The following is a 72,089-nucleotide window of genomic DNA, read 5'->3' on the forward strand; positions in this document are numbered from 1 at the left end:
CTTGGGGTGGCATGATGCAGTTTGTGTTTGGTTGCCTTGTATATTGTCTCTTCCTATATCATCTTATCATCTTCTACTATCTACTGTATTTCCCTTCCTTTTAAGTCTCCATTCCATTCATAGACTGTTTTTGCACATACAGTTCCCATGACCACTGGAAAATTACTTATCAGTGATTTTGCCAACTTCCTCTGCCTGTGCTACCTTCTCCAGTCCCCCTCTGGGATAACATCTACCTCCTCAACACATTTCACTTTAACATCATCTCCTCCATTAACATACTGACTTCTATTGTCTCCGTCAAGTAAGATTTGACTTCTCTTCCATTTTTTTTCATTATTTTCTTCTTTATGGTTGTTGTGCTGGGATACACTGTAATATTTATAAAAGCTCTTATAATGTATCATAGTTGAATTCACCCATCTCCATCATTCTCCTTTATCCCCCTCTCCTCATTCTTGGAATAGTTTCAACAGGTATAATTTTTCCATTTACATACATGTGTACACAGTATTTGTGTTATATTCACTCACCTATATCCTCTCCCCAGAACCTCCCCCCTCTACTACTACCAACCTCCAGAAAGGACATGTTCTACCTTCCTGTTCTTTGATTTTGTAAAAAATAAAAGAAGATGCTTTTGTTTGTTTAAGATAGCTATACATTGGTTTCCTTGCGACATTTCCATGTGTATATGTATTATAACCTGAATTGTTTGATCTCCTCTATTTTTCTCCCCTCTACCCAAGTCCCCTTCTTATGGTATTTCAACAGGTTTAAAAATTCTATATTCATTCTTGTATAGTAAATAGATAAACTATATTCACCTTCTTAGCCTCCTTCTTTTACCCTCCCTCTCTTCAGTTCCATCCATTTACCTGCAAATGACAAAAAAGTCATTTTCTTTATGGGTGAATAAAATTCTTTTGTATATAAATATCAAATTATTTTCTTAATCCATTCATCAGCAGTGGGGAATCTTGCCTGTTTCCATAGCTCAGTTATTATGAATAATGCTTCAATAAACATGGGTGTGCATGTGCCTTTATTGTAATCTGAGTTACATTCCTTTGGGTATATCCTGAGGAGTGGTATTGCTGGATCATATGGAAGTTCTATTTTTAGTTTTCTGCAGAGCCTCCATACTGTTTTCCGTAGTGGTTGTACTGGCTTACACTCCCATCAACAGTCATGAGGGATCCTTTTCCTCCCACATCCTCACTAACATTTGTTGTTGTTTGTGTTCTTGATGATAGCCATTCTAACAGGAGTAAGATGAACTCTTAAAGTGGTTATGATTTGAGACTCCTTTATGACCAGGGATGTTGAGCATTCTTCATGTGTTTTTTGGTCATTTGGACTTCTTCATTTGCCCATTTTTCCTTGAGTCTTAAAAGTCCTCCATAAAATATTGACAAACAATTCAGCAACATTTCAAAAAGATCATACACCATGATCAAGTTGATTTCATCCCAGGGATGGTTCAACATACACAAATCATTAACTGTAATATAGAGTATTAACAGAACCAAAGACAAAAACCATATGATCATCTCAACAGATGCAGAAAAAACTTTTGACAAAATTCAACATCCTTTCATGATAAAACATCTGATGAAACTAGGAATAGATGGAAAGTACTTCAACATAATAAAGACTATCTATTACAAGCCTATAGACACATCATACCAAATGGGGAAAATCTGAAACTACTTCCTCTAAAGTCAGGAATGAGACAAGGGTGTCCACCCTCCCCACTCTTATTCAACACAGTCTTGGAATTACTAGCCAGAGCACTAAGATAGGAAAAAGAAATAAAAGAAATGCAAATTGGAAAGGAACTATCCCTATTTGCAGATGACATGATCTTGTGCCTAAAAGACCCGAAAAACTTCACCAAAAAGGTCTCAGACATCATAAACAGTTTCAGCAAAGAAGAAGGATACAAAATCATTTTACAAAAATCAGTTGCCTGTTTATATACCAACATGGAACAGATTGATAAAGAATATAGGAAAATAATTCCATTTCCAATAGCCTCAAAAAAAGTGAAATACCTAAATAAACTTAACAAAGGATGTAAAGACCTCTACAAGGAAAATGATAAACCATTGAAGAAAGAAATCGAAGAAGACAACATAAGATGGAAAGATCTTCCATAGTCAGGGATTGCCAGAATAAAAATTGTAAAAATGGCTATATTAACAAAAGCAATCTACATGTTCAATGCAATGCCCATCAAAATTTTCTCATTCTTTATGATAAAATTATACCTCACATAAACTACTGTCAAAGCAGATTCTTTATTTGAATTTTCCCCATAGTTTTATGCAAACTTGAAGCTCCTTGATGAATAGGAAAAATCATATCTTAACACAATCTGTGTATAAGTTAAGGAATTTATACTCTTCATTGCCAAATCAGGATCTGTGAAAGAGGTGGTTCCTGGCTATGGTTCTAAATTTCAGAATTTCTAGTAAGACTTTTTAAGGATTGTTTATAATTAATGCATTAGGTATTTAACTATAAGTTGCTATAAAGATGTATTAATTGTTAATATTATTTAGAACATTAATTTTCTTATTAAAATTTGTTACCTTTTATATAATAAGTCATTTTTCTTGAGCTGAAATTTTACAACTTACAAAAAGAACATTGTTATCTTTGGCAAGCTTTTATTTAATTCTCATTTGATTATCTGAATATTCAAACACAGATTTTATTACATTATTTAGTATATATTAAATATATATGTGACAGAAATTAATTAGCATTATCAATTTCTTAATCTGGATACAAGTCCTGACTTTCAGAACACTAGATTAAGTCCTTCTCTTTTATCTTCCCAGTATATTGCTTTATTAAATGAAATGTCTTGGCTATGCCCCAATGAAACACTTGTCCCCTGCAGATATGGCCATGAAATGAGATCATATTAAGCTTTCATTGTTCTAAGTATTATGGTGGGATATAAAATGTCTTCTTTTTCCATAAGGGTACTGAGTTTTCTCAGTGATTTTTTTTTTAATTTAACAAGTAATACAATTTTCTTTATAGAGTTTTTTTCTGATCAGGACTCTTAAGAGAGTTTTTGCTCCCAAAGCCACTAACTCTTACATCATACAATATAAATTACCAATAATTCATCACATATTTAATGACAACACTATTTTCATCTTGTGTGCTTTGAAGAAGACATTTTCTTTAATCAGTAATGGTAAAGTACCTTTGTGAGGAGAAGTATTTTCAGTTTACTATATCTATCCAAGAAAAGGAGGGTTCTGGATGGGAATTTCACTGAAGGTCTTCAAAGTCATTGGAATACAAAGCAGGGAATTCTCAAAATGAGAGCTTCAAGAATCTTACTCCAAACTTTTTATTACATGGCCCATATTACATATATTTAATGGGGGAAAAAGATGTGGGAGAACACAGCATTTTTCCTATCAGAGAATTGTTTTATCTTGAAATCTAAACCTTATTACAACACCTTCATGGCTATTAGGAAGAGGGAAGAGGTATTTGACTAGCATTCTATGTGCTGGCCATTGTATTTTAGGTGTTTCACTATAATATCTTATTTAATCTAACCAAAGATCTGTATTTTACAAAAAGGCATAAATCATTCACTATAGGTCACACTGATATTAAATATCACAATTGATACTAAAACAGTCAGAGTTCTGAAGCCCATGCTTTGTCTAACTGAAAATACTTCCTTCTGCATATTTCTATATATAACAAGTATGCTGGGTGCTGGTGGCTCACACATGTAATCCTAACTACGGGAGAAAGAGATCGGGAGGATCGTGCTTCAAAGCCAACCCAGGCAAGTAGTTCATGAGACTCTAACTTGAAAAATCCCGTCAAAAAGCTGGTGGAGTAGCTTAAGGTATATGTCATGAGTTCAAATCCGAGTACCACAAAAAAAATAATAATAACACGCATTTAGAATTACTTGATATACCAGTTTTAAGAAATGATACCAAAATATAAAACAACATTTTTAAAATAACAAGCTTAACTAAACTACTTAATGTGGTCCACCCTGTTTGATCTTCTTTTCTTCTTGCTATGGTGGTCATCCATCCCAGTGTCCAGGGCCTTGAATAACTTAGCTACAACTCCAGAGCTCCCCAAATAGCCTCAGTGTTTCCAAGAGTTTGACCAAACTTTGGACAGGTTCTTTTTTGTTTTGTTTTACTGATTATAGGCCCCTAACTATTTTTTAGAGGATTTTCTTTATAAAACTTGTAACAGCAATTTTTTTCTTCCCTTTGAAATGTATGCTACATTTACAACCTAAACCTAAGATAGACTCTTTACGCTTGTTTCAAAATTATTTTATTAGCATATTATTAATTGCACAATGTGAGCAGTATCATTGTGATAGTTCTATATATGCATATAATTTAGTTTGATCATATTCACCTCCATTAGTCTTTCTTATCTTCCTTCCCTCAACCCCTCTTTGTAAAAACTTTCTTGCAAATTTTATTTTTAAAAACATATTTATTAGCATTTTATTGTTATACAGGTATTTTGTTATGGCATTACTATATATATATATGTGGAATATATATTATGTATTATGTATATACACATATAATATATATACATATACACATATACATATATACATGTATATAAAAATATATATGCATATATATTGTACCAAAGTTTGGTTATTCTCCCTCTTTACCTACTGACAACCTTAAGATGACTTCAACAGGCTTCAGTGTTTTCTATTTATACATGTATAGAATGAATCTCAACAATATTCACCCACCTTTACCTTCTTCATTTATCCTCCTCTTCCCACTATTACCCTTCTCTCAACATGTCCTGTTTTATATTCTTGTCCTTCATTATTTGTCTGTTCATTGTTCAGTGGGGTTTTGTGATGTATTTTACCTCCAAATATGTTGTGCTTAAATCAGTCTAACCCCCTTTATTACTCTACCTTACCCTTTCTCCCCTACCCCATATTGTTCAACTGTTTTCAGTGTATTTTGTTGTGGCTTGTTCCTACACAGATGTAATGTATTCCAATATTATTCACTCTCTATTATTCTTTTCTTCCTCCCTTAGTCTCCTTTAATCATACCATATATACATATATATGTATATATGGATGGTAATGCTTTTATTTGTATCTACCTTCTGCACATAAGAGAACACATGCAACATTTGTCTTTCTGAACCTTGCTTTCTTCACTTAACATGACTTCTTGAGGGCCCGGGAGTCATTTTAATACCTCTGAACTTTGCTTCACTGTAGCACTTTCCTTTTGGGTGTTTCTGTTGCCAAATTAAATTGATTAATAGCAAATTGAAATCCATATGTAAATCCATATGTGGCTATGACATAATTTTACATTGACAAAATCACTTAAATGTTATTTAAATCTTAATGGCTAAAAATTAAAAATTCTCACACAAACCAAAGATTTTTATCTTAGTGAAGAGATGTTTTAGGTCCAAATAGAAATAAAATGAAGAAAAGGAAAAGTTGGGAAGATTTATTTTCTCACATTGACAAATATTTGAGAGGTTGTACATGGATATAGTCAATACTAAATTTTATCAAAGATGAAGATACAGTTATAACATTTTAATAATGAAATTAATTTCCTACATTAACAAATATAAATTCTGACTAAGCACTTTCCTTAATATATTTTAACATCAATATTATTAAATTGCTCTTTTTAAGAAACTACTCAGACCTATTAGTCATCCTAAAGTTCCAGTTTGGTTATAATATAAAAATGTAGATTCTTTTAAAAAATTTATTTCCTTCCAGAGATAAAAATACTTTCCCTTTTTCTTTTCTTCATTTCTTTTCTCAGCCATTCTCAAAGTTGTTTCTGTTTTTTATTCTACTAAATTTCTTGTCAAAGTGGAATTCAGAATACCCTCTCTCCATCCTACTCAATTTCCTCCTTAAATGTTGGGATATATTCAAAAAGCAATCCAATTATTTTATTTCTTCTGAATTACTTTCCAAGGTTTTCCCTTCTATCCCAAAATAAAAGCCAAACTTGCAATGCCTGATAGGATGCAATTTCTGCTTATTTGTCCCATTTTGTTTTTATTTGCTAGGATGGTCAGAAGAAAGTACCACAGACAGGGTTGCCTAAACACCAGGTATTTTCACAGTTCTGGAGGCTATAAGGATAAGCTCACAGTGTCAGCAGGATTGGTTTCTTTCAGAGCTCTTCCTTGATTAGTGGGTGGCCACCCTCTCTCTGTGACTTCACATGGTCTACACCTATCTGCACCCAAGTTTCATTTTTCTAATAAGAAAGCCAGTCATATTGGATTAAGGCCCACTCTAGTAACCTCATTTCAATTACCTTTTAGAAACTCTTTTGCCTGCAAATGACATTAATTTCATTCTTCTTTATGATCAAATAATATTCAATTGTATGTGAATGTGTGTGTGTGTGTGTGTATCACATTTACTTTACCCATGAGCTGATGGGCATCTAGACTGATTTCGTAGCACAGCTATTTTTAATAGTGCTGCTATAAACATATATACACAGTTATCTCTATTGCATACTGACTTATATTCTTTTGGATATATGACCAGGAATACCGTAGCAGGAACATATGATTATTCTGTTATTAGTTGTTGAGGAACCTGCACAGTAGTTGCACTAATTTACATTCCCACCAGCAGCGCATAAGACTTTCTTGTCCCTGCATTTTCGCCATCATTTGTTGCTTGTTTTCTTGATGACAGCCATTCTGATTGGGGTGACATATCCTTTGCAGGAAAGTAGATAGGACTGGGGATAATTGTGTTAATGGAAATAAGTTGGACTCAGAAAGAAAAATAGGCCAGATTTTCTCTCATTTTTGGAATCTAGACTTAAAAAGGAATGACTTGTAGGTCAAAGGGGAACTATTTGGGGATGGGACCAACAAGAGAGGGAAGGATGAATGAAAGTGTGATGGGGTGAACATGATCAAATGATTTTGTATACATGTATGAAAGCAGAATACTGAAAGCCATTAATAAAACAGGAGTAAGAAAGTGACAGTAAGTGAATTTGATCAAATTACATTGTATGTGTGTATGAAAATGTCACAATGAAACCCCTTTGTACAATTAGTATATGCTAATAAAAATTGCTGAATAAACTGGCTTAATGAAAAAAAACAACCCTCACATTTGAAGGTACTGAGGTCAGGATTTTAACATGAATTGAGGGGCACAATGCATCACATGACACATGTTATTCTCTAAACTCTCTCTGTTCTGTCACTATTCCCCTGCTAGACTGCAGATTTCCTTGTTAACACCCCCCATAGCCTTTGCCCTTTCTCATGTTGCCTGATTCCCCTATTATTTAAGAACTTACACTTTCCCTTAATTCTGAGATGCCTGCCTGCATATCCCAGAGTTTGTTGTATAAAAATTATCTTGTTACCTTTATTTCCTTATGTTTTCTTTATAATTCTCAGAACTCCCCAACAAACTGTTGTGTATGTATTAGTGTGTTAGTTCTTTGTCATCCTGCGCTTTCATCTTAGAAGTGGAGTCTGTTTTACACAGTCATGCTTCCTGCTAGTGTGCTTTGTATTTACTAGATGTTTAATACGTATGTGTTGAAAGAATGGACTTCTTTGGGTGTGAATGAAACTCTGGGTAGGACTGGAGGCTACTTAAGAATGCAAACATGGATGAAAAGGTGAGTTGTGAATGGATCTAGAATATGTGGATCAAGTCTTTGTGGTGGCCAACATTAAATTTTACAAATATGGAATAGAAACCCACAAAATAGACCTATTTTGACTCCTTCTGGCTAGAGAGCCCCGAGGTTTCTTTAGTGAGAACCTCCATGACAGCTGGGCATACTTCTGACTGCAAACTGATTTTTCTATGGGAAAAAGAGAAACAAAACACGTTTGCAATTTTTAAGCTCTAAGTCAGACAATAGATTACAATTTTTTTTAATTTTAAAAAAGATTCAGAAAACATCTCTTTAACAGAATTGGCTCAAAAAACTTTTGAAAATGTATACTCATACACTGTTTTTTCCCTTTGATTGATTTGATGTCCAAAAATTCCAAATTATAGTTAAATTTGGGAGCCAAGTTATTAATAATTAAAGACTGATTTATTTTTGACAAAGGTTGATTGATTCCATTATTATGAAATACAGGATTTTATGTAGTTAGGATAGGGAATGGCACATTTAAAGGAGTGAAATCATCACCTCGCCAAAATACTTATCTTAGTTGAACCTATTTCTGCTGGCTCTTTCTATTAAGTGGATTCAAAAATTCAGAGTCTCAAAATACTATGAACTATAATTCATATTTTTAAATCAGGAAATGTATTTTCTTCATTTGAAATGCCATTTTCTACAGATAATGCGACTGATAAGATTTTTAAGGCATAGGTTAAAAATCTAAGATATGTCCTGTAAAACAGAGCAGTAATATATTAGGAAGCCTTCTTGGAGTGGTAATTTTCAAGCATGTTGTGGCTTTGTTAGGATGAATGTACATGAAATGAAGCATCTCACAACATGAATCAGTTTAGAGCATTTCAAATAAATTATACAAGAGAAAAATTATTTGAGAACAATGGCAGGAATAGACCAATTATAACACTACAAGTGCTTCCATTAAGAGACATTTTTAAAGTGCATCATATCATATTTTTAAGCGCATACTAAAGTTACTTTAGTATGATGGAAGACAAAAGAGCTTTATGTAAATATGGCCCACATTTAACTATTCTTGGGTTTCAAATAAGAGAGCAAAATACTCAGGGAGAAAAAAAATTTTGATCTTGAACATATTTCTTCTTAGTGGTTTGAGTTAGCTTCTCAGTACATGAGCTAGTGAAGAAAATGAGCACATTTAATGTGGCAGTGATTTTCTTTCTTTTGGCCAAAGTTGAGATTTTTTAGTTTATAAAACTCTGAGACTGACTCTCAAGGGTCAGTCCTCTTATTGTGGTGTTCAAAAAAAGAAACAGCTGAGATAAGATAAAATTTGCATATTATGAGAATGAAAGTATATGATTCAATGATTTCAGTACATTCACAGATATATGCAATTCTCAACACAGTCAATTTTAGAACATTTTCATTACCTCAGAAAGAAGCTTCTTTGATTGCGTTTCAATGGTACCGCAGGATTCTCCTGAAATTGTCCTAAATGGCTGATGCAGGAGAAATCTTTTTAGTTTGGTATGTCGTCTCCTCCAGTCACCTCTTTTTCAATCTGAGAAAATTAGGTTTATAATTAAAACAAAAAGAAAATTTGAAGTTAACTCTGAGTCAAGACTGCAATATTAAAATGTGACTGCCAATGAGCCTGGGTGTAAGAGCAATTTGAGAATCAATCCACTGACGTACACTTTCAAAACACATGGTTTTGTGTATCTATATAAATGCAAAATGTCTGTGATTTCCAGTGGAGGGGACTGAATTTTGTTGAATTTTACACTATTTGATGCTAAAGAAATGTCAAGTTCTTTTCACTTAAAATTTTTGAATTCCTTAGTGAAATTTAAATATATTGTACCTCAGAGAAGGAATCAAAATAGTTGTTATATTGGGATCAGGAAAAGAAGTCTCCTTGGGTACTGGGGGGTGAAAGGCACCAAAGTGTATTACATACATATGTATGGAAATAGCATAATAAGACTCACCAAATAAAGGAACGGAGTACTATTTCTTTCTACTACTAATGAATCTTAAGTAATAAAAAGCCTCCCCTCCCCTCTCTCATAGACACACAGAGAGAGAGAGAGAGAGAGAGAGAGAGAGAGAGACAGAGAGAGACAGAGAGAGAGAGAAAGAGAGAGAGAGAGGGAGAGGAGAGAGAGAGAAAAAAACAAATACTGCAGATAAACAATGCTTCCATTTGTATTTCTCTCACCTATTTCTAGAAATAAAGTCTAATTAAAGAATTGTATTAGCTCGATGTCCAGCTTTTTAAGTAGCCTCCAAATTTTTTTCCAGAGTGGTTGTACTAGTCTACATTCCCACCAACAGTGTAAGAGGGTTCCTTTTTCCCCGCATCCTCGCCAACACCTGTTGGTGGTGGTGTTGCTGATGATGGCTATTCTAACAGGGGTGAGGTGGAATCTTAGTGTGGTTTTAATTTGCATTTCCTTTATTGCTAGAGATGGTGAGCATTTTTTCATGTGTTTTCTGGCCATTTGAATTTCTTCTTTTGAGAAAGTTCTGTTTAGTTCACTTGCCCATTTCTTTATTGGTTCAATACCACTCTTGGGGATATACCCAAAAGACTGTTACTCCAGAGGCACCTGCACATCCATGTTTATTGCGGCACTATTCACAATAGCCAAGTTATGGAAACAGCCAAGATGCCCCAGCACTGACGAATGGATTAAGAAAATGTGTTATCTATACCCAATGGAATTTTATGCAGCCATGAAGAAGAACGAAATTTTACCATTCGCTGGTAACTGGATGGAATTGGAGAACATCATTCTGAGTGAGGTTAGCCTGGCCCAAAAGACCAAAAATCGTATGTTCTCCCTCATATGTGGACATTAGATCAAGGGCAAACACAACAAGGGGATTGGACTATGAGCACATGACAAAAGTGAGAGCACACAAGGGAGGGGTGAGGATAGGTAAGACACCTAAAAAACTAGCTAGCATTTGTTGCCCTTAACGCAGAGAAACTAAAGCAGATACCTTAAAGCAACTGAGGCCAATAGGAAAAGGGGAACAGGAACTAGAGAAAAGGTTAGATCAAAAAGAATTAACCTAGAAGGTAACACCCACGCACAGGAAATCAATGTGAGTCAATGCCCTGTATAGCTATCTTTATCTCAACCAGCAAAACCCCTTGTTCCTTCCTATTATTGCTTATACTCTCTCTACAACAAAATTAGAGATAAGGGCAAAATAGTTTCTGCTGGGTATTGAGGGGGAGGAGCAGGAGGGGGTGGAGTGGGTGGTAAGGGAGGGGGTGGGGGCAGGGGGGAGAAATGACCCAAGCCTTGTATGCACATATGAATAATAAAAGAAAAATGAAAAAAAAAAGAATTGTATTAGCTTAATGATCCTGCTTTCATATTAAAAGTATGTTATAAAGGCTCATTTCTATTTACAGTTTTCTTTCAGATAAAATTTTGTAAACACACTACAGAAAATTTAAAAGCAGAAAACATTACTATACCATCAAAATAACATTTCTGCTCTACCTGCAGCATAGGTATTATTTTCCAACTTTGTTATTATTCCTTTTTTCCAATTTAAGATGAATTAAAATGAACTTCCACATACTTAAGTGGAATAAGCAAATCATCTTTATAATGCTGCAAGAGTAAAATTTTTGAGTAAGTGTCCCAATTGGGATCTTATAAAACAAATGAGAATATCCTATCTTTTTTTTTCTTTTATTCATATGTGTATACAATGTTTGCGTCATTTCTTCCCCCTTTCCCCCTCTCCTCCCTTATCTAGCCCTCTCCCCCTCTATCCCCTTGCTACCAGGCAGAAACTATTTTGCCCTTATGTCTAATTTTGTTGGAGAGAGAGTATAAGCAATAATAGGAAGGAACAAGGGTTTTTGCTAGTTGAGATAAGGATAACTATACAGGGAGTTGACATGCATTGATTTCCTGTACATGTGTGTTACCTTCTAAATTAATTCTTCTCAAACTAACCTTGATAAAGTTTGGTGTAATGCTTTTTATTTAAGAGAATCTCCTATATAGTCTTGTTCATAAAACTTTTTATCCCATACAAATTTTTGAATTGATTTTTCTATTTTTTTGTGAAAAATGACATAGGAATTTTGATGGGGAGTGCATTGAATCTGTAGCTTGCTTTCAGAAGTATAGCCATTTTCACAATCTTAACTGTGCCAATCCATGAACATGGGAGGTCCTTCCATGTTCTACTGTCTTCTTAAATTTCTTTCTTCAAAGCTTTATAGTTTTCATTGTAGTTAGTAACAATATAAATGCATGCAACCACCTCAGAAATCAGTATGGAGGTTTTTCAATAAACTAAAAATAAACTCATCTGCTCTTGCTATACCACTCTGGGGAATATAGTGGTATGTAATAAAGATATCTGTACACCCATGTGGCAGTACTAGTCACGATAGCAAATCTACAGAATCAACCATAGGTGCCTATCAATCTATGAATGCATAAGGAAAATGTGGTATATACACACAGTGGAATATTATTCAACTAAAATGATCAATGAAATTATGTCATTTGCAGGAAAATGGGTTGAACTGGAAATCATCATGTTAAGTGAAGAAGTCAAGACTGACAATGACAAATATTGCATGTTCACTCTCTTATGCAGAATCTATCCCTAAAATGAAAGGAATGATATGAGTGAAAAATGAAGATTTTTTTGGAGGGGGAAGATGGAGGGAAAAAGGTGAAAGGACTGGGTGGTCAGTGAATATGATCAAGGTACTTCATATCCATGTATGTAACCCATTAAAACTGCTTAAAATGGGGTGGAAGGGAGATAATAATGAGTAACAAAGGAAGTGAATTTGATCCAAGTATATGACATGCATGTACAGAAACATCACAATAAAAATCCTTTATGCAATTAATATGTACTAATAAGAATCCCCTTTAGTAAAGCCTCATCTATTAGCATAACATGGACATATATAAATATGCAAATAAATTTCTAATTATTCTCCTATTGCATTATGTCTACATAGTTTAAAGGGGTTAATATTTCTCTGTACAAAATTTGCCATATTTTAAATTATATTCCTAAAATAGCTTTCTTAAAATTGAAATAATGGGTCAAAATTAAAGATATTTTTAGCTATTCTGTGTGGGAGTCACTCAATAGCTTCAAAAATGTTCTACTAGTTACTAAGTAGCTGAATGTATTTCTTTCCTTGCATATGTTCCTGTGTTTATATCACCATATTTTAAATTTTGTTAACATGATAGGAGAAAAGAAGTACTTTATTTCATTTGGATTTATTTTCTAACTGTCTGAAGAAACTGTATAAGTCATATTTTCACACTTGTATTCCCATTTATTTTTATCTAGCTTGAAAACTATTATAGAGTCTGTTTAAACTTTAATTCCTGTGGCTCAGTAAATGCTAATTTTTAGTCATTGTATGTTAAAGAAACAAATGCTATTCTACTTCTCTTTTATGCTTACATTTTAAAGTCATTTTTCAATGTCCAAAATGATTCAAATGAAAAATCTGTTTGAACTTGGTATTATTAATAGCTTTTCTTTAGTTTCAAAGAGAAAAATTTGATGTGAACTATTTTAAGGAAAATACAAAGTTTCATTGGAAAAACAAGATATTTATAATTAGATGGTTTGATAGAGTATTATGCAGAATTCAAGGTTTTTGAACTCTTAGGCTACAGGAAGGTTGTTGACAAATCAACTTCACAATATTCAGGCTTTCCATTCTGAATGTAACTTTGAGCCTTAATGTGACTTTGGTTCAGGTACTCTGTGCTTGTAACTAATTCTAAACTTCACTTCCAGAAAAGAAATTCTGATTAACTCATATCTAGAAAGATGTAGCAGACAAATGCAAGAAATCTGGTATTTCATCATTCCTCATGAAAATTCTTGGCCCTCCCAAAGTCAAAGGTCTCAGGTTATCAGAAAAAGGAGAAGGGAGTGATATGCCAGCTCCTGTAGCTCTCCTTATGGATAGCAAGTCCTCTTATTGTTTCTTTTCCACTTCTGCAACTCTGAGCTATCATCAGAAGCTGGAGCTTGCTCCTCCATTGTCCATCTCTAAATGGCAAATATACATACACACACATTCAATGTGGTTATATCAGAATTAGTTAGTGACTGATACTAAGCTACTTCAACTATTTCATTAGAGATTTGATAATATTAGGGGCTCAATTTTTTTAGTGTTTATCAAATATCTTAAAAAGAAACAACTTTCTTACAGGGTTAACACTCCCTATATCCAGTTTATGACAATTTGGTCCTTTATCCCCTCATTCACTCGTCACTGTCACTGCTTAGTCTTTTCCAGACAATTAACTATTTTAAATCTCACACTGTAGTTTTGTTTCTAAAAACATGTTTTGCTTTAAATCAGATGGTATTCCTTTGTTTTTAAATGTATTTCTATACAATTTAAAACAATGATTTACTACGAGTAGGTGTTTACTGTTAATTTTAATTTCAAAAATGTTATCCTTTTTGTGCTTTTGTCTTAGGTTCTGCTTATAATGATGTTATTATTTCTATACCTGCTCTTTTCAGTCATTAACCAGCTTTTGTGTAGTTTTTATTTTTTAATTTTTAGTTATATGTTTTTAAAAACAAAATCACCATATTCCCTTCTTCTTATATCCAGAGCTATGTTACTTATTTTTGAATACAGACACTTAAGAACATTTACATTCACTTTTGTAATTTTATCTCGGCTTAGTTTCTGTCTCTAAATTATTATATCTTCTCTAGTTGATGTTGACTTATTGTTTTTTATTTCTGTTTCTTGCTGATGGTATAGAATTTGTCTGCCACTGTCTATTTAATTGATTTGTTAGTTTGAAATATTGAGTTGTTTATTGTCACTTTTTTTCCCTGAAACATCCCGTGTGTGTTATGATTTGAATAGGTTGTGCTAAAGGCTTGGTTGCCAACCGATGCGGTTTTGAGAGGTGATTGGATCATGAGAGCTCTAACCTAATTAATGGACAAATATCTTGAGGAGTTTATAGCTGAATGGATGATCGAGAGGTGTAGACATTAGAAGTAGGTCACTGGTGATGTGCTTTTAAAGGGTATGTTTTGTCCCTGGACCTTCCCTTTGGACCTTCCTCTCCTCTCTACCTCTTGTTCTCCTTGACGTGAGCCACTTGCCTTCACCACACATTCCTCTCAGATGTTCAACCTCACCACACAGAGGCCCCAGAACAGTGGAGTCAACTGACCATACAGTGAAACATCTGAAACTGTGAGCCAAATAAATACTTTCTCTGTTAGAGTGACAGAATTGACTAACACAGTATGTTCACCTAATTATTAAAGTCTGTGCAATAATTTTAACTGCATTTTAATGTTTTTTTAAAAAACATTAATTGATTGTCATTAACTTAATAGGTGTTCCACACCACCTTTTAAACGAAACTTCTTTCTTTTTGTCATATTACTGTTAACAGTTTTTTTATATATACATAAATATTTAAAAATAACGTTTATTAATCAGGGTAGTTTAAATGATCCTTGAAAGTATTTAGCCTAGGAACATGATTACTTCACACATCATTCATGTTTGTTGAGGTTTTTCTAATTAGAATCTGTAGGCTATGTTTTCTCTTTGATGTGAAAGCCACTCTGATATGATGCAGAAGCTGTACAATAGCAACTTCGATCTACTTCAGAAGTCACAGATGCACAAAAACTGTTTTTCCTTTTTCTAAATGTGAGATACCACTCAGATCTTCTCATGGCTATACGAAGAGATCTTTTCTGGACACTGCAGTGACAGAGGATTTCTTTTTCCAGGTAGTCTTAATTTGGAAAATGACAAGAGAAAATTGTTCATGGTTTCTTTGCTACCTTGATAATTCTAAGATGAAGAGTCAAAATAGAAGATTAAAAATTTAACATTTCCCTAGACAACACATTTTCGGCTACCAACAGATATGTTCATTTAAGTCAGTTTTTCTCTCTATCCTTAAGCTGGAGGGTTTTGCCAAACAAGTAGGATTCTTTATGATCATGTCCATTCTTGTGGTGTGAGTCAAGGATAAGGGTTCCAGCTATGGCAAATATTATCATTGCCTAATAAACCTTTCCTAATGCTTAGGATTTAGGGAAGAAGCCTTCCCAAATTCTGTAAAAATGCTTTATTGCAGGCTTGAGGACTTTTATTGTTGTTGTTGCTGCTGCTATTTTATTGTTTTGTTTTCAGTATTTGGATATTCTTAGGGAAAATTACAAAAGCATTAGGAGACTGAAATTTCCAGTAACTTTACTTCTTTTTTTTTTTTTCATTTTTCTTTTATTATTCATATGTGCATACAAGGCTTGGTTCATTTCTCCCCCCTGCCCCCACCCCCTCCCTTACCACCCACTCCACCCCCTCCCGCTCCCCCCCCCAATACCCAGCAGAAACTATTTTGCCCTTATCTCTAATTTTGTTGTAGAGAGAGTATAAGCAATAATAGGAAGGAACAAGGGGTTTTGCTGGTTGAGATAAGGATAGCTATACAGAGCATTGACTCACATTGATTTCCTGTGCATGGGTGTTACCTTCTAGGTTAATTCTTTTTGATCTAACCTTTTCTCTAGTACCTGTTCCCCTTTTCCTATTGGCCTCAGTTGCTTTAAGGTATCTGCTTTAGTTTCTCTGCGTTAAGGGCAACAAATGCTAGCTAGTTTTTTAGGTGTCTTACCTATCCTCACCCCTCCCTTGTGTGCTCTCGCTTTTATCATGTGCTCATAGTCCAATCCCCTTGTTGTGTTTGCCCTTGATCTAATGTCCACATATGAGGGAGAACATACGATTTTTGGTCTTTTGAGCCAGGCTAACCTCACTCAGAATGATGTTCTCCAATTCCATCCAGTTACCAGCGAATGGTAACATTTCGTTCTTCTTCATGGCTGCATAAAATTCCATTGGGTATAGATAACACATTTTCTTAATCCATTCGTCAGTGCTGGGGCATCTTGGCTGTTTCCATAACTTGGCTATTGTGAATAGTGCCGCAATAAACATGGATGTGCAGGTGCCTCTGGAGTAACAGTCTTTTGGGTATATCCCCAAGAGTGGTATTGCTGGATCAAATGGTAGATCGATGTCCAGCTTTTTAAGTAGCCTCCAAATTTTTTTCCAGAGTGGTTGTACTAGTCTACATTCCCACCAACAGTGTAAGAGGGTTCCTTTTTCCCCGCATCCTCGCCAACACCTGTTGTTGGTGGTGTTGCTGATGATGGCTATTCTAACAGGGGTGAGGTGGAACTTTACTTCTTTATCGTGCTGGAAGTCAGCGTTTCATTGCTTGGAAGACTTTGGTGATTTTGAAGCCTAAGTGATTTTCTTAGATAGCAATGGTTAAAGCAGACTTCATAACATAAGAACAACATCCAACTTTCAGATGTGTCATCATAGTTACACAAAGATTTTAAAAAAATAGTAAAATAGACATTACAACATTAATTTTTGATAGTCTTGACTGCATTATAATTCTATTATGTATTAAGTATATTCACATTGTTGTACAATTACTACTATCCATCTCCACAAATATTTGTCCCAAACTGAAACTCTCTACCCATTTAACAATATTCTTCATTCCTCCCTCCCAACAAGCTCTGGAGAATATGTCTCTGTGAATTTTATGACTTTAGGAATCCTGAATAAATGGAATTATGTAGCTTTTGTTCTTTTGTGTCTGTTTTTGTTCATTAGTACAATGTTTTTGAGGTTGTAGCATATGTCAAAACTTTCTTTTGAGAACTGAATAATATTTCATTGCATGTATGTACCACATTTTGCTCATCCATTCATATGTCCATGGATATTTGGTTTGTTGGCACTTTTGGTTATTGTGAATAATTCCATTATGAACATTGGTGTATAGATATTTGTTTTATTTCAGTTCTTTCAAGTATATGCTTAGAAGCAATTATTCAATAGTTATTCTTTTTTTTAAATTAATTTTTTTTGTTGTACATTTATTCACATGTGCATACATTGTTTGGGTCATTTCTCCCCCCTCCCCTCCCTCCTTCAGCAATAGTTATTCTTTGCTTACATTTGGGAGGAAAACCCAAACCATTTCCCACAGTGTCTGCATAATTTTATACTTTACACGGCAATGCACAAGTGTTCCAATTTGTAACCATTTTACCCAATACATGTTATTTTCTGTTTTGTTTTGATAATAATCATCCTAATGGCTATAAAGTGATATCTCACTATAGTTGAAATTTGCTTGCATTTCCCTGTAGTCTTTTGAAATAGTAGACAATATTGGAAAATCTGAAGTTTTTATTTACAAACCTGAAATTTCAGCTTCTTTTGAAAAGATGGGTTTGATAATAAATAGTTGTACCTTTCAGCCTTGAATCGGAGCTGATGAGTGGTGGGCCTCTTTAGATACAATACACAGTCTTCCAGACCAAGTATATGCTTTCTACTTTGATTGAGGTTGCCCTACAGGATTCATTCATTTATTATTTGCATATACCATATAAATAGTGCTGTAATATGAATGTAGTTCACAAATATTATGATGTTCAGTTGCATGTGATGACAATGACAATAATTGACTTAGAATATAATGATGGATTTAGCAGCCTGAGTGAAATGATAATATTTCAGTTGTTAAGCACATTTTAGATTTATAAACATGGAGTTGGTAGGCAAAATTTATTTCAAAATGTGTCCCAAATTCAAATGATCTCCCAGAACATTGCTATTTTGAGTGTTTTTAAAATCTAATTAAATTAAAGGAACATTTGGAAATTGCCTAAAGTACTTGCACAGACAGTTTTTATAAAAACAAGAGAAAGTAAATAGCTATTTTAATAGGAAAAACACCCAACCATGAAGTGGATTTTTCTTATTTTTGACTGTAACAAGGCAATTTGGCTGGAGTATATTCACAGCTACAACAGCGAACACCTCCACAATGTCTGCTAGAACTCATTGAAACTTTTCCATTTTAATAGCAAAAGGAGAAAGGTGAGATAATAATAGTTGTGGTATGATACATTCTGTTTCCCTAGATGGTCTGCTGTGAAGGCTTAATTGAGAAGAGAGTTAAAGGCAGAAATTGCAGAGCAATTTTGGGCAAAATCAGAACTGCTTTAGGAACAAGGAAAACAAGAATGGTACAGAATTGTACAGGACCTGTTTTTACATTCCTGTCCTTCATTTTCTAAAGTGTATATTGATTGTTCAAGGGTGGTTTGCCTTGGTATTTCAGATATGTTATACATCATGCTTTAATTACATGTGTATAATTCAATGTGTAGTTTATATAGATTTAATTTAATCTATAACTTTCTCTTTCTCTTAGTGAGTATCATCAGTGTTGAGGCTTCTCTGAACAGCAAAAGAACAAAAACAGAGCAGAGACTAGGTAGTGACGGTCATTCAAAGAATGATATGTGGTATGAAAAAGGTAGGTGGGTACTGACAGGAAAAAAAGTTTTTTGTTGTTTTTCAAGAACAGGTTCCCATGGACTCTTGCCATCATGATTTTAAAAGACAAAACTCCACAAATTTATCTGTAATTATTGAGTTATTCATTTGTATGAGTTAAAATGCCTTTTATTTCTTTACAGAAAAAAATCACTAATTCAAAGTGATTTAAAAAGTAAGACATACATCATTATTGTGAGTATAGCAATAATACAAAGGAAACAGAGTGTTTATTCATTCTGGTTACACATCTGATGTACTCTTTCTTGGTTCTGCCCTTTTCCTAGGGATGACTATGCTATGGCTTGTAGGAAGAAATTTTCATCCACTATAGCTGCTGTATTCAGGTATTTGTCCAGACCAAAAAATATTTCTTAGAGGCCCTCATAGATTTTCCTTTGCATAGCATTGGCCAGAAAATGCTCAACCAGGAAAACACAATGGTTTATCAGAACGTCTTTCTGAGTTTCAAAACAGAGGCAACATGAATATGGATTGAACAGGAAAAGAAATTTATATTTAGAAGAAGGATGAACTAGAAGTTAGGTAGATAATCACTAGTGTTTATCTTTGAAACAATGTTTTTTTTCTTTGTATGTTTTCTATTATACCTTTATCATTACTTCTATGTTTTATTATTTGGGAGAATATAGTAATATCTGTGAAATTCATTTATTGCTATTTATTATTTAAATTATGGTGAGAATATAGATGACAAAGTAAATAAAAGGGAAAGACTAAAAAGGGGAGAGTTTTTTAAAAATTTTTTTATTATTCATATGTGCATACAAGGCTTGGGTCATTTCTCCCCCCTGCCCCCACCCCTTCCCTTACCACCCACTCTGCCCCCTCCCTCTCCCCCCACCCCCTCAATACCCAGCAGATACTATTTTGCCCTTATTTTTAATTTTGTTGTAGAGAGAGTATAAGCCATAATAGGAAGGAACAATGGTTTTTGCTGGTTGAGATAAGGATAGCTATACAGGGAGTTAACTCACATAAATTTCCTGTGCGTGTGTGTTACCTTCTAGTTTAATTCTTTTTGATCTCACCTTTTCTCTAGTTCCTGGTCAAAAATATCCTTAGCTTTTTTTTTTTTCTTTTCCCTCTTTGGTTGTACTGGGGTTTGAACTCTGGGCCTCATGTGAGGCTTGCTAAGCAGGCATTCTATCACTTGTGCCACTCCACCAACCTAAGGGGAGAGTTTTTAATGGTGAAAAAGAGTTATATAATGTTGCAGGAATGGAATGAAATTCATACTCTTTTGCTGGAGAATATCACTGTAGATATTGGATTGGATAAATATGAAAATTACATAATTATCACTATATTAGTTTCTTAAAATTCCAATCACTAGTAATACTTGAAAACAGATTATATATCAACTATTATTCCTTTGTATAACTTCTAACATGTTAAATTCAATATCAATTCATATTAATTAATGGTTTGCATTATTTATTTATTACTGTATCATTGTTTTTCTGAAATTTACCTTAAACATATCAACACATGCACTGTATACTTAAATTAATTTTATGTGTTTAATGATTCAGAGAATAAGTCTAAATTCTTTACAAAGTTTACAAAAAAATTACAAAAGATCTCAGTATTCTAGTCTGAAATAATTTTCTTTACATTTGTGCAAATAGAGTTGAGACTACATGTTTTTTTGCATTGTACCACATCTCATTCTAACAATTAATTGGGATATACACAAAATAATTCAATTTGAATAGTAAGTGTTTCCAGAGGAAATAGATTTTGAGATCAGTGTTGAGGGAATATGTGTCAGGCTAGGACTTACGTTAAAAGAAAGATGAAAAGAAGGCCTATAAAGGTAGAAAATGCAGATAAATATCAAAGCAAGGAAAATTGATTTTACCCTTAGGAAGAATGCAAGAAAACATATCAGCTGCATCATAGGTATTGTGGTTCTTGAGAAAATAAGGCAGAACTTCAAGGAAACATCAAGTTAAAAGCTTTAGAAACTTAGGGATGGATGTGACCACATACCACATTTATTTTGTAACAGTAGTTATTTGGGGGAAATGTACAATATGATGTTTTTTCCTTCCAACACTAATCAGCTATAGAACATGTTCAGAAAGTAACAAGTGTCTGTTAGCTGGTAATGTCTGAGTAAGAGCAGAGACATGAATTTTATAGATAATTCATGTTGTAGCGATATTTTAATCTCAAGGATGTTTGATTATTATGTTGCTCTAGCTAAAAAAGTTTTCTGCAATTTATTCAAATAATATAATTTAGCATTTCAATTAACTATGCTTTATTTATTTGTATGTTTCTTTAAATCACAGTTTCATATCATTTCACCGTTATTATTATTTTTTTGCAGTACTAAAAGTCAAAGGCAGAACCATGCACATGTTAGGTAAGTACTGTACCACGTGAGGCATGACCCCCATTCTTTTGTTGTTATTTTGTTTTTTTGAGACAGTCTCACTAACTTTGCATGGGCTGGCCTCCTACTCTTAATCCGTCTGCTCCCAAGTAGTTGGAGTTACAGACCTGCACCACCATGTCCAATGTCATAACTTCATTTTTTATATTAATCATATTTCTAATTACCTTATAAGTCCATATACTTTTTATATAATCACCCTGACAGACCTTTAAAATCTTGAAGGCACATTCAAGTAAGTCTTATTCATGACTGAAAAAAAAAGCTGCAATCTTTTCATACATCTCTATTGCCTCTACAAGTGAAGATTTGTTCAGATTTCTGCTCCAGATATAAAATGGCCATTAATTAGTGTGTTATCCTTTATTATTCTCGTAAGGGGGTAAATACACAGCTACTTATTATATTTATTATAATGAACCACTAATTTTCCAATACTTGAATTTGAAATTTGATTTTCAAGTGGCAAAACTCTCATTGGAAATATTTGTAAAATTTGTATCTCATTTAAACGTTGTACAGATTTAATATGTGCTTAGCCAGTGTGAACATTGTAAGAAGTTTTACATTGAAACAGAAGTAGCCTATAAATGGCTTCACATTTTCAATGCTAATGTGGGTATTGCTCTAAAATTGGAAAATATACAACAATTTTTTATCCAATTTGCAAGTTCTTTCTTTAACATTGGTAACACATTGAAATACATAAGGCTTCCTTGTCCATTTGATTAAAACATCCCTGTATGTAGTTTCCAGACTGCTCAATTCAAATGTACTATATATCCTATCATTTACAGTAAAATTGCTTCTTATACCCAGAAATATAGAAAACGTTAGAAAACTTCTTTGTTTTTCCTTCATAACCAACTGTATACATTTTTAATTTATTTATTATTAATAAAACAAAGCTTTATATCTAACTAGATGACATGTACTCTTTCTTCTATGTAAGTGAAAAGATTATTAAGACATGAATTCTGTGATTAAATTTGTGAATAGATGAAAGAAATGTTCTCCTGTTACTTTTCTTAATATTCTTAATACTTGGAATAATGATATTTCTCTCTAGTCTCATGAAAATTGTTTGCAGAAACTATTCTTGTGTTTTCATGTTGCCAGCACTACACAGTCCCCGTGTAGATTGCAATGGTCACAATATTTTGTACCTCATCTCATTAAATAGTGGAATGTGTTCCCCCCATTGAATCTTCATTGGCTTGGGAAACTTGACTTAATCAAAGAGTATGGTAAAAGCAGTAGTTGTGTGAGCTCTGGAGCTCAGACTTAAGAGGACTTGCTGTTTCTGTGTTTGTTGTTTTTGAATATTCTCCTTAGAAGCCCATGTGAGAAAGCTAGTTTGACTTATTAGAGGATAAGGGAACATGGAGAGAAACAAGCCAACAGGCAACACACCCTGCCAGACATGTGAGGCTGGCCATCTAGCTCCATTCAGTCCAAAGTGGTGCCATCAAATGACTAGTTACATAAATGATCCTGCTAGAAGTGAACACAACAGCTAACTGTGAGTCCAGATCAAGTTGTTATTTTTTTGAGCATCTAGCAAATAAATGGTTGTTCAGATGCATAATGTTCTGAGGTGGCTGATTCTTTAGCAATAGATGACTGAAATGGACTCTCTCTCTCTCTCTTACACACACAGACTTGCACATACACACACCCACACACTTGCTTTCATGTGAATTCATCTATTTCTATTGCCTCTACAAATGAGGATTTGTTCAGATTCCCTCTGCTCTAGTCCAGTCATCCATGCCTTTAAAAATCTTCTATGGCTCCTTTTCTCCTGCATGAAAAACTGTTTCTACTCCCATGTGTAGATATTGATGTATTTGTCCAGCGTTTCTTAAGAAGAAAGTCCCTAACCTTAAGTATTTTCTATCAAATCGAATGAAGAAAGGTGTTGGGATCTTTATAATTTAGGGATGAGAAAACAGGAGTAAATACATAGTGTTTGTGCCACAAATTCTTCTCTCGCACTTAGAGCTGAAATCACCAATTTTTCCAGGTGATATTTTCTGTGAAACCATGATTGAACTTAAGATTCTTTAGGTATACAGCTTCTTGAGCAAATGTTACAAATTGATCCGTGCTGGCACATGCAATACTAGCTTTTCCTTATATCTAGCCATTTCTCTTAGTATAGTCTGTACCATAACGGGAATATTCTAAATCCTTAAGTGAATGCTCCACTCTTGTAGTGTTGGCAGGGCTGTAACATGGGAATGGCAAAAGAAACATGTAGCTATTTTTACGCAAAAAACAACTACAGTGTTGACCTCCTGTTTTTTGACAGAATTATATTTAATGCACATTTGCCATTCTGTCATGTTTATACATTTAACTTTCCTTTCAAAGTGTTTCAGGAAAATTTTTCTCTCACTTGTTAAATCCTTGACTTTATTTATTTATTTTTTGGTTTATTTATTCATATATGCATATATTGTTTGTGCCGTCTCACCCCCACCCCACCCTCTCCCTTGACTTTAGTAGGCAAAGATTAAGCCAAGATTTCTAGAGAAAAGTGGTAAAGGAAGTGGTAAAAAAAAAAAAAAGTGGTAAAGGAAGTTTTGGAGAAAAATGAGGAAGAGTATAGAACATGGAATTATGTGGACATTTAAGTAGCAAAAATGACTGAAAATAGTAACAGGGAAGAAGAGAGCTTCTCCTGCTGAGAAACACTTATTTGAGAAGAAACAGTTTTATTCCATTTATGTTTCTGCAATATTTACTTTCAAAATTTAATTTAAAAATCAATGAATAGTTCTTTAGGATTTAGGGACTCTGTAAATGTGGAGATTACTTTAGAATAATTAGCAACATAGATTGCTGTGGATGTAATTTTGGTAGCAATAAAAAGAACTCAGATATTGAATTCACATTAATGTTAACCATATTGGAGAAATAGTGCATTATGATAACATATTTCCAACTCTCTGACTTTAACCCTTTTGAATAGTAAGAATAAGTGCATAAAAGAAAATTAAAAAGATAACAAAAATGAAAAGAAATTTAAAATGCAAATGGTAGAAATTAGAAAGGTGACCACAGGGGCAAAGCAGATTGAAAAAAATGAATGAAAGCTTATCTTAGTGCTTGCTAGTACCCTATAAATGTCCTGTCTATAAATCATTTTGGAAAGATTTTTGTCTAGCACATATTTAAGGAGAAAACATAGATGCTAATATAAATTTTAAAGCAAAGAAATCAAGAGAAATACATGCAATAAGTCAGGTAACTGAAAGAAGAGACTTGATATGAGAAATTGTATTTATGTTGGAAATGTTTATATAGTGAAAGACGAACAGTAGCACTGGGAAAATTGAATGGCATTGTTACTGAGCAGGAAAAGACTCAAGAGCTAATTCTTTTATTTTGTTACATATAAAACGTTGCATAGAAGAGATATTTTAACAGTGATTGTAATACTTTTCCAATTCTAGAAAAAGTAGCATTTCAGTTTTTTAATACTCAAAGAAGCATGAAATGAGATTGTGATAAGGAAAAGTTGAATTTATGACCTATCTTATCTTAACACAATGTGTAATAGGAAAAGTGCCTTAAATATGAGAAAATAATACAGTAATACCTTCTGTGAAAATAAGATCTTCTGTATCACAGTAAGGAAAAATATGTTTCCAGCCAAGTGCATGTTGTAAGGAATATAATTTTACTGGATATGGTTTCTAGCATAGCAAACAGACAAAAAAAAAGGAATAACAATTTAGTTGGTTAAGTGTAAATTTTTCATGAAAGCTACTTCTCACCATTCTACCAGGAAAAGCTAATGTGTGTTTGTAACTCTTTACTTGCTGGCTTTGTAGTGGGGAGTGTGTGGAATATTCTTTGGTCTTTGTCAAATCTCACTCTTCAGTAGGCACCTCATTACTCTGTCTTGATGGTGGGCTTTTCCTATGGCCACTTCCCTCCCGAGTGGTAAGAAATAGCTAATAATATGGTATGGGACTGTTTTCTGTACCCTCTTCTAGAGTTTTATTTTTGTTGTTGTTGTTTATTTATTTATTTTCTGTTCCCTTACTCCAAGCACAATGGCTCTTCACTTGTACCATGGGAATGTTAGGACTGGCTGCCTTTTCTCCAGAGCACTAATTCTTGTTCCTTATGAAAGAAGCGTACAGTCAAAGGGTCTCATATTTTCTGCAGTGTAAAGAGAGGCTTTCTCTGAATGGTCCCTATTTAGAGACATTATGTGTGTCTCTGAATTTTGTGTGTCTCCATTATGTGATTCATGGAGTAGAAAATGCAAGTAGGTACAAACTTCCTCATACCTGAAGTTTTCTGGTGCTGGTGGAGTGGTATAGCGTCTGCCTAGCAAGCATGAGACCTTGAGTTCCAGTCCCATTGCCACCAAAAAAAAAAAACAAGGTGATGCTTTCTAGACTTCTATATTCTAATGTTAGTCACATTTGACTAAACAGATTAGGTTGGCAGCTATTCCTCCTCTTGTTTTATGGCCAAGATAAGCTAGTGTCTAATGCTGATAAAAATAGGTGTTTTTTCTTAGATTTTAGGCTAGTTGATTGTCTTTTGACTCAGCTATCTTATAGATAGTAACAAAACTTATATTTTTAAATGATTTTTTTATCTTATGGTGAGAGCAACACTCTTCAACATTGTACATCTTAAACAGAAGCTACAGTCTGACACTGGGTATAACTTAAAATTTTAGCTAAAAGAATTTGTTGACAGATGAAATTTAGGAGATAAAGATGACTCAATGATGTTTAAATATTTCCTAATTTTAAATATATTCTAATGTCAAGAAGATTAATGTAAGATGAGATGTATTTGCTGTTTTGAAGTACAGAATGAATTGACAAACTGGTTATAGAAGTGAAAAATAATTTTACAATGAGGATAATGATGAGGGTGAGTGAAAAACAGAATACCCTGAACGCTCCAAAATTGAACTCTTCATGTGATAGTACATTTGCAAAATGGATATCATCCTATCCATTTAGAAAGACTTTATAATAGCCAAGATTAAGCAAGTATTTTGTCAAATGTGAAAGCAAGACAAAAATCACAATTCCAAAAAATATATTTAGCAAATGACTCAAAGAAAAATGACAAAATAGTGACAGTGGTTATGTATGAGTGATCTGTTTTCCTCTTTCTATTCTTGTGTTGTTTTGACACATTGCAGGATGAAAATATTGCTTCTATAATAGCTAAATAGAATTTTAACAAAGTACTTTGTATTTAATGAAACTATAGCTGATAAATTTCCTATATAAACATTTCAGGAGAAAGAAAATGAATTAGAAATAATTCAGATATACTGTTCTACTACAGTATAATTAATAATAGAAAAAAACATAAAGGCAAATATCTCAAATCAATAAATAAGGCAATATAAAAAAGAGTGCTATTTTGACCATTAAACATTCTTCTTGCTTCTCCTCTTAACCATATTGTATCTAGTTTTGTTCTTTAACTAATCATATACATTTCTTACACAGTACTAAGTCCTTAAATGCAAGTTTTTACATAAAATTAATATACTTGGTAGCTGGATGCAGCCTTCTGTACTAGTTATCCTTACAAATCCATGACTCCTCGAGATACAGAACTAGATTAATTACTTACTTGTGGAGGTTCAAAGAAGATTGTTAACATATATCACCTGGAAGGTCAAAATGAGGGAATATGTACTTAATCATTCTTGGAACATAAGGGATCTGTATTTGTTTCTCAGCAGATATATTTGAGTATTCTAAACTGGCAGCAAATTAAAACAAGGATGTGGTAGAGAGAAAGGAAAATCAAAATCTTAAAACATGTTTTTGAACAAGCTGTTCGTGTGTATTCTCTTTGCTAATTCCTTTCTATCTCTTTGCTAAATATAAAGATTGTTTGCATTTCTTGAATCAGCATTTAAAGTTCATACCTTTCATTCAGATTTGCAAAATTTTCATCAGTAGTAGCCCTGAGAAAGTAAAATCTAGTGATTTTACCTCATTATGAAGAAAAGAAGTGACCTGCAGACATTCCCCATTCTAAAGGACTGCTAAAATATATTAGAAAATAGAGGAACTATTGAAAGTAGAGATTTTTTCACATTACACATTTCTTAGACATGGAAAAATACAAAAATATAATTTCTACCTACACATTTACAACATAAGGATATGTAGACAACTACAGTCATTTTATGATTGCAATAACAAATGTCATTATAAACTTTTTTTTGGCCATACTGGGGTTTGAACTCAGGGCCTCATGCTTACTAGGCAAGTACTCTATGACCTGAACCACTCTGCCAGCCTTCACAAATTTTGAAAAATCCTACAATTATGTAATTTAATTAATCCATCTTCAATTTTTCTTGAATGAAAAAAAAATTGGGAGACTAATCTTAAAACAAATCTTGGACAAGAAACCCAACTAAAAGTAGTTACACTGCTGAACACAGTGCAGCAAGCTATTGCCATAAACATTTTTGGGAAGAGCAAAACTAAAAATTATGGGGGGTGGTGCACAATGTGGTAACATTTACTGACTTTAAATTCTCTAGGTAATTTAGATAGAGGCAGACAATTTTTAGCCAATTTTCAAACAAAATGAGACTTTAGTAGAGCTTTTTATCAAACTTACAATTTCATGTTAAACTTCAGAGATAAAAGAAAACGTTAGATGAGTTCAAACCACAGGATTTTAGAGCACAGGGTAAATAAATAAACTTACGGGTGAGAAAATAAAAACACAGACCCAATCTCTCAGTCTATTTATTCATTAATTTCATTCTCTAATAACTTTGATTGATACCATCAGAGACATAAAACATTTATATCAGAGCGCTTTCCTTTTAGCCACTTGAAACGTATTTATGAACATAAGAAATGATATTTATTTTCAAAATATGCATTAAGTAGGAACACCACACGACCATGTATGCTATGATGCGATCATTAATTTGACAACATTTATTTTCTTAGGCCCAATGTGGCAAGGCACTAAGTCATGGAGTAGAAATGAGGCAATATTTTTGAAGAAAAAATGATCAGTTAACACTAGAATAATAGGGTAGGCATGTTAGTTGTGATGGTTGGACTATTTTAAAATGTGAGTAAATTTGGATACTTGCAGAAGAAAATATTCCTTTACAAATAATCATGAACTTTGGAAGGCAGAAGATATCACAGAAGGCCAGAATAGACATTGGACCTTTAGAAAACTCCAAATAAATCAGTGTCACACTAGCTAGAGCAATGGAACTTTTTTTAGAAACTGTCAGAGATGAGACTAAAGAAATAAAATGGGAAGAAATGCAGAGGACACCAAAAGCTGTGATATACATATAGTAGACCTTTTACTAAAGGTGATGTGATTTAAAGCTGGTGCTCAGAGTGGTGTTTAATGTATGATGACTGAAGTGAAACGATCAGTTAAGTGGCAAACAGAAGTAGAACATTTCCATCTGTCTATCTATCTGTCTATCTATCTATCATCTATCTAGCTATCTATTGACAGTAGTGGGATTTGAACTCAGGGATTAGAGTTTGCTAGGCAGGAGCTAGATACCACTTGAGCCACAACCTCAGCAAGATAATACTTCCTTTTTAAAAAATAGCATGTTCAATGGATGTTTTATCTGAGAAGTACCACAAAGTAGGGGGATAATCCATTTGAACAAGGATTTAAATTAAGGTGCCAAAAAGGAGATAGAAGGAGCTTTCATCTTTTTAAGGGCTACATAAAAGTCCTTTATAGTCAAACACTTTTCACATTTTAAAATGTAAAATGCCTACTTTATTCTAATTATACAATATACAGATTGTATTATGGAGCATAGAAAATTACGATCTTGTCCCTCCATGTCTTGTTTCCCAAGTTACATTGAAAACCTCTGAGTTCAGGGACACTGTAAGGAAGTCTTGCATCCGAAATAGCTACTAAAATGTTTCCAGGAAACAGAAAATAAAAATATTACCTTCTTAGTACTCATTTTTTGTGTTGTTCTTTTATTGAATGGTAGAATTAAGATTTAACAATAACTAATAAAAGCATTATCACAATTAAGGACTGAGATCCATGAAAGTTTTCATTTTTGGGCAAAATACATTTTGCATATAACTGATACATAGTGTCTGAGAAGAGCAAGAAAAGTTTTAAGCCCAGTCATCTCTTGTAGATTTGAAAAATGAGTGCCAAACACCTGCACAAAAAGTGTAAAATTCAGTCTCTCTTGCAAGCAATTCTGTATATTTTATTAGGGTGCAGACATATCTATAAGTATGACAACCATTTAGCTTCAAAAAGCTTGTTTATATTTTTTCAGAACCCTAGCCTCTTTCAGTGTGTCTCACAGTAAGAGTAAGAAAAATGCAAGTGAAAGTCTTCCTGAGTAGGAAATAATGTGGGGAATGTAAAAGCATATGGAGTAGAAATGTGATGTCAAAGATTATGGAAACATTTTTCTTCGTTTCATTTCTTTAATATTGCATCCCCATCCTGACAGGTAACTTCAGAGTGTAATTTTTATTCTGTTTTAAAGATAAAAATTCTATCAAGTAAAACAAGTCTATACTTTTCTGGGTGTTACTTTTTACTTCATTCCATTTATGAATTTGTATTTGCCTCTTAAAGAATTTTAACGTTTTTACACAGTGCCCTTTGTCATGTTCCTTTTGGAACTATTAAACAAAACACTTTTTCCCTTTTTCTCTCTTTGGTTACTTTTCTCTCTTATTCTGAGTTATATACTTGATCTTCTCCTGCCTGGGACTTTCAAGTGCTTTAATGATGTTCAATCAAAGGATAGTAGACTTTTCAGGAACAAAATGTTAAAAGAGCTTTGAGTCTTAAAGGAATTATGATTTTTTTCTCTTTTACTAACAGAAGAAGTAAATTCTTTTCCAATTTCATGCTTTGAAATTTATCTAATTGAAATACTAAAATATGTATCATGAATGGGAAAATTCTTTAACCATATTGCTTGTGTGAGGTTTAGGCTATATTTCTTAACCTTGAAAACTTGTTAAAAATATTCTAGAACCAATGTTTTTTCTTAAACAACTTAGGAAGTTTGTACTTTTATGGGGTCTTTTATGCTGAATAAATATCAATGTAAATTATAATATATTAATTTTAATATACTTGAATAAACTGGAAACCATTGATTAGAATTATACTTGAGATACACCAGAAGTCTTAAAAACCTTTTATTATGTGATCCAAAAATGTTTGCATCTGTGATAATTGTGTAATTCAATGCAGTTCATAATAATTTTTGTTAGACGGAATTTCATGATTGTGAATTAGGTATCAGTGAAAAGCCAAATGATTCTTATTCAAGCACTAAGTCTTTAGAAATAATGCTAATTTACCATAATACTCATTAGGAAAACTTCAGTTGTAAGTATTTGAAAAACTTAATGCAAACTGGATTAAACAGTGTTTTTCTGATAAAGTATAAATCCAAGATAAATTCCAAGGGCAAGATAAGTGTACCTTGAAACAACCTTGAAGAATTTAGGCTCTTCTGTGTTTATTCGTTCAACATTCATTTCACAGCTTTCCAGTGGTTGCAAGAGATGTTTCTTCACATTTACCATGAAGAAGATGGAGAACAGGGTTGGGGATTTATGTAGCATAGTGGTAGAGCTTTTGCTCAGCAAGAAAGGCCCTGCAACACAAAAGAACAAAGTTTAATCACAGCAACACAAAAGAAGGAAGAAAAAAAAAGGAGGAGGAGGAGGAGGAGGAGGAGGAGGAGGAGGAGGAGGAGGAGGAGGAGGAGGAGGAGGAGGAGGAGGAGGAGGAGAAGGAGGAGGAGAAGGAGGAGGAGGAGAAGGAGGAGGAAGAGAAGGAGGAGGAGGAGGAAGAGGAGGAGAAGGAGGAGGAAGAGGAGGAGGAAGAACTCTTTCATACCATCTTTTTAATGATCTTAATGGATTTTGTTATTTTGTTTTCATGAATGCATACAAAGTATTTTGATCATACTCAAGGGAATTTGAGTTGTTTTGGATAAATGGAGTCCTCCTCAAACATTAGTTGATCCTTCTGATCTCTGCTTCCTGAGTAGCTAGGGTTACAGATGTGAGGCTCCAGTGCCTGGCTATTATTAGCTTTTTGCTACTCTTCTGGCCTGCTGTCTACTTTACTTAGGTTGAATTGTGATATGAACATATCTTATAATTTCTATCAGTGGAAAGATGTAGATAGTGCTGTAAAAAGATTTGAAGTGTGAAAAATAAAAAAACTAGTACATGGAATATTCTAATATAATTACCAATTTACTGAGAGGTTTTTTTTGCTCTATTCTAATGGAAAGCTTGAGAGGCAGAATACAACTCCCTTGGTCTCAACACCTGTGAGCTTAGGTTGCTGGGGCACTCAGTCTTAGTGTTACTGCTCTGAGCTGAGGGTGCTGGTATCCTTAGTTCTTAGGCACTCTGGGTTGCTACTCCCTAACTAGATCTAGTTCTTTGACATTCAGGGGCCCTCGTAACTATTCCAGCAGCTGGGACATTAGCTCTTCTGCAGTTTCTGCTCTTTGCAGCTCATCATTTTTTTCTGTCTTAGCACTTTGCAGCCCTTTGCCTTTGCATCCAACATCTCTTTTCTTCTCAGTCCTTCCACAGTTCTTCAAACTCTCAGCTGTCTGTACTCTCTGCTCCTGGCTGCTCTCTAATTTCTTACAACTGCTGCTGCTGCTGGGTGTTCCTAGGGATGACAGCCCAGGAGTTGTCAGCTCTTTGCCAGCTTATCCCACTGTACCCATGATCGAGACCACAGACAGACAATAAAACATTTCCATGAGGCTTTATTAAGGCTTAGGCTGCAGCACTTGGGTGAGGTGGGACAATGCATAGGCTTCTCTGAGAAGTTTCCCAAGTGCTCTGCATAGTGTAAAAGGGAGGGTGTTCATACAACCACCCATACATGTGCACAGTCTCCTGGCTGCTAGTCAAAAGTCTTTTGCTTAGTCACCTGACATTTACAGTACACTAGGCCTACAGGACCCAGCTTTTCTGGGAAAGGGAGAACTGCTCCCTAACCAGTTTGAGGACAGTTGCAAGAATCTGTGAAGTAGCTGTGGTAGAATTATCTGGATCTGCTGTAGGCAGGGTCATCTAAGATTCATCTAAAGCTGTCATGGCTGAATCACAGTCTCCAACAGCTGTTGCAAGTTGTCTGGAGTTGCCTCAACTGAAGCAACCTTTTCTGAACCAGAAGCCATGGTGTTAGTAGCAACCAAGGTAGTTATGATGGTTACCATGACTGGAACTAGTATTATTTCAGATGTCTGAGGCTGATTTGAAGGCACTGGTGGATGGCAAAGAGTCTTTCTGAGAAGACATGAGATGTTTAAAACAGCCATAGCTGTTATGATGACGGGTCAAGGAACTGCCTAACAAGCAGATAGTTGGCTGAGAGGTCCCCTGGTTTTTGTAAAAAAAAGGTATGCTAAAATTAAAGTAGCTGCCACCCCCATGGATCTTCAGGAGTGGAAGCACTCTTTCCCAGCCCTGCCAGCTTTGGGAACAATAACAACAGTTCCCTGTCTGGCCTCCTTCCTTGCCTGACCTAGAGTACTCACCATTTCTGCTCCTGGGTAGTTGCTGCTGCAGCTGGGCACGGAGAACTATCTGACAGTAGTCAATGAAGCAGCCAAACTGCTCCATCTAACAGTTTCAGTTATGAAAAAAAACAAAAACAAAACCAAACTATAAACAACATCAACAACAAAAACACTTCATCAATTGCCACTGGCTTGAGCTTATAATAATAGCTACTTAGGAGCATTATGGTTCAGGTTCAGCCTGAGCAAAAAGTTCATGAGACTCCATCTCAACCAGTAACTTGGTATGGCTGGCCAGGCCAAAAAGCAAGACCCTGTCTCAAAAATAACCAGAGCAAAAAGGGCTAGGGGCTTGTGTGAAGATTAAATTGCTAACTGAGGATTTAGTGATCATCTATAACTTTCTAAAATGGAAGGTTTTTCTTATCCAGGGCACAGTCCATAAGTATTTTTGACTCACACATTTTTTTTCTCTTACAATGAGAATTACATAATACAGAATTTATCAGAATATCTCTATTTGTAGAAAACAGGACTGTGACAGAAATAAAACCAGCAAGTGATTATCAATAATAAAAAACAAAATTTGATTTCAACTTTGCTGCATGAAAAATTGAAGCATCTTTCTATTCTCTCTATAACAAACAACCCTGTTAAATTATAAGAAGTGATGTTCAAAGAATATGTATTTTGAAAAAGAAAGAAAATTTACTATAGAGATGAAGGGTTTGCATTCACTAAAATTATATTATTTTCTGGATTTTGATGCATTTATGGTAACTTTAGTCAGCTTTAAACTTTTAATCTATAATTAATTTTATCATTTAAAGTAGATAATCATCTGTATACTAATAACTTACATTAATCTTCTTAATGATAGCTCCCACATTTTGTAGCCTTCTTAGCCCCAAAATCTTTGATCTACCTTACTAAGGAAATGTCATGCATGGCTTCACTACATAGATCAATCAATATTCCATTTTGGAGTGAAAACTAAGGTAGATTATTGGACATGATTTGAGCTTTTCTACCTCAGAAAAAAATAGAGCATTTGTGGGCTACAAGAAGTTTCAAATCAACAGCAATAGAATAACATAGATTAAAATAATAGTTAATTTAATATTTAAAAAATTATTAGAGCAAAAGAGAAGAATCATCTGTGCTTATCACAACAGACCAAACCTATGTAATTTCTGGTTAAATTTTAGTTCATTTTTTTCCTCCAGATAAAAATATTGTCAATAAGGAATATGTAAATTATAAGTCTGGATTTATAAAATAATTAAATGGGGCAATTAAAGAAATGATCTAAATAGTTTGCTTTTAAAAGGATGTTTATTAAGATAGTAGAAAGAGATATGTTTTCTGTATCAATTTTGTCATGATAGAAAACATGGAATATTGAATGTGGAATAATTTTTGGTGTGTTTGTTAATGTAGCAAAAACATGGGAGTTGGGAGATGAGGGGGGTGCCACAATTATCTTGGGTCAGTGGTAGCTGAGCTGGTACCACATTTAGACCTAAAGTGACCAGAAGAAGACACAGTTATTGGGACCCAGAGAAGGACAGTCAGGTGTCATATGCTATCTGGGTGATTTTTGTTTCAAATATTGGCTAGCCTGGGGTCACTTTGAAAAGAGAAGGGGAAACCAAGAAATATTTTGTCATTACCCCTCCTCATTTTCTCCAAATTTCTGCTGGATTTCTCTATTGGTTAAAATCAACAAGAAACCAGATGAATGAAAAAGCATGTATGTGATTCATATAGGCCATCTTCCTGGAGTGGAGAGCAAAACAGGACAGAGAAGATATATGGAGGAGCAAATCACATGGATACTAATGAATAAATGATGACCAAAATGTGGATTTGACTGTGTGAGTGAAGAAATCATAGAATTTGAGGTGGAGAAAAATAAATTTGTTGTGTCCTTGAATTGATTGGTTACTTGGTAGCATAAGTATTAGTCATGTATATTACGTATTAGTAGTTAAGTATTAGTCATGTATGTTAGTCATGTATATTCATGTATACATAAGATAGTTATTTTTCTGAGGTACACTATCTGTTCTTAAGAAATATCTATCATTATTGAGATTTGTCTCATATTGTTTCTGATGTAATGTTTTTCCATTGACACTTAAGATCTTATTAGTAATTATGTCTGAAGAGCCTACATAATTCATTTTACAATTGCACCAATAAGAAAATAGAGCTAAGTGTAGCAACTCACATCTGTAACCCCAGATACTCAGGAGACAGAGATTGAGAGGATCACAGTTTGAGGCCAGCCCAGCCCCACCAAAGAAAGCTAACAATATCCCCATCTAGACCAAAAAGATGGGCACGGTGGTGAGTGCTTGTCATCCTAGATACATAGGTCCAGGCAAAAGCATGAAGCACTCATTGAAGAATAATTAAAACAAAAAGGACCGGGGGGGGGGCATGTCTTATGTATGGATCACCTATTTAGCAAGTGAAAAGCCCAGGACCAACAAAAATAAAAAGAGAAGAAAATATAACTTCAAGAGAAACATAAAGCAGTTACTTCTTATAACTTTGATGAGTTTCTTGAAGAAATCATAAAAGAACTAATTGTAATTTAAATTTATAGAATTACAAAAGCATAAAAAATTTATGTTATTCACTAATGTTATAAAATGTAAATTTTTGAGACATTTATAAATCATTTATTTGATTCTTCCCAAATGAAAACTCAATCTAGATCCTAAGGTGAGATTCCATAGTCTTCATGATAAGAGAAATTCCCATTGGGTTTCAACTCATAGTATCCAAGTTATTAGTGAGTTGTTGATTATAAGATAAATGAGATTCAGTCTTAACCTCAGTGTGTAATATATATATTTAATCAAAAATCTTTATAGAATATGATGGACCTTTTTTCTTGTTCCTTTATGAGTATTCACTATAAGGAAGTCTTTGCAAATGATACAAAATGGTATTGCCATTTTATTTACTAATTATTACGGAATTGCTTTTCCATATAGCTAGATTTAATTATTTGTGGGTATTTTAATCTTTAATCTTAGAAAAACTAAAACCAACAAGGATAGCCAGTATGAGAAATTCTTTTTCCTGGATTTGTTATGAAAATAGTATGTAAAACTACACTTTAGGTTGATGCAAGTAAAAACCTGGACTTCCCTCAGGGACCTACATAAATAAGTTCCCTTGACTTTGTGCCACTGCTGAATCTGGGTCATATGTCACCTTGCTTTTGAAATTTCTGGTAGGCTGGCCATTATTGAAGGGACAAGGTGCTAGTTGTTCACCTTTCTTTTCCCTATTTTCTCCCTTTCACCTTCCTTCTCTACTTTGATTTAACAGACGCATAGTGAGAAACCATCCAGATGTGGCTCTTGTGATATGATGTTGATAAGCTATGATCTTTGACTTCAAAGCATTTCTATGTGGTGAAATTTGAATAGGCAGAAGCAGTAGAATAAAATATAGTATAGGAAATTCAGGGTGCCAGGGACACAGGTAGATATGGCTTGCTAGAAGAAGTGATATTCAAGTTAAGGCTTGAGTCATCAGCTACACAAGTAAGTATCATTCAGAAAAAGTCTAGGAGATCCGGGAGGATGCCAGTCAGGGCTCATCTGGCTCAAGGGCAGAGGAATAGGCATGGAGAGAGAAAACCGACTAGTTGAATTGGTGTCTTCAGTTGTCTCATTTCATTTTATGGTGTGAAATAAAGTTTATTTGATGGGTGTGTTACCTAAAGATAACTTGTGCTGCATCTCTTGAAATCCCTGTCAACATCCTTTTTTCTTTCTTGATGGTACTGAGTTTTGAATTCAGGGCTTTGCCCTTGCTAGGCAGTCATTCCACCACTTCTGTTATGCCCCTACAGCTTTTTGATTCAGTTATTTTTCTGATAGGGCTTCAGGTTTTGTCCAGGCAAAGCTGGACTGTGATTCTCTTACCTATGCCTTCCAGGTAGCTAAGATGATAGGTGCTGGCCATCACAACCAATTTGACATGAAAGTCTCACTAACCCATTGTCCTGGCTCACCTCAAACCAGAATCCTATTTAGGAGTTCTGTCTCCCAAGTACCTGACATGACAGGTACGAGCTAGTGCCCCAGTTTCTCTGTTAACATTTTTAAAGCATATTTTTCAGTCTAATTTATGAGCATTTACAAACATTCAATCCAAAATAAACAAGTTCTATACTTTGGCATGGCTGATCATGGCTTGCCATTATAATGTTTAATGTGTTTTAAAAGCCAGAGTAAAACATGTATTCTTCAGTTCTCATCTGAATGTTGTTCCCACCATCACTCTATGTCTTATCTTTCAGCAGAGACCAGATGATATAGTTTTGCTGCTTCTAACATGTGGTTTTCCTCCTAAGTGGAGACAATATGAAGCCTAATCCACATGGACTAACATAATGCTACTGGATTGAAGAGAAAACTCTTTCCCAAAGAAAAGACATGTTCAAATGCCCCATGGTAGTCTCTAGCTATGGAGTTATGTAGACACTTTGGAGCGTAGATAGGAGAGAATGTGTATGCATACACAGAGACATATTTTTTCCAGTGACAGCTATAAAAAAATCTGTGAATTACACTAACAATATCTTAAAAATGTGAATTAGCCAACTTGATTAAGTGTTTTTACAATTCTTTAAAACTATAATACCAACAACTAACAATGATTTAGCATTTTCTGTGTTAGACATTGCAGCATCTTTTTTAATATTTGAAAATCCATAAAATGATTGTAATTGTCATTTTTCTATAAGAAAAATGGTAAAGTATGCTGACTAAAATCTAAGCTATAAACACAAGCATTCTTACTCCAGGATCTGTACTTTAAATACTTTTGATTTATCATACATTAATAATATGAGACAATTTCATTGTGATAATTTAATACATGCCTTCAGTGTACCTTGAACAGGTTCACTCCCTCCATTGTATTCCCATCCTCTCTCTCTCTTCCTCCATTATTCAAACAGTGTTTGGTGGATTTCACTATGCTGTGTTCATATATACATATGCAGCATACTTTCATTCCATTCCCTTCATCCCTCATTATACTTTCCTTTTTCCCTCTGGCAGATGCCTTCCTCCAGTAGTCACCAGGATCTGTACTTTTAATAATGCATTATGTTGCCTCTCAGAGAAGATACAGGGAAGAGTAAGTGATTCTGGTAACAATCAAAATTGCAATCATGAAACAGATGAAGAATTTTAAATTATGATGACTGAGAGTTGCTTATATGAAATTAGGCCTGATGAATAATTTAAAACTAATTTCCCTTCTCTGAGTATCAGTATCATTTAACTGGAAACTTGCCTTTGCAATTTTTAAAAAAATATCTTTTGTTACAAGAAGTATCTTGCCCCATAAAGTCCTTTGTTTTTTCTCCGTTAATAGTTTTGGGTATAGATGCCTCTACATTTGAAGAATTCAGTAAGCTTGAGTGGCATCTTAAATATAACCATCTGGTAAATGGTGTTCTGGAATCCATTTATAGAATCAATTTAGAACTGTGCATGCTGTAATTTTGATGTGTTTTCATTCCTGGAAAACGATAATTTTATTTAGGATATTTATGCATGAAATGCTTTATGATTATATGGTTCCATTAGTAAATGTGCTACTTCCATCTAGCCAACATTTATCACAAATAAAGATGCCTATCATCTTGACTTTCTTATTAGTTAATATTTATTATGATTATTGCTGTTGATTTTATTAATACAGCAGGATTCTATTTTTATGTACTTTTGAGATACACTCAGAAAAAATTAAGTTTAAATATGTGAGGAAAATTAATAAATACTTTAAATGTTCCATTTGCTAGAGAATTGTACATTTACTGAGATATATTTTGTTTGTAGGTAATGTGTTTGAAGCTTTGTAAATGATTGCAGCAAGGAAAATCAGTTCAGGCAAAGGAAGAAGCTTGATTTTATTATTCTCACATCTTATTTTTTACAGCTTTCTGTTTTCTCTGTCTAAGGGCCAATCATTGATTTCATGCTTTTGAATTTCTAGCACTGTACCTACAAGGATTACTCTTCATAAATGCAAAAAAATCCCTTCCCTTCTTCTCCACAGCAAAGCTTAGTTCTTTGTTTCTCTCTGTCCTATCCACACCAAGTTTTCATTTTAGAGCATTTCATATAATGAAATTATTGATATGCACTGAATTGTATGTATTTTTACCATGTATGGTAGCTCTTCATTTTAACACTAGAACATTTGGAAATGAGAATAATCTGTAAGAACAAATATGTAAATGTATTATGTTAGCTAACATAAAAAGTGTGGCATAAAAATTTTGGCACCAGGTGTTTCTATAATACCCTCCTTACAAAGACAGTCATGTGTGATTATTTGATTATCTCTGAATGAGTATCATATAATCAAGAATTTTGAGAACCACATTAAGTAGGACTGGAAAAGGCTGAGGTGAATGAGACTTTTTTATTGGGGCACAAATTTTAAGGAACACTCAAATACTGATCATGATAAAACACATTTCAGTGCAATAATAAAAAAAACAATACTAATACAAGAACAGGTATAATGGCTAACATATCAAACTTTTAAATAAATACAGGATCGGTATTGCTGATTATTTTTCTACAGCAGGATCCATGTGGCACTGATGTCAAGCACTCACTAGACAGACTTACTATTTCTAACATGTAAATACTTAAGTAGTCGTTATCGATAAAAAACACAAACAGAACATTAAAATAACTTTTTCTCTTCATCCTTTTTACAATTAAAAACAGGACACAGTGTAGAGGTTTAAGGTCATAGCATACTAGCTCTGGTTAACAATATTGAATTTTATACTGGAAATTTGGAAGAGAACAAATTTCATGTGCTCACATAGAAAGTAAAAAATGATAATTATGGAAGGAGACAGGTATGGTAATTAGCTTGACTATAATAATCCTTTCACTATGTGTGTGCATATCAAAACAGCATGCTGTACACCTTAAATTTATGGACTTTTTATTAAAAATAAGCTAATTAATTTAAAATAAACAAAATAAGAAAAACTAGAGTGACTTTCAGAACAAATGACAGACTATGAGTATAAGCATTCACCTCCTACAGTGTAATGGCAAACTGAAATGGAGTAGATCAATTAGGTAGGACAGTTTAAGAGGGTTATCAGAAGACAGTGCTTTTCTTTGAGAAGGCTGATGGAAACATGAAAAGTGTTGAAATAACATGGGGAAAACGGACAGGAGGAGTCTGTAGGGATCCCAAAAATCAGAAATTGGATCTGGAGTAGGATGAAGTGAGAAGAAGAGATACACCATATAAAACTGGAAAAAGTTTTGCTGTTTTCCAATCCATCTTTGATCACCTTACCCATATACATGGTGCACAGGAAAAGGAAATCAGACATCTATTACAAGGCCTCAAAAACCCAGGGCACTTCTCCAAAGAAACTGATTCGTCTACATGATTGTATTTCTAAAATATGACATTTGGAGGGGCTCAACGCCTGATGGATTGAAATGGACTCAGCTATGGCAAACTCTTCTTCAAACAATTCTGCTTACATAGACAGACTTAAGAGTTAAGGTCTTTGATTATGGGAATAAACTACTTAAGATTCAATAGAATTTATGAGAATAATAACATTAAGAATTCTGAAAAATTCTAATGATAAAAGTTCTGAATAAAATTAATTGCTGTCATTGTTATAAATTTCCATTTAGTGAAGATGTCTAAAAGGAAACAAAATTAATTTCATCACCACAGAGTAAACACACTGCCTTTCTAGAACAGTGTTCAATAAAGCTGTTCTGGAAATGGTCAGAGAGTAAATATTTTTGGCCTTTTTGGCTGAAAGGTCACTTTTGCAATTATTCAAGTCTGTCTACGGCATGTGAGAGGTCACAGACAATAATTTTTTTATTACCAGAAGATAAAAAAACAGCAGTTAAGATTTGAAGCTTTGGCTGAGGACACATATTGTATAATAAGTGAATGGGATTTTGGAGGGTTTTTTAATATAAGAGAACAAAATGTATCACTATACATTTGAACTCTGGAGGATGCAGTGAAGAACCTCCTGGATTCTTCTTCCTCCAAGGAAGGACTTGTGGTTCCAGCTGTTAAGAGGACTATTGACAGACTTCAGCCTTTAAATTATTCAGAGGATAATGTCTTATCCAAGGTCACAAACATTCCCCCGATTGACTACATTCCAATAACTTATGGATGTGAGTCTACATACCCGGTGATCTCATTCTATCTGGGGATAGTCTAAAGGATTATTTTGGCTCCTAAGATGCTTGTGGGTCACTGAAGCCTATTTTTCTTTTATTTATTTAATTTTACCATTGTGCTGAGTGGAGGTACATTGTGGCATTTATGAAAGTTCTTATAAAATATCAAATATATCATTCTCGAATTCGTCAGATCCACTATTCTCCTTCATCTCCCTTTCCTCCATTCCTGAAATAGTTTCAACCACATCATTTTTCCATTTACATATATGTATACACAGTATTTGCACCATATTCATGCTCCTTCACCATTTACCCACCTCTTTTGTCCCTACACCATACCAATCCTCTCCAGGCAGAACCTGTTTCACCCTCCTATTCTCTGCATTTTTTATAAGGAAAAAAAAAAGTGACATTTTTTTGCTTAAGATAGCTACACAGGGAGTTTCCTTGTGGCCTGTTCATTTATATTAGAGCCTGATTTGGTTATCTTCTCTAGTTTTCTTCTTTATACCTTAGTCCCTTTCTTACGGTGATTTCAACAGGTTTAAAAATTCTATATTCATTCTTGGATAGCGAGTATATCAACCATGTTCACCTTCTTAAGTTCCTTCTTTTACCCTCCCCCTCTTGTATGTGACCTCCTCTTAGTGTGACCTGTTTTTCATAGTATTGCTTTATTTGTACTAAGTCTATATTTCACATATTAGAGAAAACATGCAGCCTTTGGTCTTCTGAATCTGGCTAACTTCAAAGATGATATTCTTCAGTTTCATCCATTTATCTGCAAATAACAAAATTTCATTTTTCTTTGTGGCTGAATAAAATTCCATTGTGTGTATAAATACCACATTTCCTTAATCCATTCATCAGTTGTGGGGCATCTTGACTGTTTCCACAGCTTGGCTATTGTGAATAATGCTATAATAAACATGTCTTTGCAGGTGCCTTTGTTGAAGCTGACTTATATTCCTTTGGGTACATCCCGAGGAATGGAATCGCTGGGAGCTTTATGTAGAAAGAAATCTGAAGAAGTAGAGAAAATTAGAAGGAACCAATCCAGCAAGACTAATATTTTTTCATTAATACTTTCAAAAGAGAAAAGAAAAATTGGAACACATTAAAATATTAAAAAATATTATAGATATAAAAAACTAAATCATTAAATTAAATTTTGGAACATTTTTGACTTTCAATAACAATTTAAGTCTTAAGTTTCATTTTGTGGGAATACTTAATTGGGTTTGAAATGGAATTTCCTGGGTTTTAGTTGTGTTTCTTGATTACTAATGAATGTGTCCTTGTCATACATTTATCGTACACTTAGATGTCTTCTTTTGTTCAACTATCAGTCAACATTTCGCCTGTTTTTCATACTTGTTACCTGTCTTTCCTTTATGGATGCAAAATTATTATTTATTTATGACAGATATAAGACCTTTCTTGGTTATGTATTTTCCAAATAACTTCTACCATTTTGGTTTATCCTTTCTTGATTAATAATCCAATTTATCAGTCCTTTTGTTTTTGGTTAACGTTTGTTCATGTGTATAATATTTAAGAGATCCTTGACTAGTCTGAAGATTTGAAGTCATTCTTATGTTTTTCTCTAGAAGCTTCATGGTTTTAACTTTTATATCTTCACCTAGAATTGATTTTATTTTTGATATGAGTTAGAGATTATATAGACATGTAAGTAACTTTAAAACATTTAATAAGTCAGTTTATCCCCTGTTCTTTACTGCCACTTTTGTCATAAACCAAGTGTTTAACCAATCTTTTTGGGCTCTATTATGTTCCATAAGTATTTATCTATTGTTGTGCTTATGTGATCAATACCTGTGCTCTTTGAACTTCTCTCTTTCCTTCATGTTATTTTTTTCTCTCCATTCACAATATGCTTGTAAACTTCTGCATGTTCACGAATTCAAAACTGTGTATCCATTTAGAAATATTTGATATTTTTATAAATGTGAGAGATCCAATTTATTCCTGTGGTTCATCCTTCTGTTGATGTAATTGCTTTCAGTAATACTTTGTATCTATTTTTTTCTATAGCCATACTCCACATCACAGATTTTTTAGAGGAAAAGTAGTAGCTAGCTATCTTGTTATTGGACATTTATGTATTATTTTTTGAAATTGCATTCTTTAATTTTGACTGCTAATATATGGAGCATTATTTTGTTTTTATATTAAACATATAAAATGGACCTTGTCCAAATACTGCATTTTATTTTTTTATTTCTATGAACAAAATTATGATTTATAAAAATATATTTTTTGCTTTCTTTTTATAATCTTATGCCTTTATTCTTTTTATGCTCAAAATGATATCCAGAATAACATAAAATTGAATTAATAATAGATCTCTTTGGTGTCTTCTTCATTTTGGAGAAAGATTATTCAATATTTTACCATTTCACCATCCATTGTATTAAATGATTTTTTAAAAAAAATTAGAAACTATGTAAGCAAAGTTTTTTATTTCCTAATTTATTATTGAATGGTTTTTCTTCATCTGCTCAGATTATAGGATTTCCTACAATAATTCATTAATATGTTTAATTAAATTGATTTAAAAATACTAAATAACCATTGACTTTCTAAATTAAATCCTATTTAGTCATCAATTATTTTTACATATACTCCTAATTTAGTTTCCTAATTTTAAAAATTTTAAATAAATTGCATTTTATATATTTTCATTTTACTTCATTTCGTGTGATGATTTTTATTGTTCAGAATTTGAGGTTTGATCTATATCTTGCTGTTAGCAATGTCTTTTCTGAATAGTTGATCAATTCTTTTACCTTTGCAAGGCTGGTGACTTTTGTTTATATACTATTGTGTATATAGATTTAGAAAAATATTTGATGCATTGAACAAATTAATCTTTTTCCAGAAAAGAAATACACTTTATTTCCCGGAGGCAATTAAAGTAATGCCAGGTAACTTTATTCACACCATGGACTGAGCTTTCAATTTGGGGTTTGGTTCTTTTGTGATCTGGTGTGATTCTCTTTTATTCTTGCTCTTAATATTTGGCCCTTCCTAACAGCTGTCTGTTTATCAGAACTCCTTCTAATTACTGAAATTTAACCTTTGATTTCCATCTTCTTCTTCCCTCAACCTACTGAAAGTACAAGAACACTTTGGATAATATCCTACCATTTCAGCCACAACTTTAGAATCCTGAATTTCTTGCAGACAAAAAGGAAAGGAAAGGTAATAGTCAAATATCAGGGTCACTTTTATGAACTTCATTTTTCTCTAGGATTTTGTTCCCTCAAGTATTTATAGTACTGGTATTTTAAAATCTTTGAATACATATTTTTCATGTTTATTTCTTTAGTTCTTCACTGTAGGTGTTTTATTCTGTGACTAGCTCATTCTTCATTTTTGAAAATCTAAGTTTCATATTTATCATAATCAAATTTACACATAATTTCCTTCATATATTGGTACAAATTTCAGCTTTCACTAGGACATCATTCTTAGCTTGGTGCCAGTGGTTCACATCTATAATCCTAGTTTAAAGTTTGAAGCCAGCCCAGGAAAATGGTTGTTAGGACCTTTCCTCAAAAACTCTCAACCCAAAACAGGGCTGGCAGAGTGACTCAAGTGGTAGGGCACCTGCTTAGCAAGTGTGAGGTCCTGAGTTCAAACTCCAGCACTGCCAAAAAATAAATTAAGAAATAAAAAGAAAAAGAAATTATTCCTTATTTATTATTCAATATAATTATATTCCTTTATTTTCAGTTAAATTTTTAAATATTTAGTTTTGTATTAAAGGGTTAGTCTACTTGTAATTAATTTTTGTAATCCTTGTGATGTAGGGATCTAAAGTTATTTTCTTCTAATTCTAAATTCTAAAAACTAACAGTCCTAGTATCACATTAATTTAGTCCATAGTTTCTACAGTGATTTCCCTTTCTGTGTACTATAGCAAATTAACTTGTAAAAATTTGAGTTTCCATAAACAGTTCTCTATTTTCTTCCTCTGTTTTTCTACCTTTGTGCCAATATCGCATTATTTGAATTATATAATTTGGATGGAATATTTGCAGCACTCTCGTACGATATTGAGATTCATTCCATAAGAAGGGCAATTTGAGGAGTCAGGAAAACAGGGGGGGAGTACAAGAGTAACGCTTTGAATAGGGGACAATCCATGAGAACCCCAAGTCCATTTAAACAGAATGAAGGGCAGAATATGCGGATACAGTTAAGATTGTTTGATTGGTGATAAAAATATGGAAAATTCTATTTTCTCAGTCAAATTAAAAGGCAGATCGTAAGATGTGAGGTAGACAAAAGTATATTTGACAAGAGGGAAGAGCATGCAGATTGTGGAGGTCATTACCTTCAGGGCAATGTGTGAGCTTCCTGATCTTCCCTTGTTCATTTAAAATGAGTCATAACTCTGGAAGGAGACTAGTTACCATTGCTGTGAGTTCTCCAGCCATTGGCAGATGCTCAGTTGTAGGACAGCATAGATGAAGAGTTGTATATAACCTGGAAAGTGCTGCTAATAAAGACGATATTAGAGCCATATGCCAGTGGCTCACGCCTGTAATCCAAGCTGCTCAAGAGGCAGAGATCAAGAGAATTACAGTTGAAAGCCAGCCTGGGCTGGCTTTTTTAGGGACCCTATCTCGAAAAAAAAAAACCAACACATAAAAGGGCTGGTGGAGTGACTCAAGGTTGAGATTGTTAAAGCAAGTTAAACCCTCCACTTTCAATTCTTATAAAGGTATAATTAGATATTGTTTAAAATTGATAAATCAAGAAACAGAGCCTTAAGCTCCTAATTGGTAGTAACAAAATAAAAAGAGAAATGCTTAAGAGAAGTTGATTCAGAATATTAGAATTGGGCTAGGAAGGTTGGGGTAAAATTAATTTTTCATTAAGACATTTTATGTCCTATGTGCTTTGAAATATATTTGCTATATAATAAAACATTGACTTATGAATGATATCATACCTCTTTTCCTAGACATAAAAAGCATAATGGCACATTTTATTTTATTTTCCTATTATTGGTGACATTCATAATTTAGATATAAAGATTGAGAAAAGCAAGTAAATATGAAATATAGTTACAAATGATACTCACTCTTAAAATCATTTCAGAGGGTTAAATGTTTTCAGTTCACTAGATAACCACTTATCAAGTTTAAGAATGATTTTCCTAACATCATTTGGGGGATTTTAGTCATCTCTGTTCCCTAAAGAAGTATGATTTGTCTTCCTAGATATAGAAGGGGAGCTGATGTTTCAATGCTGTTGCCTTGATGTAAGCAGGACACATCACACACAAGAAAATGAATTTCTTTGGGGGGAGAAGTATATCTTGACTTTACAGTTGAAATTTAGCTTGGAAGAGTATGAGAAGTCTGTGTGTTTGTGTGTGGTGTTTTTCTGCCCACTCTGGGTCATTATCTCATTCCTTCTTTGATAAATTACTTGGTCTCTTTCCTTTATTCTTATTTTTATTGATTCGAGATTGTAGAACCTGTTTCTTTCAGGCACTTTCCAGGAAGCAATTCATTTGCATTTGTTTCTCATTTTCTAGTTGATTTCTTAGGCAAGTTTCAGTGTGAACTTGAGAACTCAGAAGTCTTTTTAAGATGAATGCTTGCTGGGAAAACAGAGAATTTGTTTTGTATATGAGGCATGATGTGCAAAAAGTATATGAAACCAGAAAAAGGCATTTGGGTGGTACCTTGCACTTCTAGAAAAAAAATTTTAATTTGCAATCAGTTTTGTCTATGAATGTGACCTAGAAGTAATGTTAGCACCTGAGAAAAGAATAACAGCAATATTTTTAAGGTGGTTGAAAGTTTACCTTTTAGTGGAAGAAACATTTATTTTCACAAGTTTAAAAAATTTTAAAGAATCTTTCCCAAAAAGGAAATAAAAGTGTATGAACTTGCTTTCAAACATGTGTCCCATGAAAATAATTTAGTAAGTAGAAATCTGTCAGATTTGGTAGAAAAAGTAAGTTTTATATACATTTGGTAAAACAAAAAGGTGGTAACTGTAAGACAAGATTAGGTTTCATCTTTCCTTGGTGTACAATAACATAGCAAAATTTTATAACAGAACTATGGTAGAAGAATTATTTATCAATCTTTAGTGTTTAAAATGTGGTTGTGCAACCAAATCAGAGAATATTAAAAGTGACAGCTTCTTAATCATAATTTAATCAGTTTCCTCCAAGTTAGATGTAATAAAATTGACAAAATATATAATGTATGATAAGTTTTGCATTATAATGCTTTACAGAACAGAGGAAAGGAGAAGCCTGAAGTGGTTTAGGAAAAGCATTCTTTAAGGTGCTGGCTTTTTCAGTCATCTAAGGCAAGAATGAAGGAAATATATCCAAATAGACGAAAAAGCACAATAACAGTTATTGAGGTGAAATAAACTGTGAATTTAAGTAACTAGTAATAGAAATTCAGAGTTAATAGTCTTCAACCTTGAAACCACATTTTTGTTACTTAACAGAAAGTCAAAAAAATAAAGGGGCCTCCAGTATGAAATGAATTGGTTACCAGCTCTGTTCCTTGGCTACTAGTTTTTTATGTTGATCTCTTTCTTGAATGAACAAGATGGTTACCAACAGCAGCTGGATAATATGAATGTGCTGAAATCTAGTAGCAATAGAAGTATAGTTTTCACATAATATTGGAATTCAAATTCTTCAAACAGATTGGGCCAATTTACGTCATATGTCCAAATCAGAATGCATTACCATTGCCAGGAAGAATGTTGTGATTCACTGGATTTATCTTGATATCCATTGTCATTAGCAATATGTTTGGTACTACCAATGATTGACCAAGACAAATAAGTGCCTTTGCTAATCTAGCAGTGGAGTTAGCTTCCCATGAGTAATAAAACTTCAATGGAAAAAATAAAATATCTTGGAACTTCTGGTAATGTCAGAAGTTTCTTATATATTGTACTTCCTCTTCCCCTTACTCTGTTCCATTCTCATATCACTATTTATAAAACCCTTACATATTACTTTATTTTTTACTTATTTTATATGTTCCACAATGAAATGTAACCTCCATAAGAGTGTGTATTTTAGTTATTTTCAATATGATAAATCTCTACTTAGTAGCCAATAAATATGACTTGAATAAGTGAAAGAATAAATGCAAAAAGGGGTAAAAAGCTCAGGATTACTCCACATGTATGACTGTGTGAAATTTGTGACCCCCAAAGACTGAGGAATTTAATTTGGGAAAAATATAATATATTTATGATTGATATTCATGTCAGGAGTCACCATCTGTCTCAGGTTCCTGGAGCTGAGGAATTTCTGGGGATGTAGGAACTTCAGTGGTAAAACTGGGAGTTTCTGGAAAAAGAGTACAGTTGGTGACTCTAATATTGAGGTGCCTGAGAGAAAGAGATCCTTACACTCAATAGGTTACTGAATTGTTTAGTTTAAAAGACAAATATGGATGACAGATTCATCAACCTTCAAGTATTATGTGATTTTAATAGGATTTCCTAAGACTATGTAGATATGTGACTTTCTTCTTTTTGTCAAATGCTCAGTGTAGGCTGTAAAGCTTGCACATTTTTCTTTTCAAGTAAATGTGAGATAAAGATACTGTAAGTCTGGCTCTTTTCCCTGTTTGAGGATAAGAGTTAATCAAGAGTGTTTGAAGCTTTTAGATTTCCAAGATCAATTAACTAATAAATATACCAAGCAGGTGCCTGAGTATGAAAAGTGATCAACATCACATGTATATATATATATATATATATATATATATATATATATATATACTTTTTTCTTCCAAGATCAGAACTAAAATTATTTTCCGCAAGTAGGATTTATAAGATTTTCAAGAGAACTTAAAAACATCAATAGAAGTTCTTTCTAAGCCACAGAAGGTATAGAAAGTGAAACATACTATTTGCCAGATAAATGCTTTTATTCTAACCTATACTGTTCAACTTTTGTTAGTGTTCAACTTCCCTGGCTATAAAAGAAATACAAATCAAAACTAAACTAAGATTTCATCTCATCACAGTTAGGAAGGCCATTTTCAAGAGCAAAAACAACAACAAATGCTGGTGAGGATGTGTGTGTGTGTGTGTGTGTGTGTGTGTGTATCTATATGTATACACAATGGAGTTTTATTCAGTCATAAGAATGAAGACAGAATGAAGAAAGAATGTAGTTTGAAGGAAAATGGATGCAATTGGAGGATATCATGTTAAGTGAAGTAACCCAGGTTCAGAAAGGCGGCATATTTTCTCTAATATGTGGAAGATAGATCCAAAAGATAAACATATACAAAAAACCAAACATGATTATATACAAACTTATATGTAGAAGATGTTTATAATAGTAGAACTACTCTATAGAACTTGGAGGAGGAGGGAAAAGAAAAGAGAATAATAGAGTGTCAACAATATCAAAATACACAACATCTGTGAATGTAGAGGATATAGTGATATGTACTGAAAACTGTTGAACATTGCAGGATGGGAGGGAACAAGTAAGGAAGATTAAAGGAAGGGGCTGAACAAATCAAAGTAAAGTATACTCACAGCAGGGATACCTAGAGAAACCTCTTTTGAACATTGATTTAAGAATTGAAAACGAAAGACAAGACTGACAAAAGGTACAATGTGTGGGGAGGTACTTGTGGAGGTGGGAAGGTGAATAAAGGAGTTAAAGGTGAGGAAGTACGACTAATGGACTTCATATACATACATGAAATAGAAAAATGAAACCTTTTGCAATTGTTTTAAGCAGATGGTGGAAGGAAGTTGAAGGTAGGAGATTGTGGGGGCAATCTAACCACTATAAAATGTAAGCCTATTTGGAATTGAATCCCCCCCTGTACAATGAATATATCCTAATAAAAATGGGGACATCTTAGGGACTAGAATAGCTAGTACGCTTTTAAACAAAGAAGATCATTTTCTGTGAGATAAATCTTAGAATAGCCCCCCAACCTTTATACAACACTGTCTTGAGAAGAAAGAATAATGATAGCGTGCATTACAGGTTTAATGGTATTATTTTATTACAACTTTGAAATGTTGATGCCTTTTATCACTAATAAACTTTGGAACCTGAAGATAATGCTGGAATTCCTCATATATACATGTATATGTATATACATATACATACATAAATATATATATATATGTATTTTCACAGTGTCAAATTTTAAGTGTAGTATTTCCTGAATTTTATATGAAATTGTTCAATTTTATAATGATAAATTAATCTCTCATGACAGAAATTATTTGAAAATACTTGATAAAGACCAATTATGTGCCAACTACTTTTCTAAGTTGGACTATCACTGAAAACCTATGGATTTTTAAAGGTCAGGTAGAGGATATACATGGAAAAATTAACTAACTTGAACAAGGTCACCTAGATAGTCACAGAGTAGATTTGTGGTTCAACCCTGAAAGTGTAATACCAAAGTCCCTAATCACCATAAAACAATTGTCTTTTAATGATGATATTTTAATCATTTTCCTTATTTAAATTATTTAAAAATATTCATTAAATATAGTCCACTATATTTAAGTTAAACTACGTTCATGTGTATATTTTGCCAATTAAAATGAGCTAACATTTATTGACCACTAAATGTGTGCAAGCCACAGTAATAAGAAGTTTATATTTATCATCTTGTTAAATCTTTCACCAATGCCTATGAAAGTTTTGAGCCCCAGTTTAAGAGAAAATTGAGTACTCTAAGGAAGGGAGGCACAGTTGGATCCCAAGCCCTGCTAATGACTAAAGCCAAAGTTTAGATCTTTTTATAAAATAAATGAACATAAGTTAATTGTGCAAAGAGGTTTCATTGTGATATTTACATACATACTTATATTATAATTGGATCTAATTCATCTAGTCTATATTTCCCTTTCTTAACCTTTTCCCAAAGTCCTGCTCTTTACTAGCAAAGAACTGGAGATAAGTTGCAGGATAAAAATCTTGAGTCCTTGCAGACAACCAAAATAGAATGATTTGGAGAAGCTAAATACAAGATCTGCTGAAACACTTAGTGGAAAGTAAAGAAAGGACAAAACCATGGGATTCAGAAACAGAGATTTAAATGGAGAAAATGAATGAAAAAGTGCAATGGGAGTTAAAGTACTTTCAAATCAGTCTCCTTTCATTTAATTATATAAAGGTGAGCAATGAGACAAATCAATTGGTATAAATATGGGAATACAGGTACAGGCAGAATTCTCAGATATCACATTATATGTCCATCAAAAGTTACCCATTATAGAGCATTTTCATAAATGACCCTCGGTGGTCCTATTTGCATTTGTTTTAACTAGATCACTCAGTGCATTCTTGACTAGAATCTACTTTTGATTCTTTGAAATTTGTATTCTGAGGTCTTCAAGCAGGATTATGTTTTCTGATAATGCTGCCCTGAATGTAATTTCAGCAACTGTTAGGAAGAGGAATGCTTGTCCCTCTTTGTGTTTTTGTTTGGTTTTTTTGTTTGTTTGTTTTTGTTTTGCTTGTTTATTCAATTGAAAGCAGTCACATCACACATTTCTGCTTTGTTTTTCCGATCCCTGCTCAGGGATCTGGGTAAGAGTGACAAAATAGTGCATTTGGAAAGAGCATCTTGTGTGTGCTTGGTTGGCACTGCTGTCCTTTCTTCTTGGGGAATTAGTCTGCCACAGAATGAAAGAGTAAAACAAGTGGTCATTATCTTATGCCCCAAAGCCCCCCAAATTTGGTTTATTTTCTAGAAATCAGAAACAAACAAAAACCAAGGAAGTGAAGTTTACAGGCTTTGCCTGTGGAGAAGTTTTGTTGATGGGGCTTTGGGCTTCCCCATGTGAGCAATAAATTGTGATCGCTACAACTTGTCAACACTGATTGTAGGTCAGGTAGGTTTTTATACTTGTGAGGTTTAAGATGGCCACCCAATGTTTAATCTTGCTTAGTGGCAAGAAGAAGAGATATCCACAGATGATGTAAAATAGATTACCTTCCCTGAAGGGCCCAAGTACACTGCAGAATAACACATGAGGTTGGGTCCAACGGTTAAGATAGTTAAAAACTGAGGACTATCATAAAAATAATCTTCTCAAGTTCTGACATTACCTTTTGTGTTTAAGTAGCCCCATCTGAACAACACATGGTCCTTCTCCACAGACCTGATGAATCCCCTTCCAGGGGAATGGAGTAATTCATCTATATGGTATAGTTGGAAAGAGTAATTGAGCATGCTTGACTCAACTGTAGCCTTCCACCTTGAATGCTCATTTTCTCATAGAAAGTAGTGGTCTCACTTTTTTTTCCAGAGGCAATTCTCTTCATATGTATGGGAGGCCTACCCTACTACAATACTTACGTAATTGGTAGATATGACTTATCAATTCTAAAATTCATTCAGTATAACCATTTTGTCTTCTCAATTTATTCAAAAATTTACCAGGAATAAAAGGTGTTACATATTTGGTCATTTTAGCAATCACAGAAATAGGCCAAGGAAGAGTGTAAATCACTGGTTTAGACTGGTATTTCCTAGACTATGTCCCCTGACACAACTTTGTTTTAGTAAACAATTTTTTTGAGGTAAACATAGATGAAAAGTGTTTGTTTTATTCTGTTTTATATACCATAATATTTCTCAAAGACCTTGATATATTAACATGTGAATCCCTGAAAGAATGCTAAAATATATGGAGTTTTTAAAGTTTATTTGTTTTTCCATAAATTATTTTCCCATAGAATATTTTATTCCTTTAGGATTTTTATAAAGTACTGATGTATAATTATGTGGGAAGTTGACATACATTTTATATTCACATAAAGCTTCCTGACTGACTTTGTTAAAAGCATTATTGACTTTTTATCCCATGTGTCCAATAATTTTTTAAATTTGTATGTATACAGAAAAACTAAGATAACTAATAAAAACTCCATATATGGCAAAAATACAGAGCTGTGTTCACCATTAATAAAAACACTAAAAGAGGTTCCTAAAACTATATATTAAGTTTGTAAAATACTATGATTTAGTTGATAAACTACCCAGTACATTTAATCTCACATGTCACAAAACTCCAAATGAGAAAATGCACACTACATTTAACCTCATGAGTTAAAAACCTCCAAATGAGTTTCTGTGGATTGGCAAATGATACAAGAAAAAAATGCTTTGTAGTGCATTTGCTAACTGTGGATTGTTACTTCTTGTTTCATAATGAAGGTAGTTGATGATCCTTTCCTTTTCACTAGAGTTTCTGTTTTAAAAAAAGTATGAACTAAAACAGTTAGAAAATGAATACATTGATTGAACTTTAAGAAAGAAATATTAAATGTTATTATCATCAATTACTATAACAGAAAAAAAATCATCAAATACATCATTAGACAAGATTATCATAAGTAAAAACATCAGCTCTTAAAAGGCTAATTTAATTCAGTATCTAATCTAATTCAGAGAAAAGAGAAGTCACTAAAAAACAAGTGAATAAAAAGAGAAATCACACATGTAAAGTAAATTATAAAAGAGCACCATTAAGTTTGAAAACTTATAGGGAATAATTCCCTTGAAAGGACAATCTAAAAGTGCAGTTTTTAAAAAAAAGAATTGAATGGGCAAAGATATTTCTGAATTGATAAAATTTTTCCTTTGTAAAACTCCACATAGTTGCTTTTATAGATAAGCTCACATGAGGGAAGATATGAGAACTAACTTTTGTAAGTTTTCTAGACAATAAATAAAGTAGATGATTTACAAACTCATTTACTCAGGGTAATATAACTTTGAAACAAGGAAGACACCAAACTGTAAAATGAAAATTACAGGCTTATATCACACTGCTTATAACACAAAATCCTATAAAGGATCTCAAAACAATTAGAAAGACAAAGTTTCCAGATAAACAATAGAAAACCCACTGGTGTAAGTCTCAACTTTAAAGTTAAAAAAAAATGATCAACACATTAGATCGCAACAATAGTTGCAGAAAGGTAGTTGGTAGCATTCAAACCTCACTCTATAGAAAAACATGAGGGACAATGTTTTTTATAAACTAAGAATTGGGTTTAACCCTCTTAAAAAAATCAAATTAAATATTTTTCCCCCTGATTTCTCTGCCTTTGTTTCTATTTCTATAGCTTATTAAACATTATGCTTTATGGGAAATATTAGGAACATTCATTTAATTTTTAATAAACCAAAAACTCTTCTTTGTGCACCTTTTTGCAGTATTGTACTGCAATAACTCAAGAGAAATTATAAAATATATTACTATAAATGCTGGTAAATAATTGAAGAAAATATCCTGTCACAGTTAGTTACCAATGAAGAAACTCAAAAGGTTTGATAGCATAAGATCTATACTTAAAAGTCATTTATTTTCTTTAAACCAGGAAAAATTGTTAGAATATGAAGTTTTTAAAACAAAATTCATAGTATCAAAATGTATTATTCAGATATAACTAGTGTAAAACTGTGTATAAAATTCTAGTACAGGAAAAATCTAGTTTTGTTTCCCTACACATAGTTAAGCAATATTAGTGTACCTTTTTACTGACATCATCATTTCTCAGCTGCCTTACAGTGCTACTTTTCATGTATCCAAATGTAACCCTTGTAAGTAAAAACAAAAACAGCTAATAAGTGAAGAAATATGTATGTTCAAAGCTAGGATGATTCAATGATAGGAAATGGCTCAAGTTCTCAAAATAATTTATAAGTTCAAAGTAATTATAAGAAAACCCAATAAGAATTTTTAAGATGCTTTAAATACAGGCTCTAAAATATATACAGGAGAGAAATGAACAAATGACATAAAGTGTCACTGAAAAAGAATAGTTATGAATAATGTAGCCTGTCAGGTATAAAGTTTTGCCACAAAACCTCGTTATTAATCAGTTTACACTTGCACACTGATTAACAGTAAAGCAATGGAACGGAATAGATATATCAGGAATAGACTCACATTTATATGTAAATTTGGTATATAAAACAGGTAGAATTGCCTGGCAATAAGAAATCTTTTGCAAAAGATACAAACTAGTTTATTATGATATCGAAACAAATATAATTAGGTATATAATTAATAAAATACAAACAATAATTTTAGATTGATACTTTTATTGAAAACACTGAAACTTTTCAGAATAAAGAAGTACCATTATAACACTAGATTATGAAAGTATGTGTAAAAATAAATAGTAATTCTACAAAATATATTGATAATCTTGATCACATTAAAATTCAAAATTTCTGTGGATCCAAAACATTATAAAGAAAAAACAAATAAATAAGTCACAGATTCAAAGGAGAACTACAAATTGAAATTCACAATATATAAAAGCACACACAAATAGCTGAATAATCCAATAAAAATGGTCTCGGTTTAATTCATAGAAAAAAACCCATCTGAACATTGAATAAGTACATAGATTTTCAATGTCATCAGCAATCAGAGAAATAAGTAAAAGTATATTAAAATAACATTTATGTACTTTTACAACAAAATCCAATTAAAAATTAGCAAAGTACTGAAAAAAACATTTCTCTAATAAGAAATACAAATGACCAATATGTACACAAAGAGATGCCAACATCACAAATTATTAGAAAAATGTAATCAGAATCACAGTATCATTTTGCATCCATTCAGTTGTCTGTTATGAATCAAACACAACACAATGTAGCAAATGTTGGTGAGGATGTGGAGAAACTGAAACCTTGCACATTGTAAGGATATAAAACAGAGTAACCCTGATGAAAATCATATGGCAGTTCCTAACAAAAATTAAACATAGAATTACCATATCATCCAGAAACTCCACTTCTGAATATATATTACAAAGAAATAAAAACAGGGCCTCAAAAACTTATTTGTGCATACATGATTATAGCAACATTACCAAAGCTGGAATCAACCCAAATGTCCATTGGTGGATGTGTGACTTCACAAAATGTGGTATATTCATGTAACAGAATGTTATTCAACCTTAAAATAAATGAAATCCTGACACATGCTACAACATGGATGAACTTTGAAGACATTTTCTGAAGTTAATAAGACCAGACATTAGAGAGAAAATATTGAATATTAACACATGAGGTATCTAAAGTAGTCAACTTCATAAAGAAAGGAAATAGGATGGTGGCTACTACAAGGTGGTGGGAGTGGACATAGAAAGTTACTGTTTAATGGTTACAGACTTTCATTTTAGGAAAATGAAAATGATCTGGACACAGCTGGTGGTAGGGGTTGCACCAGTTCATGTTTGTACATGATGCTTCTTAACTATACACATAAAAATGATTAATATTATAAATTTTATGTCATGTATTTTACCACATATACACACACAAAACAACATTTATGTAGCACTCCATGCACATCAAAATAGCAAACAATGAAGACATTTATTGCCAGTTATTGGGGAAATATAGAATCACAGGAATTAGCTTGTTTTGAATGAGTGCATAAATCAATATAACCATTTTGGAGAGGATTTTTGCATGTCTCAGTAAAGTTGAAGACAGATGTACCTGTCAGGACCCAGAAACTCCTTTTCTTGTTTGTCATCCAAGAGCTTGTCTGGCTTGGGTTAAGGAAATATGCCCATTTGTGTGCAAGGATATTCATTGAAACCCCACTTGAAATTTTGAAAAATAGAGAATAATATCATAAATAAATTGGAGTCTGTTAATGTAGAGTGTTACACCAGTTAATTTCTCTAAAAATCACAATTATCATGAGTTGCAAGATATTGAATATGTATTTAGCAATAAGTGATATTGCTCATAGAAATTCAGATAGGCAATAGAATATAAAACTCATACTAAAATGGCATACATCAACTTCAGAATAGTAAATGTTACTACAGAAGTACCATACAGGATAAAAGTGGAATTTATAGTAGTTTCATTTACATTTTTAAAACACTTGCTAAAATGCAGGTTATTTCAATTTTTTATAATTGCTAAAGCTTACTTTCTGTTCTGAAAAATCTATTTTGGAGAAAGTTCCATGGGCTCCCCAGAGGAATGCTATTCTGCAACTGTTGGCTAAAGTTTTCTATAGATGTCTGTTAGGTTCATTAGATCTATACTGTCAATTAATTCTGATGTTTCTTTGCAGATTTATTGTCTGGATAACCTTTTATTTGTGATGGTGGGATATTGAAGTCATATACGTAATTACTGTGATGGGGTCGATCTGTGCTTTTATGTCTAGTGGTATTTGTTTTTTGAAATTGGTTGAAATTGACGTTCTGTGCATATATGTTTACAACTGTTACTCTGTTCCTGATGGATTGCTCCTTCTATCAATATGAAGTGAACTGCTTTGTCTGTTTTGAGGAATTTTGGCTTGAAATCTGCTTTTTCAGTTATGAGAATAGCTACTCCTGCCTGCTTTTAAGCTTCATTTGTTTGGATTATCTTTTCGCACCTTTTCACATGAAGCCTGTATTTGATTTTCCAGTACAGTGTGTTTCTTACAGGGAACAATTATTTGGGTCTTTTTTATTATTGTTATTCCAGTGTGTATTTATTATTATTATTATTTTGACTAGAGAATTGAGATTATTAACAGAGTTATTATTGAAAGGGGTATAGTAATTCTAGTCATTTTGTTGTTTTTGTAATGCTGGATTCTTTATTAAACTTTATTAGCTTTCCACTCATATAATGAGATTTTCCCATATTTCCCTGGTTCCATTTACTTTCCTCTTCTTTGTTTAGGATTTCTTTAAACATCTTCTACTATACTTGTTTTATGGTCATGAATTCCTATAGTATTTTCCCTTTACCATGAAAAGTTTTATTTCTCTTTTAATTATAAAAAAGTTTGCTGGATACAATAATGTAGGTTGGCAGTTACTTTCTTTCAGGGCTTGAAATATATCATTACGGCCCTCCTTGCTTTTAGAGTTTCTAGTGAGAAATTTAATATTATACTGATTGATTTTCTTTTATTTGTGACTTGTTACTTCTCTCTCGCAGCTTTCAAAATTATTTCCTTGTTCTGTATATTGAATGTTTAATTATGATATGACTTCTGTTCTTATCTTTGGGTACCTGAATGAATGTCTAAATGCTTCCCATACCTGGATGAATGTCTCTTTCTCAAGCTTTGAGAAATTTTCTCCTGTTATTTTCTTGAATGTTTTCTATGTCTTTAGGTTGTACCACTATTTCTTCTATGTTATCATCATGGGTATAACATGACTGTGCAGTACTATTTCAAAAATTTTTATACCAACCAAATCCCACATTCTCTTCAAACCAATTTAGAGAGGGCAATAGTAATAATTGTAAAACATAAAACAGTTAACTGGTATAATATGAAGTCAGTTTTTTGATTCCACATCCTGGGATAATATTTATATCAGAATGGAGAGTGAAGTTTGAATTTGTAATTGTTAATTTTTCTATAACCTAGAAGTAATATTTAAAATGTTTTACAAATAACATAAAGCCCCAAGTAGTAGCAATTTACAGATGCTTATACTCATATGTGGACCACTTCACAGTCAGTTGCCTGAAGCTGCTTCATAATTGGAAAAATCTACATTTCCTAAGAGACATAATTCCAATTAAATTCTCACATAAACTCCATGAAGCTTATTTCAATCTCACAATTAGGGAACAATGAGTCTAAAAAAGGTTAAGTAACTTTCTCAAATTTTCACAGGTAGACATTTAAATTGCACATAAATTATAACAGTGAGTTAAGCCTTAATTTGTCTAACTCTATATTCTGGACTATTTCTACCAGATTTTACTAAACACTAAACACACTGATGTTAGATTATAGAACAGTAAGGATGCATATTGAGCTGGTTATGGAGGATGACTGATAAGTGACAAGGTATATTCCAAATTATTCTAGGAAGTTTCACAGTTTCCTGATATTTTACTTATTGCTCAATGTTTCTGATTCATCAAATTGAGCCAGAGAGATGACTTTGGCAATAAAACTGTGAACTGCTTGGTCTGCTGCACTCTGTCCTATAACATTTGGTTGTGTTGCTGCACACTGGTGGCTCTATAGGCTAAAGCATGAAACTATTTCTTCACATTATTGCCTTTAATGCAATCCCATGTTTCCTTGCTATCTATTTGTGCCTTTGGTTTTAGCATGCAACCTTGTTCTTCTTCTCATACATGTTTTGCAATGTAGGTTCTCCCCAGTGAGTTGTTTTTATGGAATATAGAATTTTAATTTTATTTGGTATTACTGGGGTTTGAACTCAGGAACTCACACATGCTAGGCATGCACTCTATCACTTGAGCCACTCCACTAGCTCTTCCTTTGTTATGGGTTTTTTTGAGATAGGGTCTCATGAACTATTTCCCTGGGGCTGGCTTCAATCAGTGATCTTCCTGATCTCTGCCTCCGGAGTACCTAGGATTACAGGTGTGAGCCACTGGCACCTGGCTGAGTTTTAAAGAAAAAAAATATACCCTTTACAATTCAACTATCTTCGTGAAATTTTAAACATTACAAAAATTGTCAAGACTGGTTATTAATTTTAAAATGATAATATTCACACCTAAAATTTCAAGTGTTAATTTGACTTGTTACCTATGGCTTTAGAATAAACGCAGATCAGATAGAAATAATTCCTATTTTAGAACGTAGACTTAACATTATAAAAATTAAAGTTTATAAGTCTATATATTGCTAAAATTTTATATGGAAAACTCTACATATTCAATACTAAATATTAGTGGAAATGATCTAGACCAAGAATAAACCACTCTATGCTCTACTACCTTTTTTATCATTCTAAAACATCTTTAGTTATTTTGTTAAAATGTACTTTGAGGTTGTGCTGCAATACAGTCTTTCCCTCTGTTACCAATTCCTCTTATTTTTTAAGAGTGTAAAGAGAAATATTAAAAATAAGTTCTCGATGAGTTTTTCTCTTTCTTTCTCTCCCTACCTCCCTCCATCTGTCCCTCCTTCCCTCCCTCACTCCCTCTCTCCCTCCCTTCCTTCCTTCTTTTCTCTTTTATTACAGAATTACTGTTGTTCTAAAAAATAGCAAGAAAGGCTGGCAGAGTGGTTCAAGTGATAGAGTGTCTGCCTAGCAAGTGTGAGGCCCTGTGTTCAAACCCCAATACCACCAAAAAAATAACAAGATAATGAGATGGAATGTATATATTTTTTTCTAAGGTTGACTGGGCTTATTCAGGTGCAGCATCATGAGTAGTATCCTTATTTTGTGTCAATGAATCTTCACCACACATCAATGAGTTCAAATTATTGGCACTGACACTTTCTAAGAATCTATGAAAGTTGTTACTTCTCTAAGGGCAGGCAGGTAGTAAATGTGCCATCAAGATATAGACTCAGGTATCTTGAACTCCAGACTGCATTTGCAATTATGCTGCACATAATTATTATGTTCAAGCATATTATATATAATTGTAGCTTAAATATATATAGTACATACTTGTCATAGTATATGTAATTACAACTGTTAATTTCTTAGAGCAATTCCCAACACTAGATTATTATTTTACATATATCATCAACACTGTTCTTTGGTTTCTTATTCATGAGTCAATAACCATCATGCTAGTGAGACAGAAGCCTGAATATCTGTATGATAACCATGTTAGAAAGTAATTAGGGAGATACATGATCCCTTGTTGTTTCAGTTTTACTGTAAATATAATGAAATACTATAAAGTGAACAATAACATAATATTGAGGAAATTATTAAGTCAGAATTCTTGTAGTTTGAAGATGGAAAGAACTGTTAAAGAAGACTATATAGCTATATACCTTCTTCTAGAAAGTATACATTGTATTGCCTAATTTTATGTGCTAAATAAAGTCTTTATTTTATTTTTGCCATCAAAACATTATTCCAAAAGTTGATGTTTTTACTTAAATCATTCTAGCTTTTCAAAAACAACTTTATTTTAAAATGGGAGAAAGATATAAATAATTTTGGTGTGTCTCCTGCCAAGAATAGCTGTAAGTTTGCCTAAATTTCAGATTCAGAAATAAGATAGATATGAATTAAATTGTATGAATGAAAATCACTCAGGTACTTTTTTTAACAACTAACTTTTCTTATTGTAGAGCAGTGATACTTTTTCATTAAAAATAACCATGAAAAGCAAAAAAACTTACATTCCAAGCCAAAGAAAAATAGAGATCACATACCTATTTAATGGAAGAAAAACCTGGAACATAAAGGTAATAGATTTACCAGTATGTTCTGGAATGATTCCCTACATTGATCAAAGTTGAGAGACTTAGCCCTAGTTAGGAAGATATGGAAACAGACTGCAATCAGTGTTCACATCCTGCAGAGCCTGAGTGGAATAGGTCTGACTCAATCTGCATGAGCAGGCATAAGATGAGGAGCTAGACAGAGTGAATTAAAGAAGGGTTGACCTGGGGCTAGTGGAATGGCTCAAGTGGTAGAGCACTAACCTAGCAAGCAGGAGGTCCTGAGTTCAAACCCAAGTACACACACATGTGTGTGTGTGTGTGTGTGTGTGTGTGTGTATGTGTGTGTGTGCATAGGTGAGTGTTTACTTTATAGCACATAGTGTAGAGGTAGGATACCCTGACATTTTTTAATGGCCACAGTATATAAGAAAAGGCAGTAATAGTATTAAAATCATATTCTTCTCTTTTATAATTGGATAGGTATTTTAAAATATCTCTAAAATAATTCAATGTATTTATAAATGCACCCAGTATCCACTTAATGAAACTCTTTTGAGATAGTAAGGTGTTAGGGATTTTGCACGTATAAAGTGCAGTACTTGTCTTCCTTCATTTTTTATTCCATTGAAAAAATAAGTAAAACATAAAAACGTACCACATAATTATAACTGAAATTTATTATAAATGCGAAGGAAAAGATGCCTTGAAAAAGAAATAATGGTGAAATTTAATCTATTCTGAGGTTTGAGTATCCTATCCGTCACTCTCTTTGAGCAAGTATCGCTTAACAACAAGAAAAGAAAGTTGTTAGGCAGGGGACCCAGGGAGTGAGGCTCTGTATCAGGCCACATTAAGAAAAGTGAGAAGTCCATTCAGTAGAACCATTAATGATTTTGAATTGGTAAGCATGGAATTTGAAGCCATTTTAGAATTACTGAATTTTCTGCAAAACAAAATGGAAGGCCAATCCAGCAGAATAGAACAAACAGAAGACAGAATCTCAGAACTTGAAGATGAAATAGTAATTAAAGGAAAAACTGAAGAACTATTAATTAAACAATTCAAGACCTGTGAAAAGAAAATGCAAGAACTCACCGACTCCATCAAAAGACCAAACTTGAGAATCATGGGCATTGAAGAAGGAGAAGAGGTGCAAGCAAAGGCAATGTGTAATATATTCAACAAAATAATAACAGAAAATTTCCCAAATCTAGAGAAAGATATTCCCATACAGATGCAAGAGGTCTCCAGGACACCAAACAGACCAGACTAAAATAGATCTACCCCACGACATATCATCATTAAAACAACAAGTTCAGAAATTAGGGAAAGAATATTGAAGGCTGTAAGAGAGAAAAAACAAATAACATACAAAGGTAAACCCATCAAAATCACAGCAAACTTCTCAACAGTAACATTAAAAGCAAGAAGAGCATGGGGTGAGATCTTCCGGGCACTGAATGAAAATAACTTCAGCACCAGGATACTCTACCCAGCAAAACTATCATTCAAAATAAATGGAGCAATAAAAGTCTTCCATGATAAGCAGAAACTAAAACAGTATGTGACCACAAAGACACCACTACAAAAAATTCTTCAAGGGATTCTGCACACAGAAAGTGAAACCCAACTTAGCATGAAAAGACAGGCAGCATCAAACCATAGGAAAAGAAAAAGCAAGAAAGTAGAGAGTAACCTCAACTTAGGTACACACAATCAAACCTTCAGACAACTAAGACAACTAAATGGCAGGAATCACCACATACCTATCAATACTAACACTTAATGTTAATGGACTTAATTCACCCATCAAAAGGCACTGCGTGATGAAATGGATTAAAAAGGAAGATCCAACAATTTGTTGCTTACAAGAGACCCATCTCACCGACAGAAATAAGCATAGGCTTAGGATGAAAGGCTGGAAGAAGATTTACCAAGCCAATGGCCCCAAAAAAGAGGCAGGAGTAGCAATACTTATCTCTAACAAAGTAGACTTCAAACCTACATTGATCAAATGAGATAAAGAAGGACATTCCATACTAATAAAAGGGGAAATAGACCAAAAGGAAATAATAATTATCAACCTGTGTGCACCCAATGTCAACGCACCCAATTTCATCAAACATACCCTGAAAGACCTAAAAGCATATATTAACTCTAACACAGTGGTTGTGGGAGACTTTAACACCCCATTGTCATTAATAGATAGGTCATCCAAATAAAAAATCAATAAAGAAATCCAAGATCTAAAATACACAATAGATCAAATGGACCTACTTGATGTCTACAGAACATTTCATCCAACTTCTACACAATATACATTCTTCTCACCTTCCCATGGAACCTTCTCCAAAATAGATCATATCCTAGGGCACAAAGCAAGCCTCAGCAAATATAAGAAAATAGAAAATATACTGTGCATGCTATCTGATCACAATGCAGTAAAACTAGAACTCAACAACAAAAGTAAAGACAAAAAACATGCAAACAGCTGGAAACTAAATAACTCATTACTTAATGAACAATGGATCATTGATAAAATAAAAGAGGAAATTAAAAAGTTCCTGGAAGTCAATGAAAATGAAAACACAACCTACTGGAACCTATGGGACACAGCAAAGGCAGTCCTGAGAGAAAAGTTTATAGCCATGACTGCATATATTAAAAAGACTGAAGGATCCCAAATCAGTGACCTAATGATACATCTCAAACTCCTAGAAAAACAAGAACAAGCAAATCCCAAAACAAATAGAAGGAGAGAAATAATAAAAATAAGAGCTGAAATCAATGAAATAGAAACCAAAAAAACCATTCAAAGAATTAATGAAACAAAAAGTTGGTTCTTTGAAAAAATAAACAAGATCGATAGACCCCTGGCAAATCTGACTAAAATGAGGAGAGAAAAAACCCAACTTAGTAGAATCAGTCCTGCACACCCGTGTTTATTGCGGCACTATTCACAATAGCCAAGTTATGGAAACAGCCAAGTTGCCCCACCACTGGCGAATGGATTAAGAAAATGTGGTATCCATGATAAAAGTGAGAGCACACAAGGGAGGGGTGAGGATAGGTAAGACACCTAAAAAACTAGCTAGCATTTGTTGCCCTTAACGCAGAGAAACTAAAGCAGATACCTTAAAGCAACTGAGGCCAATAGGAAAAGGGGAACAGGTACTAGAGAAAAGGTTAGATCAAAAAGAATTAACCTAGAAGGTAACACCCATGCACAGGAAATTAATGTGAGTCAATGCCCTGTATAGCTATCCTTATCTCAACCAGCAAAAACCCTTGTTCCTTCCTATTATTGCTTATACTCTCTCTACAACAAAATTAGAAATAAGGGCAAAATAGTTTCTGCTGGGTATTGAGGGTGGGGAGAGGGAGGGGGCGGAGTGGGTGGTAAGGGAGGGGGTGGGGGCAGGGGGGAGAAATGAACCAAGCCTTGTATGCACATATGAATAATAAAAGAAAAATGAAAAAAAAAAAAAGAAAATGTGGTATCTACACACAATGGAATTTTATGCAGCCATGAAGAAGAACGAAATGTTATCATTCGCTGGTAAATGGATGGAATTGGAGAACATCATTCTGAGTGAGGTTAGCCTGGCCCAAAAGACCAAAAATCATATGTTCTCCCTCATATGTGGACATTAGATCAAGGGCAAACACAACAATGGGATTGGACTTTGAGCACATGATAAAAGCAAGAGCACACAAGGGAGGGGTGAAGTTAGGTAAGACACCTAAAAACTAGCTAGCATTTGTTGCCCTTAATGCAGAGAAACTAAAGCAGATACCTTAAAAGCAACTGAGGCCAATAGGAAAAGGGGACCAGGAACTAGAGAAAAGGTTAGATAGAAAAGAATTAACCTAGAAGGTAACACACATGCACAGGAAATCAATGTGAGTCAATGCCCTGTGTATCTATCTTTATCTCAACCAACAAAACCCCTTGTTCCTTCCTATTATTGCTTATACTCCCTCTACAACAAAATTAGAAATAAGGGCAAAATAGTTTCTGCTGGGTATTGAGGGGGTGGGGGGGAGAGGGAGGGGGCGGAGTGGGTGGTAAGGGAGGAGGTGAGGGCAGGGGGGAGAAATGACCCAAGCCTTGTATGCACATATGAATAATAAAAGAAAAAAAAAGGAATGCAAAAGGGGAGATAACAACAAACACCATGGAAGTCCAGGAAATCATCAGAGACTACTTTGAGAACCTATATTCAAATAAATTTGAAAATCTTAAAGAAATGTACAGATTTCTAGATACACTTGATCATCCAAAACTGAACCAAGAGGACATTAATCACCTGACTAGATCTATAACACAAAATGAAATTGAAGCAGCAATCAAGAGTCTCCCCAAAAAGAAAACTCCAGGACCTGATGGATTCTCTGCTGAATTCTATCAGACCTTTGAAGAAGAACTGATACCAACCCTCCTTAAACTGTTCCACAAAATAGAAAGGGAAGGAAAACTGCCTAACACATTTTATAAGGCCAGTATTACACTTATCCCAAAACCAGGCAAAGACACCTCCAAAAAGGAGAACTATAGGCCAATCTCCTTAATGAACATTGATGCAAAAATCCTCAACAAAATAATGGCAAACCGAATTCAACAACACATCAAAAACCGAATTCAACAACACATCACCAGGACCAAGTAAGCTTCATTCCAGGAATGCAGGGGTGGTTCAACATATGAAAATCAATAAACATAATAAACCACATTAACAGAAGCAAAGAGAAAAACCACTTGATCATCTCAATAGATGCAGAAAAAGCCTTTGATAAGATCCAACACCATTTCACGATAAAAGCTCTAAGAAAACTAGGAATAGAAGGAAAGTACCTCAACATTATAAAAGCTATATATGACAAACCTACAGCCAGCATTATACTTAATGGTGAAAAACTGAAACCATTCCCTCTAAAATCAGGAACCAGACAAGGATTCACACTATCTCCACTCTTATTCAACATAGTACTGGAATTCCTAGCCAGAGCAATTAGGCAAGAAGAAGAAATAAAAGGAATACAAATAGGTAAAGAAACTGTCAAAACATCCTTATTTGCAGATGACGTTATTCTATACCTTAAAGACCCAAAAAACTCTACTCAGAAGCTTAGAGACATCATCAATAGCTACAGCAGGTAGCAGGATATAAAATCAACATAGAAAAATCATTAGCATTTCTATACACTATTAATGAACAAACTGAAAAAGAACGTATGAAAACAATTATATTTACAATAGCCTCAAAAAAATCAAATACCTAGGTGTAAGCCTAACAAAAGATGTGAATGATCTCTACAAGGAAAACTATAAACTTCTGAAGAATGAGATGAAGAAGACTATAGAAAGTGGAGAGATCTCCCATGCTCATGGATTGGTAGAATCAACATAGTAAAAATGTCTATACTCCCCAAAGTAATCTACATGTTTAATGCAATTCCCATCAAAATTCCAATGACATTCATTAAAGAGACTGAAAAATCTACCGTTAAATTTATATGGAAACACAAGAGGCCACGAATAGCCAAGGCAATACTCTGTCAAAAGAACAATGCTGGAAGTATCACAATACCTGACTTCAAATTATATTACAAAGCAATAACAATAAAAACAGCATGGTACTGGCACAAAAACAGACATGAAGACCAGTGGAACAGAATAGAGGATCCAGATATGAAGCCACACAACTATGAGCAACTTATCTTTGACAAAGGAGCTAAAAATATACGATGGAAAAATAGCAGCCTCTTCAACAAAAACTGCTGGGAAAACTGGTTATCAGTCTGCAAAAAACTGAAACTAGATCTATGCATATAACCCTATACCAATATTAACTCAAAATGGATCAAGGATCTTAACATCAGACCCCGAACTCTAAAGTTGATACAGGAAAGAGTAGGAAATACTCTGAAATTAGTAGATATAGATAAGAACTTTCTCAATGGAACCCCAGCAGCACAGCAACTAAGAGATAGCAAAGATAAATGGGACTTCATTAAAAAAAAAAAAAAAAAAGCTTCTGCTCAACAAAAGAAATGGTCTCTAAACTGAAGAGAACACCCACAGAGTGGGAGAAAATATTTGCCAGCTACACATCAGACAAGGACTGATAACCAGAATATACAGTGAACTTAAAAAACTAAATTCTCCCTAAACTAATGAACCAATAAAGAAATGGGCAAGTGAACTAAACAGAACTTTCTCAAAAGAAGAAATTCAAATGGCCAAAAAACACATGAAAAAATGCTCACCATCTCTAGCAATAAAGGAAATGCAAATTAAAACCACACTAAGATTCCACCTCACCCCTGTTAGAATAGCCATCATTAGCAACACCACTAACAACAGGTGTTGGCGAGGTTGTGGGGAAAAAGGAACCCTCTTACACTGTTGGTGGGAATGTAAACTAGCACAACCACTCTGGAAAAAAATTTGGAGGCTACTTAAAAAGCTAGACATTGATCTACCATTTGATCCAGCAATACCACTCTTGGGGATATACCCAAAAGACTGTGATACAGGTTACTCCAGAGGCACCTGCACACCCATGTTTATTGTAGCACTATTCACAATAGCCAAGTTATGGAAACAGCCAAGATGCCCCAGCACTGACGAATGGATTAAGAAAATGTGGTATCTATACACAATGGAATTTTATGCAGCCATGAAGAAGAACGAAATGTTATCATTCGCTGGTAAATGGATGGAATTAGAGAACATCATTCTGAGTGAGGTTAGCCTGGCCCAAAAGACCAAAAATCGTATGTTCTCCCTCATATGCGGACATTAGATCAAGGGTAAACACAACCATGGGATTGGACTTTGAGCACATGATAAAAGCGAGAGCACACAAGGGAGGGGTGAGGATATATAAGACACGTAAAAAATTTGCTAGTATTTGTTGCCCTTAACACAGAGAAACTAAAGCAGATACCTTAAAAGCAATTGAGGCCAATAGGAAAAGGGGACCAGGAACTAGAGAAAAGGTTACATCAAAAAAAATTAACCTAGAAGGAAACACCCACGCACAGGAAATCAATGTGAGTCAATGCCCTGTATAGCTATCTTTATCTCAACCAGCAAAACCCCTTGTTCCTTCCTATTATTGCTTATACTCTCTCTACAACAAAATTAGAGATAAGGGCAAAGTAGTTTCTGCCGGGTATTGAGGGGGTGGGGAGGAGAGGGAGGGGGCGGAGTGGGTGGTAAGGGAGGGGATGGGGGCAAGGGGGAGAAATGACCCAAGCACTGTATGCACATATGAATAATACAACAATAAAAAAAAGAATTACTGAATTTTATGTTAGCCAAAAATATTCATAATACAAATTAATACATTAATCTGCATATAGGAAAATAATGTGGCATTGCAAGAAAGTAAATGTTTGACAATTGTCAATTCTCAGAAATATTTTGGCCAACTTGATGAATATTAAGATTGACAACAATTCAACAAACTTCTATGCAGAAAAAAGTGTCCCTTCTACTGAAGAGTGGGGACAAGAAACCGGGTCTCAGACTTCTGCCCAGCAAGAAACAATGCTAGCATGAAAAAAAGGAGCAATATGCACATAGTTTTAAATTATAAGAGATATTATCCAGGACTATCAATCCAGCCTTGATGTAAGGATAAAAACAAAACTGGGTGAGAAAATGCACTTAAGGTAACACCCTGAAAGATACTTGTTTTGTTTCTAATCTGTTTCTACTATCAGTAATGCTGTGAACCTAATTTTGCAAGTGAAAAAATAAATGTGAATGAAGAATTCTCTATAGCGGAATTAGTTCCAGCAAGTTTTGGATTTGTAGTTTTTACATTTATTTATTTGTTTATTTATTGTATCAATGTGCATTGGACCCAGGGCTTTGCACTTGCTAGGCAAGCACTGTACCACTTGAAGTACACCCAAGCCCTAATTTTTTTTCTTTTTTTCTTATCATATTATTGTTGTACTGGGGGAACATGGTGACATTTACAAAAGTTCTTGCAATGTATCATCGTTGAATTCATCTCCTCCATCATTCGCCTATATCACCCCTCCCCCCATTCCTGGAATAGTTTCAATAAGCCTCATTTTTCCATTTTCATACATGAGTACGTAATATTTCCACCAAATTCATCCTCTTACACCCTTCCTTATATCCTCCCATGGTGCCACTGGTACCAACCTTAGTATGACCTGTTTTACCTTTCTGTTCATTTTTGCAAAAAGGCATTTTTGTTCGTTTAATATAACTATGTAGGGAGTTTCATGTGGCATGTTCACATATATATGTATTATAACCCAAATTGATTCATCCCTTCTTTTTTTCTCCTTTCTACCTTAGTCACCTTCTTATGGGATTTCAACATGTTTAAAAATTCTACATTCATTCTTGTATAGAAAGTGTATCAACCATATTCACTTTTTTGACTTCCTTCTTTTACACTCCCTCTCCTGTTAGTGACCTTCCCTTATTGTAACCTGTTTTTCATAATATTGCTTGTGTTTGCATTGTGTCTAGATTCCACATATGAGAGAAAACATATGGCCTCTGTCTTTCTGAGCTTGGCTTACTTCATTTAACATGGTGTCCTCCGATTGCATCTACTACCTTCAAACCACATGCTTTCTATCTTCCTTATGTTCAGCTCTGAGTTTTGAATTTGATGTCTATGTTTTAAGCTTCATATGTCTTGGTATTATACTAACTTTTATTAGCAACTTATATATTGCAAGGTCTTCTTTCTTTTACCTACATTTGTACTTTTGTGCTATGGAGAAGGAAAGAGTGTAATGGCCAAGAGCAGAATTTCTGGATTCAGAAATGCTTGAATTCAAAATGCAATTCTGTTCTATGCTCTGACTTTAAACAAGATACACTTCTTATTTTGTTTTCTTTAATTTTGAAATGTGGATTAATAACAAACTACCTCATAAATGAGCGTGAGGATTTTGATAAATAATTTCACATACCATAATTAGCACAGTTACTGTCAGTGAGAGTTATATATTGTTTTTAGTTGATAAGTCCTGGATTTTATTCACATCACTTCCTAGTGTCTTCAATTCTTTGGTTGCAAGTATACATTTTTTTCCTTAAGCTGAAATAGGAAAAATTCTGCAATACATGCATATTTGACTTTTAAATTAGGAAACATATATTTTAATGAGAAGGAAAAAATGTTAGGATAATAGCATTCTACTTTTATATTAATTTAAAGTTATGGTTTTTCTAATGTTTGATCATTTTTGACCTGAAAATTATTCAAACTGATACATGAATAAGAAGGAGATTTCTTTTAATTAATTAGTTAATTAATTTTGGCAGTGGTGAGGATTGAATTCAGGCCTTGCATGCTGAGCAAACTCTGGATCACTCTGGATCCTTCCTATCTCAAGAAGAATCCTTTTATTATAAGTTAACTGTTTTTCTTAATATCTTTCAGGATGCAGTTTAAATGTTCTCTCTTTCCTTAAGAATTTCTCACATCATGCAAAAGATTTATAATCTTACAAATGGACTTTCATAATACTTTAGCACAGTTTTACCAACATTTTATGTTTTTCTTTTATAAATAATTACATCTCCAATTTTTATCATTTTGCCTTTAATTACCAACTCTTAGTTTCAGATAGCTCACATAGTGAGCACTCAAAGCAAATTTACTGAGTTAATAAATGAATGCATAGATGAATGTATGAGGACCCCTAAATAGAACATGTTTCATGTGTTGGTGTATATAATATGTAGTCAAAAACTTTCTTGGTCCCTCAGATGATTTCCATGTACTGTTTACTAATGAACAATATAAGCCATTAATGCTCCTGTCCTTTGGTGTAAACCAACAAATTATTTGAACAGATTTTCCTGAATCTTTCCTATGAATAGATTTCAATTAGGATAAGAAATTATAAATTAAATTGGTAAATTATAGAATAATAAAAATAGAAATCTAATAAGTAAGTAATGATGACAGATTCCACCTATCTATTAGATCTACTTTTGGTAGATCTAATAGAATAGACAGGTAGACCACAAAATGAGATAGGTAGTATCTCAGATAGACAAGCCTGAGTGCTTTTTAGTGATGTCATTAATAATAAAAATAGCCAAGGCTTCTTTAATGTCTATTAAATTATATATGATAGACATGTAAGGATGGATCTTTCAGGAAGGATAGTGAAATATGTATCTTCAAAATGGTATCACAGATACCATTTCATAAATCCTAATTTCCAGAAGTTTCTAAAGTTAAAATAATAGCAAAAGACATTTTTAACAGTAGTTGATTTTAGTATTAGCTTATCTTTACTTTACATGCTGGAAGACTGATAAAAATCTCTGGTAGAGGACTTGTCATAATGGAAAAAATAAATGTTCATTGCAGGACAATTCTCACAGTGGCCTTAGATCAACCTGGCTCTTCACTCTTTCTCACTTATAGTACTCAAACAGCAGTATGTGCTAGGAAGGCAGCATCTGAAATATGGAGGAGCT

This window comes from Castor canadensis, chromosome 1, assembly GCF_047511655.1.
Source record: "Castor canadensis chromosome 1, mCasCan1.hap1v2, whole genome shotgun sequence".
Classification (NCBI taxonomy): domain Eukaryota; kingdom Metazoa; phylum Chordata; class Mammalia; order Rodentia; family Castoridae; genus Castor; species Castor canadensis.